Source organism: Choloepus didactylus, chromosome 11 (genome assembly GCF_015220235.1).
Source record: "Choloepus didactylus isolate mChoDid1 chromosome 11, mChoDid1.pri, whole genome shotgun sequence".
Classification (NCBI taxonomy): Eukaryota; Metazoa; Chordata; class Mammalia; order Pilosa; family Megalonychidae; genus Choloepus; species Choloepus didactylus.
This window is the reverse complement of record NC_051317.1, coordinates 406,230-478,318: the sequence shown is the minus strand read 5'-3', so window position 1 is coordinate 478,318 and position 72,089 is coordinate 406,230. Positions and strand designations below refer to the sequence as shown.

General features: G+C 41.3%; 2 protein-coding genes across 2 annotated transcripts; both read left to right on the top strand.

Moving 5' to 3' along the window:
- Positions 1-64,433: 64,433 nt before the first annotated feature.
- LOC119506157 (60S ribosomal protein L7-like 1) lies at positions 64,434-66,858 on the top strand. The gene has a single exon (XM_037799119.1). The coding sequence runs from the start codon at positions 64,454-64,456 to the stop codon at positions 65,192-65,194; it is 741 nt and encodes a 246-aa protein (XP_037655047.1). The 5' UTR covers positions 64,434-64,453; the 3' UTR covers positions 65,195-66,858.
- Positions 66,323-71,808, top strand: SMIM23 (small integral membrane protein 23). Its single transcript, XM_037799558.1, has 4 exons — positions 66,323-66,334; positions 70,998-71,049; positions 71,260-71,327; positions 71,599-71,808. The coding sequence occupies exons 1-4, from the start codon at positions 66,323-66,325 to the stop codon at positions 71,806-71,808; spliced, it is 342 nt and encodes a 113-aa protein (XP_037655486.1).
- The last annotated feature ends 281 nt before the right edge of the window (positions 71,809-72,089 follow it).

Genomic DNA, 72,089 nt, shown 5'->3' with positions numbered 1-72,089 from the left:
ACTCATGCTGGCCTCAGGAACTGGTGAGTCCAGGCGTTCAAACACGTCATCATCTCTCAGCTCTGCTCCCTTCTGCTTCAGCTTCATTCTCAGACAGTCCTTCACACTCAGTGGGCCAAGCAGCTGGACTTGCATCCCTACCAGCAGAAAAGAAGCTTGTCTTTCCCAGTTATTCTACAGAAGTCCCAGGATTGCAGAGCATTAGATGGCTTGGGTGTTTGGTCATGAACCAATCACTTTGGTCAGATGGAAGGAATGCTCTGGAGTGCCAGTGGGGAGCTGAGGGGAGAGGTGAGGGCTCAGTCTCCCCAAGCACATGAACTAAGAGTAAAGATGAGGTGGCTCCTCAAAGGAAAACTGGGGAGCTGTCATCAAAAGAGGGGATGCATGCTGAGCAGCCAAAAACTCCAAACGCTCTCTTATGGGAATAAAATCCACTTGAGGCAGAAGACACTTGGAGAAAAGACCCCTGCTCTCCTCCTCCAGGAGGGTTATCTGATCATAAGAGGTGGCTTTTAGCAACTGAACCTGCACAAAAGCTTTCCCTAGGCCTGGATTTTGAGATCACAGTTTTACCCCAGGGTATGTTTATTTGAACAATGTGGGCTCATTCTTGAAACACATCTGAAGCAATCAAAGGAACAGTGACTTCTAAATAAAACAGATAGTAGGCTGGAAGTTCTGACCTCTACTCTGCTATTCACCAGCTGTGTGACTTTGGGAAAACCCTCTTACCTCTCTGAGCTTCAGTTTCCTAACCTGTAACATGTCAATAATAAAACCTACCTCACAGGCTTGCCGTGAGGGTTCAATGAGTTTATGCAGGTAGAGGACTCAGGACGGTGCCTAGAACAAAGGAACACCCAAGAGATGGTGACAGTGACAGTGATGGTGATGGTGATGGTGATGGAAAAGACTGAAGAGGAAGAGGAGGCGAAGATAATGTTAGAGCTGGACTTCAGTCTTCCAAATCAGAAGCTCAGAGTTGGAAAGGAACTTTAACGTCACTTGGGCCATCCAAGTTCCATGATCCACATAAAGACCCTAAGTGACAGGATTTGACTTTGCCAAAGTTGGGAAAACTGAGGCTCAGAAGGAAGAAGAGGTTGTCCAATATCTCCTAGCCAAGGAAATGGCAGAGATGGGCCTGAAATTCAAGTCAGTTGATCCCAGAATCTGCATTCTTTACCAGAGCCTGCTGCTCCCCAACACATTTTCAAACTCCTGCAGCCTACCAGTGTGTACTCAGTGAAATCTTAGCTTTGCCTCCAAACGAGCATGTCTGTGACTTCGTGGTTTTGCACCCATGCATTGGGAAAGGGGAGTCATCAGATTATAGGACCCTCACCTATTTTTCTTTGGACTTTAATTCTACCCTCAATGAGAACGAGGAAAAAGAAAAGCTCATATTTTAAAAAGAAAAAAGAATGCAACTTACAAGAGCCATCCACATTTCAAAAACAATTTCACATCTGCACTGAAATTCCTCTACTTACAAACATTCACAGATAAGAACAAAGTTATGGTCTAAAGAAAAAATAGGCCAACTCTGCCTGCTTCCCACAGATGGTGTGAAGCAGTCATGCACATCCATTTTAGTCTTGGCCATCGCGTTATTCATTAGTGTTGGCCCATGAGCTGTTTAAAGAAGTGTCTTCTTACCATGAAAAGAAGAAAGTCAAAGTGAAAACATCTTTGGATACATTTTTGAAGAGCTGAAAAGAACCAAGTAGAGCCAGAATCAATGCCAGCACATCCCTGGAGCTTTTGTGAAACTCTGCTATACACAGACGCATACACTGCAGCTGCTTATGTAGAATGTCTCTTTGGGCTTAGAAAGAAATGTTCTTAAGCACAGATTTTTGGACATGATATGGTTTTATAGATGATTTCTGAATTTCTGTCAGTAGCAATGGTACTGAGCATTGACTTTCTTTAAGCAGATATTTAATGGTGTTGTCTAGAGACAACTGTGCTTTCTATCTGAGTGGATGACATGTTGGTTGACTATTCCACCACCATTCCCCTCCAACTTCTTCCCTCCTGTTAAAGTCTCTCTCTGATAGTTGAGGTTGAAAATGGCAGATACTTTCCCAGATTCTGTTATATGTATAGTACTGACCAATTAAATGTAAGAAGAAATCTCTAAGGGACTCATTGACAAAAGAAATAGCTGCATGATGAGAGGCCCTGAGCTCCTTGTTTTGGATTCTGTGAAAGTGTGAAGACTGGAAGTGCTGTAACCATTTTGCAACCATCAGGTGAGAAGCCTAAAGACAAAAAGCAACAGGCTAAACTTGGCAGGTGATTTCACTGTTCTCCCCACTACATGGGATTTGACTCCCAGTGGTGTAAATCTCTCTAGCAACGTAGGATATGACTCCTGGGGATGAAACTAGACCCGGCATCGTGGGATTGAGAACATCTTCTTGCACAAAAGGGGGAAGTGAAATGAAACAAAATAAAGTTTCAGTGGCTGAGAGATTTCAAATTGGGTCAAGAGGTCACTGTGGTGGGCAGTCTTACGCACTATACAGATAACACTTTTTAGGTTTTAGTGTATTGGAATAGCTAGAAGTAAATACCTGGAACTATCAAACTGCAGCCCAGTAGCCATGATTCTTGAAGACGATTGTATAACTATGTAGCTTACATGGGGTAACGGTGTGATTTGTGAAAACATTGTGGTTCACACTCCGTTTATCCAGTATATGGATGGATGAGTACAAAAATGGGGACCAAAACTAAATGAAAAATAGAGTGGGATGGAGGGGATGATTTGGGTGTTCTTTTTTACTTTTATTTTTTATTCCTATTTTTATTCTTTCTGGTATAAGGAAAATGTTCAAAAATTGATTGGGGTGATGAATGCACAACTATATGAAGATACTGTAAACAGTTGATTGTACACCATGGATGATTGTATGGTATGTGAATATATCTCAATAAAACTGAATTAAAAAAAAAAAAAGCAACGGCTAAGGATGGCAGAGCTGAAGGATGGAACAATGCTGGGTTCTTGATGACAACATTGAGCCATGAACCAATCCTAGCATCCCTACCTCCAGGTTTAAATAAGAGAATAAATGTATTTGATAGTTAAACTACTATTAGCTGAGTATTCTGTTACTTGCAGCTGAAAACATTCCGAATGGTACACTCATGAACAGAGATAAGGAACTGAGACAGAGAGAGGGCAAATCTGCCCAACTGCCAGTGACTCTCTATCTCTGATAGACAGCTCCCATCCACTAGAAGGGTGTCCTAGCAGCCTTGTTTGTACCATAAGACCCTAACTCTGGTCACAGCTGATTTGACTGGGGAAGGACACCTCACCCAAGACAATCTGAGTCTCTCTGCTGAAAACTGAGAATTGGGATTCAGAGTTTCTGTATGTAAATTTGAGAGCTGTGGGGTGACCATGTGCACAGACAGACACAGAAAGTCCATGTTTGGACAAGTAGAAAGAAGCAGAGAAGTTAGACTGCGTAACTCCAAAGGAGAGCAAGATGGTGGTATCAGCTTTCCAGTTCTTGCTTCCAGGCTCTCACAATTTTCTATCTTTGTATTTTCCACCCTTGGATTCCTCGAAAGAACCCTCATTTCCTTTGCATCAGCTCATCTGAATTGGGATTCTGTTTATATCAATCAATCTTGACAAGACCTCCAGGGCGTTGGTGGCCAAGCTGGGGTAGAACTCATATCTCCTGATTTTTTGCTGCACCTGCTGCCTCCAAAACTATAACTAATATTTATGAGTATTTGCTGAGTGCCAGGCACTCTTCTAAAGCATGTCACATGTTGTATTTAATCCTCACAAGAGTCCTATTATTAACTCAATTTTCCAGAATAGGAAACTGAGGCTCAGAGATTTTAAGTAACTTGCTTAAGATGACATAGCCAGCATGTATGGTAGAGCCAGGATTGGAGATCCAGATCTCAAGTTTATAATTATTTTGCTTTACTAGCTCACCTTCCTATTCCTCCTCCCTTGCCTATGACCCAGTGGGCTGACAAAGTATCCACATTTTCAGTGAGTGCATCTGAACTCTCTCCTGTCTTGCTGCAGCCCACATAACACCTTGGAGCCCAGTTACTTGAGCTGCTAACTCTGCCTGAGGAATCCAAGAAGGCTTCCTAGAAGAGGTATTAATTGAATAGAGTATTGAAAGAGGAGTTGGAATTTGCCAAATAGACAATGGCATGGGAGGGAGGGTATATTAGACAGAATTCATAGCTGCAAGCACAGATGCTGGCTTTGGCTCTTTTGAACAAGAAAAGAAGTCAATATAAGGATGTTGGGTGTTCACAGAACTACCGGGGGGAAGGGAGAACCATGTTCTAGGCAACACAGCTAGGAGTGATGCCCAAAATCATGCCACAGAACCGGTCCAGTGTGGACCCCATTGCTACCACCATCTAGCGCTGGACAAGCAGCTCCCACCACCAGCCTCAGGGAAGTTCTCCAGGTCCCTACTATTCAGCTTCAACAGCTCCTAAGCGCAAGTCCAGGCCAATGTATCCAATTGACAGAGCCTACGGCACATGCCATACACTAGCTGCAAAGGAAGCCGAGAAAGTGGGCGCTGACATTTTCAGCTCCTATTCTGAGGGATGGGCTCTGCCTCCACCAAGACTCATAGGAAGGGCATCCAGATGCTGGGTGGTCAAATACAATGCCAAGTGTCCTCTGTAGGGAGGTATTTAAGGGAAAGGGAACAAATCGTGCAAAGGCACAGAAATCATGTGCTTGTCTTGGCTCAGGGCAATGAGATGATCACTGTGCCCCCTGAGAGTATATATTTAGTTCTGAATTGTGTCTCCTGAATTGCTATTTGGACAGCTTGCCTTTGCATTTCAATGTGTTCTGCCTACAAGGGCAGACTCTGTACTTGACTGACCTCAGAGGGCCTGGAGGGGAGCCAAATGTTCCCGAAAGGTTCAACTGCTGTTGAGAAGAAGGAGGGGGTCATGGTGGCAGAAGGAAGGACAGAATTGGGGACAGGAGGAGGAAGGGGAGGGCAAGCTCACATCCAACGCTATCACCCTCTTACAGCCTGATTCCAGCTGGTGGCCACCATGCAGGGTCCCTTTTTCCAGTGCCTGATCCCCAAAGCAGCGAGTTCACTCAAGGACCCCACCCTTGGGAAGGTCATCCTTGCTTATGGAAACTGCTCTCTCCTGGAAGATGCTAAGTCCTGCTCAGAACAGCTCTTCTTAAAGGGCGGTTCACCTCTTAACCAGTCTTTCACCCCAGGGCCTTCTCCACTTGCATGGAAGTTTGGAGAGTGGGGGGGTGGGGGGCAACATCTTTTCTAGCTCCCCCAGGCATAAACAACTGGATTACCTTCACCATTCAAATACTAAGGCTAGAAATACTACTCCAGGCTCTGGCCCAAATAAAGCCAAAGCAAAGCAAATCAATGTCGAGCAGTAGCACTATCATAGCCAGAGCCAGAGTTTTCTGTTGGAGAGACATGCAGGTTTCCCCTGCCAGGTGCAGAGACCCGCTCTGTCTCCGTTCTCTGCCCCACCTTGGAGAGCCATAGCTGGGGGCACTGGTCCTCAGAGGGGCTGAGGGGACACATGTCAGACAGGGCTGGAGAAGGTGGGAGTGATAGAAGGAGGAGGACTGAGTTCAGGGGATCCTTCCTCCCTAAGCCACCCCCCCCCCAAACCACACACACACACTAACCTAAAGCTGCTCTTTCCTGGGATACCAGAACCCAAGCCAGACACCCAGAAGTCACCCTCAACCCCTCCACCTTCCTTGGGTCCCATATCCTCCTCTCCCATTCCTCGGCCATCACCCCTTTCCAGCACGATATCAAAGGCACCCTGGATGGGGTCCCTTACCCTGAGTTTTGCTCTCTCTGAATTATTGTCCACATAGCCCCAAAGTGGTGGAGAGTGTTTCTTATAGTCCTAGCAGAATCTTCTTATGCAAAGAGTTCCAAGGCACCTCTCTGTTCTCCTTGAGGCAGTGGTTCTCAACCTGAGATGAGTTGTCCCCCAAGAGACATTTGGCCTTATCTGGACACTCATGATTGCCACAATAGGGGGCGAGGGGCAGGATCAGGTGCTATGGATCTGATGCGTAGAGGCCAAGGATGCTGCTAAATATCTCACAATGCACTGGACAGTCCCCCATGACAAAAAAATTATTTGGTTCAAAATGTCAATCATGCCAAGATTGAGAAACCCTGCATTAAGATGAAGCTGCTCAGCCCACCTGCTGGTGGCCCCCCTAGGCCCCTCAGGGACCCCTACAAAGGCTTTGCCCCATCACCAGCACTTCAGTCATCCAGGTTCTCGGTCCCCAAGGGTCCTGTAATTTCCAGGCCCAGGCACCCCCTAGAGGCAGGAACGCCGATGTCCCAGCCCCCAGCCCCCTCCCTCACTCTTGAGGTTTGCCTGGCCGGGCTACAGCGCCTTGGCAGCCCTCCCAGCAGATCCAAGGAGGCCCAAGAACCAGTGACCCGTTGACCACTCAGAGAGTACTCTTTCTCCAAAGAGACTGGAGTGGCGCCTTCGCTGGTGCTGAGAGGTAGAGCCAGGCAGAGATCCCTCCCCCGGAGTCACTCCCCTTGGTGGAGAAAATATTCTGAACAACAATGAGGCCCAAGTCATGCCTTCTGTCTCCCAAAGGCCCAGTGCATGCTCTCTGCCAGGAACGTTAGCCAAGGTCAGGGCTGCAGATGGCTGGGGTTCAGTGGGGGGAGCTGGGACAGAGATGGCTTGTCCCACTGCCTGGCCCTGACAGCTTTTCATGCTTAGCTCCCCCACTCCCCTTCAGGCACTATGCACCCCAGCCAAAGTGAACCACCCCTGACCCTGCTCTCCTGCTTCCACATCTTGGCTCACATTGGGCCCTGCCCCTGGAAAGTTTTTCCTCAGCTAACTCCACACACCCAGGTCCTGCCTATCAGGTGCTGTCAAGGAAAGCCCCTGGGTCCCCTCAGGTAGAAGGGTTCATAGCACTTTGAAGCTATATTCACCACCCGTCCCCCCTTGGTTTCTAGTTATGAATGTTCTTACTTCATCCTTCCTGAGTCAGTGAGTTTCCTAAGGGCAGGAGTTGTCCCTTTCCTCTCTAAATCCTCTGTGTCTAGCACAGGGCTGGGCCCCCAGTCAATGAACAAGGTAGTGGAATAAATATCCCACCTCAGCCATGATCTCTCCTACCTCTTAGCCTTCTCACAGGCTGTTCTGTCTTCCTGGAACACTCTTCCCACCACCCACCACCATGGCCCATCTCCCCACTCTAGGCAGCCATTCCAACCTGGCTTCATGGGGTCCCTTCCACAGGAGGGCCTCCTCGACCCCCGGCCCAGATAAGGGTCCAACCATATGAAACAGTAAAAGCTGTGTTTCTTTTTTCATAGCCTTGGCCACACTTCCATAGATGCTCTCCTAACCAGCCTCTATTCAACCAACTCCCAGAATTAAGGATCACTCTCCATTCCCTCCCTCTGTAAAATTTATACCTGATGCCTGCAGCAGCTGAATGTTCATCACACCTGCCAGCCCACGATGCCCTTCACTTTGGACTGCCCTCCAAACACACCCCGCTTCCCGTTGTCCTTCTGGCATTGCCCACATCCCTAACTTATAGAGGCTGAAAAATGCCAGTCACCCGCTTTCCCAGCCTCCCTTGCAGCTGGGGCAGAGCCACGTAACCAATCCTGGCCAATGGGACCTGAGAAGTCTGCTGGGGGCTTCTGGGAAAGGTTTCCTCTCCCTCTTCTTTGCTGAGTGCAGTTGTGTCTGTAACTGCTGCTTGATGGGGGAACCATTTTGCACCATGAGGGGAGACATCCCTAACCTTTTGAGGATGGCAGAGAGAAATCTATGGAAGATACCCATGACCCCAAGAACACTGCTGAGCCACTGCAGCAGCTCAGGGACTGCGCTAAAATGATGAAACCTTAGCTCAGTGGATCCTCACTTAAGTCATGTGGGCTATATATTTTTTATTTTTGTATTTTATATATTTTGTATTTTTATCCTGTGTGATGCTTAGGTTTGTGTGTCAACTTGGCCAGGTGATGGTACCCAGGTGTCTGGTCAAGCAAGCACTGGCCTAACCGTTACTGCAAGGACATTTGTGGCTGGTTAATAAACCAGAAGGCTGGTTTATCATCAGTCAATAGGCTGCAGCTGTGACTGATTAGATCCATGAATGGTGTGTCTTCCACAATGAGAGAATGCAATCAGCTGGATTTAATCCAATCAGATGAAGACTCTTAGGTGAGACAGATAGAGGACCTTCACTTCTTCTTCAGCTGACCAGTGAAGCGTTTCCTGAGGAGTTCATCAAACATCCTCATTGGAGTTGCCAGTTTGCTGCCTGCCCTATGGAATTTGGACTCGTGAATACCCACAGTTGTGTGAGACACTTTTATAAAATCTTATATTTATAGATATCTCTTGTTGATTCTGTTTCCCTAGAGAACCCTAACTAAAACATCCTGATTCAGAGATGAATTAATTGAGGTTCGGAAAAGCACATTAATTTTCCTCAAGTCACACCGCAGGTAGTGTGAGCCAGGCATAGCACCCACAATTAGCTTGTGGAATTACTCAACTACAAGAGGGTTACGACATAAGACCATTACATTACCAGCGAGTCTTCATTACATTTCCACTTCCAGTGCTTTGATTTTGTGATTTATTTGGAATGTTACAGAGAATTTTTCTGAATTTTGTGAGTCCTATTAACATTTTGAGAGTTATTGGTGAGATTTTATCAGAGACTTGGTTTATTGAAGTGTGAGCCTACAGCCAGAGGCCAACATTTTTTCCCTCAACAGAACATGTTTCTAATTTTATAATGGAGTTGATGGGAAAGATATTTTTGACAGAAATTCACTTTACAGCAGACTTTGTCAGGTCACGTCTACTCAGTTAAGTAAAAGATTCCTGGTCCTAAATATTCATACAGTTGGTATTAAATTTCTATATGTCCTTAGTTTTAGCTTTTTGCTTCACCTTCCCTGAGCTTATACTTCTTATTTTTGTTCTGTAACATTAATGGCTGCTTATTAATGAAGACATCTACTACAAATATGAAGTCTTTTTATTGATGTGAATATGTTAAACTATATGTCAGGGGAACATGACAGAGCCTTCAGGATTAGGGGATAGTCTACATCTTTTGATCTGGATAGTGGTTACCCACTATATATACGTAAAAGGCCATCAATCCACTTAATATCTGTATACTTGACTGTGTATAACATATACCTCAATAAAAAAATTAATGGGTCAAGATTTAATTTTCAGAGAACTAGAACACAGGGAATGAACCTAGCAAATTCTAGAGTAAATCTGTTCAAGTCTATAAACATTTATTGAGTGCTCACTATATAAAAGGCACTGTGCTAGACCCTGTTAAGACAGATTATACTGAATGTACTAATTAAACATGGTTCTTGACACAAGATGGTCCTTCAAGGAATATTTGTGGAATAAGTGAATTAATTAATTAGTACACAGATGAAGATGTTCATTTTAAATAGGAATAGATATGTGCTGTCCCTTGAGAGTGGAGAAAGACAAAGATGTATGAATATATAGTTTATTCCCTGTGGTCCAAGAAAATGGTAAGAAATCCCCATGTGAGTAGTTGGTCTTACCTCTAGAATATCAGCATTCAGTCACTCATGTGGCAAAGAAGAACTGGGGCCCTGCTAGGTTCTATGCATCAAGCCTGGCACCAAGGATTGGCGGTGAATAAGCGATTCACAGAGGGGAGTGACAAATGGCGGGAGAGAATTATGGGATGGATCCTGTCGGGCAGTGAGGAAGTCATTGGATACAGAGCCATGGAATGGGGGAGAGAGCACGAACAAGACTACAGAGATCTGAGCAGGAGACGGAAAGGACAGAAGTGAGGGAGGAGTTGTAGCTTCCTCTTTTCTACAATTTGTGTGACTGTAGGAGATAGGACAGCATCTGCAAGGAGAGAGTGAAGGAAAGATTATTTCTTAATATAGGAGAAACTTGGTTATGTATATAGACTGAGAAGGCGTGAGAAGAGAGAGGAACTGATACTATTGGGGAGATAGGGGAGAAGGATGCTAAAGTAAAGAGTTGAATATAATGGGAGAAGAGGATGAAGAGCCTTTAGTCCAGGCTCCATCATCTCTTACCTGGTGATTGCAACAGGCTCCTAATTGGCCTCCCTGCACCCACTCTTATCTTTCCAGTCCACGTTTACTGGAGCAGCCCTAGCAGTCTTCCGAAAATGTGAATCCAATTCCTCCTTGCCAGGAACTTCAGAGCCCTATTGTAGCTGGCCCCAGCCTCTTTCTCTTAACTTCTCTCTCCATTTTCTCCATCCCTCCCTGTCCTCCTTCAGATCCTAGCTTGGACCGCTCTCTTTCTTGCCTCAGGACCGTTTCACATGCCAGTCTTTCTGACTCTGCCCCACTCATCATATGCTGGCTCATTCTTGTCTCTCATGTCTCAACTGGAATGTTTTCTTCTCAGCAAGGACTTCTGTAACTATCCAATACAGTAAGGCATCCTAAGTAGAAACTATAGCTTTTGCTATAGCAAATAGAAAAAAATTAATAAACTATGAGAATCACATTTTAAAGACACTGTAGAACTGTAGAAGCAACTAAATGAACTAAAATTTTCAATTAGGAAGAACCTTTGTGAGGTAACTCAGTGGCCAGCCCTTTCCTTGCCAGGGGATATTTGCCAAGCCCAGGCATTGTTTATGGGTCAGATTTGCCATAAGCAGGGGAACTCTATTAAAGAAAGGAAAACATAGCAAGATGGTAGACTTGAACCCAATTTTAACAGATGTTACCTTAAATGTAAATGGATTAGAAGAAGCACTTCTGGAATGGCAGATTAAGGATCTCCAACAATCTGCTATGCCATAAAAGCAATAAGAACACTGACAAAAAAAAAATGTCAAAACCATCATTTTCAGAACTCTGGAAAATAACCAAAGGTTTGCAACAATATAAGGAGCATTTATTCAAAAAAAATGGCTTAATCTCAGTAATAACAGAGAATTTTGTGGTGTTAAAATTGCCCTGTTGCCACACCCCTCTGCCCAACTCCACAGTAGCTGGGAAAACCAATAGATTGGCAACCACAGTTCCTGGATGGAGGAGACTAGCTTTGGAGCTCCCCCAAACTCCAATACACAGAAAATTGTCACTATTTGGCCTGCATAGCAGATCTCTGGAAAAGCCCCTTTCACAGGGCTTGTATTAATTTGACATTACTGAGACATCGCTCAGTGGAGAAATTCTTATCTCCAGTTTATTTGTCAAAAATAATCAGCATAACATAAATCAGATGATCTTGTGTATATTATAAAGCTCCAACTTCAGTTTGAGACCAAAGAAAGAGATGTTTATTTGTCCAAAATTTAAATTTTCTGTAGCACACTATCTAATCTAACCTCTCTATTGAGTGTATTTAAACAATCTAATTACATGGAACCCAGAACAGGGAATGAGATCTTATTATTCTGTACAGGTTAATGTAATACCCTGTATTTTGGGGCAGAAAATAAAAAAGTATTGCAAAGTCCCCTTGAGGAAATGGAGAAAAAATGTAGAACTACTGAACTTCCCCACCTGGGGAACTCCTGATATTCTCTCAAGCACTAGGGACTCCCAATTTAATAAGCCAAGCCCTTGATCTTGGGGCTTGCCCTTACAAAACTTATTTCTGCAATGGCAAAGCTAAGCCTACTTATAATTGCGCCTAAAAGTCACCCCCAGAGAACCTCTTTTGTTGCTCAGATGTGACTTCTCTCTATAAGCCAAATCTGCAATTAAAACCACTATCTTCCCCCCTACCTGGAACATAACCCCCAGGGATGAGCCTGGCCCTGGCGTCGCAGGATTGAGAATGCCTTCTTGACCAAAAAAGGGAAAATAAATGAAACAAAATAAAGTTTCAGGGACTAAGAGATTTCAAATAGAGTTGAGAGGTCATTCTGGAGGTTATTCTTATGGAAGCTTCAACCAAATATTACACATTGCCACAGTATGGCAAGCTGCAACCTACAGTGTTCCTAAAAACCCTAAAGAATACCCTGAGCTCTATCTAAGACTATATACATGTTTTACTTAGTGAATTTATTTTTTTCAGAAACTTAAGGCGTCCAGATTGATCCTATGCCAGGTAAGCCCTGAAACCCAGAGGTACCAGTCTCTCCAAGAACATCAACCAGTTCCATTTCTCTACCCCATAAGGTCAACACCCCTTTTCAGCACAAAGAACCTAAAATGGTCATTGCTCAGATATCCCTGAAGATTGAGAGAATGATCAAATGAGAGGGAAGAGATGTAACTGAGAAATTAAGATGTGACAAATGATTATGACTATTGATTCATTATATAGATATTTCTTTTTAGTTTCTAGTGTATCAGAATAGCCAGAAGGAAATACCTGAAATTGTTGAAATGTAAACCAGTAGACTTGATCTTTGATAATGATTTTATAACTATATAGCTTTTATCATGTGAACATGTGATTGTAAAAACCTTGTGATGGACACTCCCTTTATCCAGTGTATGAGTAGATGAGTAATAAAATAAAGACATGCATGGAAAAAAAAATTATAGGTCAGGAATATGGGTAAAAAATACCCCTACATAAACTATGGACAATAGTAATAGTACTACTTTAACAATCTTTCATCAATTGTAACAAATGTAACTATTGTTAAAAAATAGCAGAATTACAAAAAAAAAAGTATTACCATCAATTTTAACAACTTTTCCACACTAATGGAAGTGTTGGTGGTGGGGTGGTATATGGGAATCCTGTATTTTTTGCATTGTTGTTCTGTAAACCCATAACTTCTCTAATAAAAAAAAAAATAATCAGCAGCAATCGTTTAATATCACAGCTGCCTGAGGCTTGGGGAAAATAAGAAGCTGGCCAAAAACTTAAAAAGGAAGATCTGGGGAATGAGATGTACATAGGGTGCTTTGAAAAGTTCTGTCATATTCCTAGTAATGTAGAAGGCCTTTTGTATGTGTGGGACTGTACACATGTCCAAAAAAGTCTTGAGAAGACCCAATGTCTCATCTCTGGCTGCCCTTGAAGCTCCGCATAAGCAGAGATGAAGGCAAGGCAGACTTGTGAACCTCAGAAATGTTGAAGGCATAACCCAATGCACACACTTAGCAGCCCCTTGACAAAGGGTTGAAGACTTATGGCTCAGGGCATTTAAAGAAATTTTTGTCCAGTCATTTGCTGACCATGAAACTAATTCAACAGAGACTTCAGTGGCCACACATGACAAAGAATACAGACTTTATATTTTTAGTCCAGGAAGGTAAATAAACAAACAGCAGCAACAACAACAACAAATAGCTGAAAGAAAAAGAATGTCAATCAAGAATTCTGAGTCCATCAAAATTGATGAATGGAATGGTGAACTGTGGTGTATACATACAATAGAATATTGAGCGACCACAAGAAGAAATGAAGTTGTGAGGTACACAACTAAGTAAATGGAACTTGAGGATGGTATGTTGCATTTAATAAGTCAGAAATGGAAAGACAAACATATAATGTCTCACTAATATGACTAACTATAATGTGCAAACTCTGGGAATTGACTCAGAGACCATAGGTTATCAGGAGAAGTCTTATTGTAATGGTTCCTAGCTTGTAAGCTCTTATGGCAGTTACATCTATTCCTGAGTTGTAATGATTATTTCCAGATTCTGAGATGCTGAGCTCTTGTGCGTAACCGAGTTGGTCCCTGGAACTTCGGGTATCTGGATGACACCTGAGACTCAGAGCTAGAGTTCAGTAGCTATGAATGTCAGCATTACCACATACAGCAAATGTTAAGCTGAAAAAGGGATCAGCCTTTAATTAGAGATATGAACAAAATGGCCTTGGTTCAGACTAAGGTAAACCAGACCAAAGGGTAGAGGATGATATTGACTGTATTTTAAAATTTCAACTTCTGTGTGAGACCAAAGGTAGAGATTTTATTCTTTACATCTTTATTCTCTGTAGCATGCTGTATAATTTAACTTGTATGGTCAGTTAATTCAAACACCGTAAATACATGGAACCCTGAATAGGGAGTGAGATCTAATTTGTTTGTGCACATTAGTGTGAAGCCCCAATACATCTCAGAGTAATTTGGGCAGAGGATAAAGAAGTATTTGAAAAGCCCCCTTGAAGGACTGGGGGAAAATGTGGAAATATTAAATTTACCCACCTGGGAAATTCCTTATAGTCTCATAAACATTGGGGACTACCAATTTAGTAGGCTGAGCCCGTGATCTTGGGGCTTGCCTTTATGAAGCCTGTTACTGCAAAGGAGAGGCTAAGCCTACTTATAATTGTGCCTAAGAGTCACCCCCAGAGAACCTCTTGTTGCTCAGATGTGGCCTCTCTCTCTCTCTCTCTCTAAGCCAGCTTGGCAAGTGGACTCACTGCCATCCCCCCTACATGGGACATGACACCCAGGGGTATAAATTTCCCCTACAATGTTGGGCATGACTCCTGTGGATGAGCCTGGACCCAGCATCATGGGATTGAGAAAGCCTTCTTGAACAAAAGGGGGAAGAGAAATGAAACAAAGTGAAGTTTCAGTGGCTTAGAAATTTCAAATGGAGTTAAGAGGTCATTCTGGAGGTTATTCTGATGATTATATAGATACCTCTTTTTAGTTTTTAGTGTATTGGAATAACTAGAAGGAAATACCTGAAACTGTTGAACTGCAACCCAGTAGCATTGTTTTTTGAAGATGAGTGTCTAACTATATAGCTTACACAGTGTGACTGTGTGACTATGAAAACCTTGTGGCTCACATTCCCTTTATCCATGAGTAAAAAATGGGTACAAAAAAAATAAATGAATATTGGGGGTGGGGTGGGGGAGATGGGTTGTTTTAGGTGTTCTTTTGTACTTTTGTTTTAATTTGTATTATTTTTTGGAGTAATGAAAATGTTCAAAAATTGAATATGGTGATGAATGCACAACTATGTGATGATATTGTGAACAATTGAGTGTACACTTTGACTGATTGTATGGTATGTGACTGTATCTCAATAAAACTGCAAGGAAAAAAAAAGAGACACTTTAAGTATAAGGATAGGTTGAAAGGATAATGCCTGAAAAAATACACCATGCAAACACTAACCAAAAAAAAAAAAAAAAAAAAAAAAAAAGCTTTATGGCTACATTAAAATATCAATAAAGCAGATTTTATCAAGAAAGTAGTACTGAAGATACAAAGGAAATTTCCTGGTGATGAAAGGATCAACTCAACAGGAAGACATAACAATCCTAAATTTTATGCACTTCATTGTACAGCTTCAGAAAATATATAGAAAAAATAGACAATAAAATGGGAAAAGTAAAAGAAGAAATAGACAAATCCACAAGCTTAGTTGATGATTTTAACAGATCTCTCTAAGTAATTGATAAAATAAGTAGACAAAAACTCAATTAGGTAACACCAGATTTGAAGAATCTTGTCAACCAATTTGTCTTAAGTGGCATATATTGAACACTATATTCAACAACTACAGACTCCACATTAATTTCAAGGGCACATGGAACATAAAAAAGCATTAAAATGCTTTTTAATATCATAGGATTTAAATCATACAAATATCATAGGATTTAAATCATTCAGAGCATATCCTCTGATCACCATGAAGTTAAACTAGAAATCAAAAACAGATAACTAAAGTCTCCCTGCCCCACCTCCTCCACCACCTCGTCATTCACCCTCTGTGATGGTTAATTCCATGTGTCCCTTGGCTAGCTTATGGTATCCAGTTGTTTGGTAAAGCAAACACTGTGAGGCTATTTGTACTGTGAGGCTATTTCATAGGTGGATTTGCATCTATGGTCAGTTGATTGCACCTACAGCCAATTGCATCTGTAATCAGCAAAGGGCATTGCCCTCAGCAATGGGGGAAGTCTCCTCCTCCAAGCAGTTGAGGGTCTTTAAAGCCAGAACTGAGTCAGGAGTTCTGAAGAGAAGAATAATTTCTGTTTCTACTTCAGCAGCCAGCTTCTCCTGGGAAATTCAACTTCACTATCATCAGAGTTTCCCACTTGCATCCTGCGCTAGGAATTTGGACTTGGCCAATCCCCATGGCTGCATGAGCCAATGCCTATAATAAATCTCTTAATATTTACATAAATATACATATCCTGTTGATTTTGTTTCTCTGGAGAACCCTGACTAATGCCTCTTACCTCCATTCATAGCATTTATTAAAGCTTGAAGTTTTTAAAATCTCTCTCTTTTTTTTTTTTTTGCCTTCTCTCCAAGTAGACAATAAGCCCCATGAAGGAAAGAACTCATCTACTTGTTCACTGTGGTTTGCCGCAGTACCTAGAACAGTGTCTGACTCAAGGTAGGCTCTCAATAAGTATTTGAAGGATGAATGAATAGCATTGATGGGTGGATTAATCTTAAAAAGAACCAGGATGTATATGTCCCCTGATACTAGAAGAAAGAAGACAAGGATATGTATATATATTGATCAGGACATTTTTGGGTATTAGTAAAAGAAATCCTGCTTCAGCTGACTTAAACAGAAAAGAGACATTTACTGGTGCCTTAACTAAAACATCCAGTGGTAGCACCATCTGAATTTAGGAGTTCAAACGATGTCTTTGGTTCTCTCTCTATTCCTCCGTATCTTGGAGTTAGGTAGGCTTCATTATTATGAGGACCTTCTGCTCAAGGTATAAAGATAAGACACAGATAACTCACAACCTTCATCCTCCTAGCCTAGCCATCCCAGCAGAATGTAAGTTTCTCATTTTGAATCATTCCAACAAAACCCCGGCTTTGTTTCACATTTGACATTCTTTAGTCCTATATCTATTCAAAACCCAGTCACTATGGCCAGGGATATTGACTCCGCTCACAGGATCACTCCCACTCAACCAGAGTGATGCAAGGTTAGTTCCCAAAGGAAAATGGAAATACTGTCACTAGGAGAAGGAGCCATGTATGTTGGGCATGTGAAACCTACAGAAGCCCTCTCTCATGCAGATAAAATAAGTGTGTAAGTGAAAAATCAGAAAGTTGTAAAAGATCTCCCCTCGTGGCCTCAAAGGGCCATGGTGAAGGAGATGGTGGTTTGGGTGAGCCTGTGAAGAGTGTGAGAGATTGAGCTGAACAAAAACAAGACAAAGATTGATCAGGTACAGTGGGAACAGCAATATTTTCAGGATGGCACCCATCTTCACCATCCCATGAGTTCTTCTAGTTGAGTTAAGCCTCCTGGAGAGAGGGTGGAGAAGGTGGAGAGCAGCATGGCCCCAGGGCTGGGGGTTTGCCAGGTGAGTGATGTGGAGGGACACATGTGCAAAGGTATTGAAGATCCTGGAGGGAGAAAAAAAATCAAATAGTTGGTCATGAGATCTGACCAAGTAGTGACAGAGAAGAGCTGATAGAGGGAGAGAACATGGAAAGGCCACAGTCCTGGGAGTCTCAGTGGGACATAGAGCAGTCATGAGATGTGGGGGCCCAAAAAATGGGACACAGGAGTAGAAGGTCCTGTGGGTTATGGGAAGGTCCAGGGAGTAGAACCTGAAATGGAACGGAGGTAATGGTTATTGGAGCCCAGAAGGCCCAGGAATTTGGGGTCAAGTGTTTGAATGATTTGTCTAGGTGGAAGTGGGTATTTCTGAGGATGATGGCAGGAACTAAGGAGAAGAAAATAATTGATTTCTCAGCCTCAGTCCTGCCTTTATTTGCTCAACATTCACTATAGAAGACTGTTGTAGACTATCCGGTCAACATCTATTCTGTCTTCTCCTGGAAAAATAATGCCTCCATTTTTTCTTTTCTTTCTTTCTTTTTTTTTTTTTTTTTTTTTGAGAACCACCCTTCTCCATGTTTTTAGTCCATGTGGATATGTGTGGCTGACCACACCCAAACTCCAGTGTGCACATGTAATAAGGCCCAAAAAATTACCATATTTTATTCTTCTATCACAGCGATTGGATCAAGGGTGGGCACATGACTCAAGCTGAGCCATTGAGAGCTTTCTCTAGGACTTCTGTTGAGTTTACTGAGAAAGAGTCTTTCTCTTTCTGCCAAGATTGCTAACCTGCTGTGATATAAACCTGGAGTTGCTAGAGGATTTCTCTGCAGCATCAAGGAGAGAGCCTATTATAGAAGGAAGTCTACAAAGAGTGGCATGGAGCTGAGATAGAGAAGAAATGCCTGATAATATCATTGGCTACCTGAATTGAACCATTCCTGAACTTCCAGAGCTATCTTTGGACTTTTCAGTTATGTGACCCTGAGACTTCTGCTTCCATGTGGAACAGCTCACAGCAGATCTACACTCCCTTTGAGAACAACTAGAAAACCTGGATAAAATACATATTTTAAAAAACTGTTCAAAGGCATTGGAGATCTGATGAAACAATCAGAGCTGGAGGGGACAAGATTCAGACTGCAGGAATTGTGAAGAAGTAAGCAGGCATTCTGCAGTCACTTTTTCCTGGGAGGCATTGGCTGATTCAGGGCCCAGGGAAAGAGGATGAGAGACCAGACTTTCCCTGGGCAGAGGTCATTTCTGGGGGGACAGAGAAACCAACAAAGCTTTTGGAAGTCTCACAGGTCTGGAGAGATAAACTTGGAAACCAGAGGGGCCAAGATTCCTGTTAGAAAGAAGGGACAGAGAACTGAGCCTGGCACTGATTTCCCCCCTCAAGATATCTGCCAGATTCTGAAGCTAAAAAACAGAGCAGAGTTTTTAGCAATCTCAAAGTGTTGAGGAGAAAAAGACTTGGAACTCAGTTCTCAGCACAGGGAGAGGTCCCTGTGAACACAGCAGGCTCTGAACTAGAAGTCCTGTAGGACTACACCATAGGAACAGGAGAAAACCAGAATCAGATGGAAACTTACCAAAATTACAATCCAGCCTGGATTCAGCTCCGTTTAATTAGATCAAGATGATCAGCCCATGACCTATCTGCCTAATAGAGAAAAGATGAATGAACCCTCTCTGGGTGAACATAACAACACCTGAAGACTCTGCAATTTTATATACACATTATCTGATATTCAATTAAAAATTACTAGGTCTGCCAAGAGACAAGATCATATGACTAAAAACACAGTGAAATAATAAACAGTAGAAGCCATTATTTGAGCCAATCAAGTCTCCTTTGTGTGTAAACCATTATGAGGTCAATTTCTGTCACTCTTAATAGAAAGATCCCTCACTAATACAGTTAGAGACCCTTGCTGCCCACTCCTGCACACTAATTCACAGCTCCCACAGCAGAGCTTGTACCACTGTTTTCCCTCGTACTTTTTTCCAGTACTGAACATAATATTTTAGACTAAAAAGTCCTGACTTTTCACTAAGATTTTATTGGTCTTCCATAATAAAAGTTTCTGTATATTTGCATTCCCTGTTTTTCAACAGGAATAGCAAAAAATAGCTAGCAATATAGAGAGAACTTTATAGTTTATGAAATATTTCAGCATCCATTACTAATATTCAAGGTCATATATGGAGAACTTATGGTAAATATCAGAATCTCTATTCATGGGGTTATGCTTTGGCTGTAGATGAAGAAGCTGAAGATTAGATTAGAGAGGTGAAGGGACTTGCCTAAGGTAATGCAGAGATAAGGGAAAGAGCTGGGTCTTGAACCCAGGCTTCCAGACACCGCTATTAATCAGCCCAACAGTTCTCGGTTTTACACCTAGCTCTAGCATTTACTGGCTCTATAACACTGAAATGGTCACTTCACCTCTCTGAGCCTGGGCTCTGCACTCCAAGGGGGAACTTCTTGCCTTTGCCCCTACCTGACATTCTTCAAAGTGTACCTAGTCTGTGCTCCCAATTTATAAAGCAAGAGGTTCTTAATCTGAGGTCCCCTGCACTCCAATTTCAGTGGATCCATTAACACCGTGCAATTATAAATAAATGTCATATAAATGTATGGATGTGCATTTTGTGAAGATACATCACAAAGAATCCCATAATCCCAACACGTTTAAGAATCCCTGCTTAGAGCCATGCTAGATGAGCAGCTACAGGTGACATGTGTCAACCTGGCTTCCTCTTAATGGGCAAGATTTGCATTTGAACTTGGACTTTCAATGCCTAACCTAAGGCAATGATAAATGTCTGAAATTTCAGGCATCGGGGAAGGGTCAACTCAGAAAACAGATTTAGGGTGGGAAGTTTTTGCTTCCTTCCATAAAAATAATAGTCATAATGATAATGCCTATAGCACTGATATTACGTTGAATTTGTTCTCCATCTTCATTAATAATCTGGTCGTAAAGAAAGGAACTGAAGAAGTGATGCCCCGCCTTGTACGGATGAAGAAACAGTGGTTCCAAGAGGCAAAAAGAATTTTCTAGTTCAACAGTCAATGACTGATCTTTTTCTTTTTTTTTTTTTTTTTAACTTTTTTTAAATTCAGTTTTACTGAGATATATTCATATACCATACAATCATCCATGGTGTACAATCAACTGTTCACAGTACCATCATATAGTTGTGCCTTCATCACCCCAATCTATTTTTGAACATTTTCCTTATGCCAGAAAGAATTAGAATAAGAATAAAAAATAAAAATAAAAAAGAACATCCAAATATCCACCTCATCCCACCCTATTTTTCATTAGTTTTTGTCCCCATTTTTCTACTCATCCATCCATACACTGGATAAAGGGAGTGTGATCCACTCTTTTAAAAGGCAGAACCTGGACTCGAAATTGGGAGTTTTTGACTGCTGGCCATGTGAGTCCTTTATTCCTTCCTAGGCTAGACTCAGTGTAGTTAGGAAGTGGGTAGAATCCTAAGCACATTTCTTCCCCCATATTCCCTTATCCTATAGCCCCTTCTCCAGCCCAGACTCAATAGGCAGCCCCATGTAACATCCCTCCCAAGATATCATTCCCAAGGCACACGGGGACCTGGAAAGCTGCCGAGAGCCTCTGAGACCCACAGCACGGCATTAACAAATCACATTTTCTTAATAGCACACCATCCCCTTGGTCACATGCGTGTTTGTGGGCGTGCTGGAGATTACTAATCAAGTGCAGCTGGCCTCCCGCTGACGGCCAGGACACACGCGTGCACGCACACACACACACACGTTTAGAGGACGTCTGCTGCCAAATCCTGGCCTGGCGAACCAGAGACATTTTAGTGGTTTATAAATATGATCCCAATCCATCTTGGGACACAGCTCAAGTTCAAGCCCCTCCGTGTCAGGTGCTCATAGGGCTGTGAGTTCCCTTCAGTCCACACCCACACTCCATCCCAACCAGCCTTCCACGTCCCAGCCTGCACAGGGAAGTCCTCAGCACCAGGGAAACATCTAAACTGGACGGTCTCACAAGCTGCATGGGTCATGTCTTGATTTGTTCTTTTTTCTCTCTCATGTTATTGAAATGTTATTTTTTCCACTCAGATGCCACCACATCTCACCCCTCCCAAATCAGCCAGTTGGAAAAGAAATTTATTTTGCTTTTCTTTGGCATATTTTAGCATCAGACAAGTGCATCTCTCAGGCAGACAGTATATTCTTGGGGCATACATTTGAGATTCTGGTTGATTAGAATTACAAATTTGTCATGCAATCCTGGCCAATTTGGAATTGGCACCCTGACATCATGTTTATGTCCTTTTGGCCTTGCCAGCTGTTGCTAGGCTTGCTGGGGGCTTTTTTTTTTATTTCAGCAATACGTTAGGATTTCATAAATTGTTGGCAGTGCCTTAAAAGAAGCCTGCTCTTTAACATGAGATAATGTATGTTTTCTTTCTACTTACTTGTAGTAAATCGTACTGGGAGTGTCCCAAGTTCACTTTTAAATCATTCCTTTGCATGCCAGATGCAGCTTTTGAAGTTGTCTGCACCAGCCTACAAGGGAAGCCAGAGCCCTGGCCTCTTCCCGTGGCCCCACTGTGTGCCCACCGCCCATAACAGGAAGTGTGTCAGAGCCGGGTGGGCACAGGGTGGGTGGAGAAAGCCCACGGGGCCCGGCTCCACCGAACGGAAAATCAGCTGACGTGTCCTCGGTGTATGTGTCTGGAGCGGAGGCAGGTCAAATGTCACCCTTTCCTCCAAGTCTCAACACGCCTTTCTCATCCGCCCTGTTGGCCTTCAGCTGCAGCACATGGCATAACAGCAGGTTTTTTCAAAGTGCAGGCCGCAGGAAATCACATTTGAAGTGCCTGGCATGGAGGGTATTTTTATACCGTCCACTTTTTCCCTTTTCTTTTCATCTGTTTTCTGCATTTTTTTTCAGATTGCTTTTTCATCTTGATTTATTGTTGTATTCTTCTATTTTTAAACCAAGACATACTTTCACATCAGACTCTTTAATATAACTCATATGAAATTTAGCGATGGGTGGACCTCCGACAGTTTAGGGGCTGGATTTGGTAGGAACTGGCTTCCCAACGTGCAGATACTTATCTGAGTCCACACCAGCTGCTGTGGTCTAGGGGAGCAGAGCAAGGAGGAGAAGCAACCCCTAGACTCTCCTCCCTTGCTAGCCAACCAGGGCCTCCTGGCCCTGCCACGAACACATCACCTGTGGTTTCCTCGTCCCTCTGGTGGCTAAGAAGTCACTGTTCACTCCCACCTCAGTGTGGAGGCACAGGTGTTCAAGAAAGAATCAAGGAAGAGCCAAGACAGGAAGGAATAAAACCAGGTGGGCCCAACCTAACTTGCCTGCCTTGAGGTCTGGTCCCACTCAAGCTGGATTTCAGAGCAGGATGGGCTGATGGATTAGGGTCAAACTCAATGCTCTTTGCAGCTCACCTATTATCTCAAGGAGGCAGACTTGGCTCTGAAGCCACAGAAGCCTGGGCTTAAACTCCTGCTGTCTGGGAGGCCTGGGGGGAACCTAACTCCCTGTGCCTCAATTTTATCATCTGTAAAATCTGCATGAAATACCGATGTTCCAGAGTCATTGTGAAAATCAGAGAAATCGTAACATACATGGTAGGTACCCAAAAGGTCTGGTCTTAGGATTCCGAGATTGGTTCTCATGGCCCATTTAACCTGAATTCATATCCTCCCCTAACTTCCAGCTGAGGACTTACCATGGGCTCTCCCTTTTATTTATCAACATGTCTCCTCCCTCTTGTACCCAAAATGGAGAGAGTATGAAGGGTAAGCACCATGTCTCTCCATCCCTACATTATACGCCCTGGTGGCTAAGAGCATGGACTTTGGAAACAATTAGTCTGGTGAATTCATTTTTTTAGTACATATTACTGAATTTGTATATGGGCTGAGGGTTTAGCAAGAGCAGAATAAGCATGGGCCCTTCAGCAGGCATTTCTGGTATCCACCACTTATTTTACCTGTGGCAGATGTTTCCATGCAAACTCAAATTCACCTGGTGCTAGCAGCGTACCACCTAACAGGTGCACAGCATGCCATTTGCCTCTTGCCCCCATGAACTCTTCTGACATCAAAAGGGCCTAGTAAGACCTTGTGCAAACACAGGCAAGAAGGGCTGGGTTAACAGCCCTGGGAGCTTCCCTCAACCAAAGGGGGCAGGAGCCACTGGGTACATCCTCCAGCCTCCCATCCTTCAGGTGGATAATTCTGGAAGACTTCCCGAACTCTTCTCCAAGATCCCAGGGGATGGAGTCCCCATTACCTAAAGTGTCAACCTTGATAGCACACCCTCATGCTGACTTCTCCTCCTTCCCTCTCCTACTCTCACTACTTCCTCCCTCCTGCTTCCTGGTATCACCTCCCATATCAACTTCCTACACCAAAATCCTCGACTCAGGCTCTGCTTTCAAGAGAACCCAAACTCAAACAATCTCTGCTCTCATAGAGTTGATAACTTAGTGAAGCTATACAGACAATAAACAAACTAATAAACAACAAACTAATCAGAAAGTAATACCTGCTATCTGGAGAATTAAAATAGGATGATGAGACAGAGAATGATTAAGGGACTATTTTATCCTGGGAGGTTAGGAAGGGACCCTTTGAGCCACAAGAATGAGCCACTCTCATGGTGTGCAGGGAGAAGAGCATCTGTGGCAGCTGGAACAGCTAGAACAAAGGACTTAGGATAAAAATTATCTTGGCACAGTCAAAGCAACCAAGGAAGGGTGGTGGGAGCGTGTGGATGAGAAAGAGAGCAGCACAAGATAGGGTCAGAGAGGCAGACAGGAGCCAGATCAACGAGGTTTTTATAAGTCAGGATAATCAGTTAAAATTGTGTTCCTAGTATGATAGGGAGACATCGGAGTGTATTAAGCAAGATTGTGTGACATGACCTGATTTACATTAATTAACCTCTTTAAGCCTCAGTTTGCCCATCTATAATTATATCCCTGGTGGCAATGAGAATTTAATGGGACAACGTGAGTGTAAAATGCTCAGCACAATGCCTAGAATATACTCTGGCATATATATGTTCACTATAATTACTAATCCTGTTTTGTCTTCACTGCTTACTTTATAGGGTCCAGAACAAAGCAGGCACTTAAATACTTACTTGATGGTTTAGAATGGGAATGATGATAGTAAAAAAAAGTTTGTTACATTATAGAAGGCTGTGAGTGTCTATGGGTTCAAATCCCAGCTCTTCCACTTAGGAATAAGCCACCCCCCTCTTTGGAGACTCACTTACCTCTTCTGCCATAAAGGAAAAGTATTATCTATCCCATTGGACTTTGTGAGGTAATGTGTTAAGCCTGTAAGGTAGACATGGCTTCTGGGGATGACGGGAGTGCAGTGGTGATAGAAGCACAGCTTTGGATTTTCCAAAACCCCGTATAAAAACATAGAGAGCTAAATCCAAAACCCATGTACAACACTGAGAACTGAGCTGGGTGACAAGGTATACCCACAGATCCCAAATCACCAACAGCCATAGACCTACATGTCATTGACATCTGTGAGAGAGAAAGTAGAAGGGAGCAACACAGCCTCTGATGGACCTGAGTACAGAAGAACCCCAAGGTAGCCAAGGGGCAGTCACAGGAACATGCAACAGGACCATTTTAAAACAGTAGTTGAAACTAGGAGGACTTTTGCTGGATTCATTAGGTTATGTGTGCTATTTGTGAGGCCTGATGAGATTAGCCTGATTGAGCTCCTGTGAACTCTCAGTGTGAACCCACCATGTCTCCCTTCTGGGACAGTCTCCACACTAAGGAGAAATGGTTAGGAGTGGAACAAAATTTGAGCAGGACACATATGTGGCCTGTACCTCTAAGCCAACACTGCAAATTAACTCACTACCTTCCCCTCTACGTGGGACCTGACTCCCAGGGGTGTAAATCTCCCTGGCAATGTGGGACATGACTCTCAGGGATGAGCCTGGCCCTGGCATCGTGGGATGGATTGAGAAAGACTCTTAACCAAAAGGGAGAAGAGAAATGGAACAAAATAAAGTTTCAGTGGCTGAGAGGTTTCAAATGGAGTCAAGAGGTCATTCTGGAGAGTATTCTTATGCATTATATAGATATTCCTTTTTAGTTTCTAGTGTATTAGAATATCTAGAAAGTAATACCTGAATCTGTTGAACTGTAATCCAGCAGCCTTGATTCTCAATTATGATTGTATAACTATATAGCTTTTATCATGTAACCATGTCATTGTGAAAACCTTGTGACTAACTCTCCTTGGATCCAGCATATGGGCAGATAAGTAATAAAATAAAGAGATATAGAATGTTCTGGATGATCTTTTTTATTTTTTTTATTTTTTTTATTTTTAGAGGTAGTAATGAAAATGTTCTAAAATTGATTGTGATGATGAATGCAGAACTATATGATGACACTGTGAACCATTGATTGCATACTTAGGATGGATTATATGGTATGTGATTATATCTCAATAAAATTGCATTTAAAAAAAATTGAGCAGGACAGGGAAAACAGAGACAAAGGAATGAAAAGTACAGATAAAACTGGAAGAGAGGGAAATCTCAGAAAGCAAGCTACTATATTTGTTAACCCTTCATTAAAATAACAAGAGATGGACCCTATGATGTTAGAAAAGCTTTCTAAACCAAGTATCTTTCTAGAAGTTCAGGAAAATTAAATTAACAGAAAAAATAATTAACAGAAAAGTATCAAGGACAAATCCTTTACAAAGTTATTGTAAGAAAAGAGATTAAAGAGCAGAATAATGTTCCTACAGATAATAACAGCCTGCCAGAAAAAAATCCTTTAAAAAGAAATCAAAAATTTTAATGTTCTATTTCAAAATAAGTAAAAGGCATTAAGAAAATGATAGAAAAACATAAATCAAAGTTAGAAAACCTCCATAAATTAAATAATGGAACTCAAGAAAGAATTAGAAATAAAAAGAAAAATCATTTTATAAAAGAAGACTAAACTGGAAGAAACACAACACAATAAATAATGCCTTAAGAGAAATACAATGTGAAAAAGAGAAAAAATATTTTAAATAAAAAGAAATAAAAATAAATTGAGAGAAAGGTAACAAATACTGAAGACAGGGAAAGGAGAAAGTTACAAATACTGAATTCCCAGGAAAAGAGAATAAAACAAATACTAAAAATAATGATTCAAGAAAATGTCCTAAACTAAAAAAGATTTGTAACTACAGATTGAATGAGTAAATCATGTAACTGAAAATATTGAACCAACATGATCAATACCAAGTCATAGTCTAGTAAAATTACTGACCTTTAAAGAAAAAGAAAAAACAATGGGCAAAAAATAAACTGCCAGCCACCGATTCTCCAGAAACACGGAGGACAAAAGAGCATGTTGAACTGCACCAAGAGAGTGCAAACAGCAAAATCCCAAGCGTGGTGGAGCACACAGGTCAAATGTTCTGGATTCTTGAACAGATAAATTATAGAAAAAAGAAAAGGATATCCCCTATAAGTTAAACCTATAGATTAAAGATACTTTAAAAAGAGATATCAAGTTTTTAATAAATGAATTATCTGAACTATAGTGTCTAGGGTTGCACATTTGGGTGATAAAACCTTAAAAAAAAAAGGGGGGGTGAGGAAGAGATAACCACAATGTCAGGGTACTCGTTACCCTTAGGGCGAGGCAGGGGTTTGCTTTCAAGACAGGGCACTTGGAGGAGCTTCAAGGTGGCTGGCAAAGCTTACTTGAATTGGGTGGTGGTTATGGGTGTTCATTTTATAATAATTCATGAAGATATAAATTTGTTTTGTGTGATTTTTATTCATCTGTATTTGAGTTTACAATTTAAAAACTGAAAAAAGAAAAGGAAAGAAAAAGAAAGTGTGTGGTACAGAGTGGTGCTCAATGAATGTGTTTGTTCCTGTTGGCTGTACACTGAGCAAATGAAGGGAATGAATAAGTCAGTTTCTCAAGAACAGGGACTCATCTACCTTCACTCATGGAATCCCCAGCATAAGCACAATGCCTGGCAAATAGAAAGTTCTCCATAAATATGTGCTGAAGGTATGGATAGATAGGTCTTCAGTGTGTTTCACCAGGACAGGGGAGATCTTGCTTGTTCCCACAGCGTCTCTCATTTGGAATCCCCATGTTTACTGTCCTCTAGCCCTTAATCACTCTGATGATACACACTGTCTTCCTTCCTTCTCTCCAAATTGATCCACCTCACTTTCTTTGCCCCACCACCACCCCAGGTTAACCCAGCACACCTGGAGCTCTCAGTCCTCTGAGCCCTGGGGTCCAGCAGTATTTATTGCACTGTCTCTCCTATGGCATCAAAGCCATCCTCATGGCCTTCCTGCTTAAAATCCTAGCTGCCTAGCCTGACTCAGGTCCAGCATTGTCTGACCCCTGCTGCCCTCTGCAACTTTGCCTCCCACCACTGCCCTCCTGCAGCCAGATTGAACTATTTGCAATCCCTCAAATGCACCATACTGTCTCCTTGATGCTCGCTCCCATTATGTTCCCTTGAAGTTATACGTGCCATTACCCCTGCCTGTAACACACTCCCCATTCCTTTATCTACTAGTAGGTTCCCTTAAAATTCAACTCCTCTAAAAACTTCTTTGAAGACCCCCTCCATAGAGCTCAGACTGGAGCCCTTCTCCATGGCCCCCAGCATCTGCCATGACATTTATACTATAGCGTTACAGTCTGCCAAAGGGCTGCCTCCTTCACCAGACTGGGAGCTCGTAAATGTCACTTAGGTCATTTGTCTCTGTTCCCAATGTCCAGCAGAATACCCTCAAATCTCTATTCCCTAAACCCCTCTCATACCCTTCTAATTTCTCCTTTTGAGATATTACGAGATGCTGTCAGGTTGGTGCTCTCTATTGCTCAGCAAGTTTAATAAACCCGGCTTTGTATAATCAACAGGTTTCCCTGATGGTCTTCAATGGAGTTTCAACAGAACCCAGGGCAGGGCAGTGCCTGGCACACACTGCTCTGAAAAATACGTGTGGGAAGGAAGGATGGAGGAAGGGAGAGAGGGAAGGGGGCAGGGGAAGAAGCAAGGAGGGGAGGAGGAGACTGAATATTGTGGAGCAATAATGAATGAATGGCTAAAAGATTTAGCAATTTCACTGTTATTATTGATTCGAGAAAAGCACACAGGGAAGCGTAGTTTGGGTTGATAAAGATGTATTTACCCAACTTTATCTTGGAGACAGTCAACCTATCACAGCACAAATTCAGAGGCAGAAAGATTAACCTGCTTACCCTGAAAAGAAGTGAAAATGTATCCATTCTTCCATTGTTCCATTTGTTCACCCAAACACACATACATGCCCTCACACACACACACACACACACGCACACACACACCCCTCTCCCCTCGGCAGTGTATGGTCTCTGACTTTAAAAATGGTTGTTCCTTTCTGCCTGAAAAACTGTATTAGCTATTTGGGGAACACTAGCCCTTTCCTTGGACTCAAAAGAAAGTATTTTAATCATTAAAATCTAACCAGGGTATAGTAACCATAAAATCCAGGCATCCTGTTAGGAAGACGGATATCCTCAAAGATTTATGTCTGGCTGTCTCAAAGAGAATGTGTAAGATGGAGTTTTCTCAGAGACTGCCTGGCCGCTCTCCACCCCACACATAATTTCTGTTTGTATAAACCTCAGATCAAAACTCAGGAAGGGTTAAGGGAAACCTTTCTGAACCACAGGTTATGTCTGCTTACCATCCTCGGTTGACCATTTGGAATGAATTAACCTGTCCCCAACCAGCCTACAACTGGTTCTTGGACAGAATTAACCAACCCCTTCAGTCCAAATGACCAAACCATTTGGGGTCTCAGATTCCATCCAGATTAGGGGTGACAGTTGAGGCCACAGACTATATTCGAAATCGTTTGCATGTCTCCATAATTGTGGTGAGAGATAATGAAAACACACCACATTATTAGTCTCCAGGATATAGTGGAGACCATCGGAAACATCAGAATTCGGGAAGGGGTGGGGAAGGGGGTGTGACTATTTTGAATGAACCTGAAAGAAAATACTTCCCGAACCTTCTTTCAGTAGGCGATCTCTGTTCCAGTTTTTCAAAAGGTTGGAAAAAGTTAAGCAAATGAGAACTATAGACACTTGTTTATAAAAGGTTTTTCTCTTTAATTGCTGTTTTTGTTTCATGAAAGAAAAGTCTCATAAAGTAAAGACTCCGTCTTTTTGGTTCATCAAGGCAGTGAGACTCCTGAGAATACCAAAAAAGGGCTAACTTGACTCTGTCCCAGTCAGGGAGTCCCAAAGGCTTGAATGCTGATATATTTCCACAGCAAGGTAGGTGCCTTTCCCACCCTCCACCCTAAAGATCTCCCTACACAGTTTTAAAAATCTGAACTTGTGGGACTGTCTGGTAGCTGGCAAGCATTCCAGACAAGTGGTTTTCGAAGAAGCCAAGTTCTGGTTTGACTCTTTGATTGGAAAAGTATCTATTTCACTAAGGGTGATAGGCCCCTGGATGCATTCTCACCAGAAAACCCATAAACCAATACTTTAAATGCCAGCAGCCAGTTGTAGGGAATTCTTTTGGTTTGCCTTCAAGGACACAAAACATCGCAAAGGTCTTCTCTTTGGCAGAGAGGGGCCTGGCATGGAGAGTTGGCCCAGGGGTTGTGGAAAGAGTCAGACTTGGGAGTCAACAGACCTGGGTTCGAATCTTGGCTCTGTCACCAGCAAAGTCGTCCTGACTGTCGGTGGGTCTCTTCACCTCTCCTGAGTCTTACTTGCCTCATCTGCAAAACAGGGACATTGGCCTCAGTCTCAGGGAGGCGGTGGGGGCTCAGTGAGGTGCTGATGCACAATTCCTTCCACCATGCAGGGGCTTAATAAATGTTAATTTCATATCCACCACCCTACCATTAAAATAGAATGATGGAGACACACACGAGGGATACTAAAGATGTAGAAGGCACTTCCCGTCCATAGGAGCTGGTGTCTTTACAGTGGGGGGCAGGGCCCAAAAACTGCACAGGAAGTTTTTGCTAATAATCCAGGGCATGGTAAGTGATTGGCAACTAAATAGAGAAAGATTGAAGGGCAGGGTCACGCACCCAGAAATCTTCAGGGCCAGGCAGCTAACACGACAGTGGCCAGTAGCAGGTGAGCCCAGGCCCCATCTAAAGGGTTCTGACCAAACTGTAGCCAGATTTCTCAGTCTTTAAGAAAAGCCAGAAATCCAAATGCCCTTCAACAGATGAGTGGATAAAAAAAATGTGGTATATACACAAGATAGAATACTATGAGGCAGTAAAAAGGAACAAGGTTGTGAAACATATGACAATATGGATGAACCTTGAAGACATAATGCTGAGTGAAATAAACCAGACACAAAAAGAGAGACACTGTATGTTACCACTAATGTGAACTCTGTGAAAAATGTAAAATAAATATCTTATATTGTAGAATGTAGGGGACCTAGAGATAGATAGCAACTAGTGAAGGGGGAATGATAATCTAATAAGAACAGATAAGCTATTGAGGGTAATCTCAATGTTATGGGAATCTTCCAGAATGATTATGGTTTGCAGACTTTCTTGGGTATGGTAGGAAAATGTTGGAAGCAATGTAGTTATTTTAGGTTGTTTGTTTTTCTTATTCCTTTGCTTTGTTAGGGTTTGTTGATTTTCTTGGGGGTATGGTAGGGACATGTTGAAAGCAATACAATTACTTTAGGTTATTTGTTTTTCTTAATCCTTTGTTTTGTTTCGTTTGAATTTTTTTTTTTTTTAGTTTTTTGATAAAGAAAAGCTATTGCATTAAAAAAATTAGCTTTGATGTAGTTATTTTAGGTTATTTGGTTTTTCTTATATCTTTGTTTGATTATGGTTTGTTAATTTTCTTGGGGTATGGTAGGAACATGTTGGAAGCAAATAATTTTAAGTTATTTGTTTTTCTTAATCCTTTGCTTTGTTTTGTTTGAAATGTGTTTTTTTTGTTGTTTGTTTTAATTTTTCAATAAATTAAAGTTAAAATAAATAAATAGTAAATAAGTAAATAAATAAAAATTAAAATTAAAAAAAAAAAGATGCTAAGGAAAATAAAAAGAAAAGCCAGAAATCTGGACTTTTGTGTGAAGTCTCCTAATCCTGAAATATCAACAATTATTTTTCTAAGTTTAAACATCTGCCAGATGGGCAGGCAGGTATCCTCACGGTTGGAGGAATACTCCAAGGAGGTGAGGCTCATGCTGAGCCTTGTGCAATGAGTGGAATTTATATTTACCTACGTGAACATTTCTCAGGAGGTGCTGTAGCTTGGCAGTTCTAGGTCTGGTGTCCAATTCCTCATCTGGAAAAGAGGAGGGAAAATGACATTTACTCAAAGGTTGACTGTGAGGAGAAATTGGGATCAAGCTTGTGTACTCCGCACAATCGAGAGCTTGTTCACACCAGCCGCTGTCGCCGTAGCCACCCTGGCTGCTGTCATCGTTACGTTGTTATTGAGAGCAGGGACGGATGGCACGCACAGCCCTGTCACCCTCTGTCCCAGCCCACCTCATTCAGAGAGCCCACGCTTGCCCATGCCTTGACACAATTGCCCTGGGAAATGCACCATAACATCATTATCCCCATTTTACAGATGAGGAAACTGAGGCAGCACAGAGAGGTGAAGAAACCCATCCTGGGTTATTCAGAGAGTCTGTGAAGGAAAGATGGGAACCTGGTGTCCCCAGCTCCCCAGTTCCCCTTCCCTCCCTTCTACCCATGCCCACAGGGCCTGCCCCGTGGATGGCCCCGGGTGCCCCTGTGTCTACTGGATTCCGAGAGTTCCACGCCCCTGGAAGCTTCCTGTGGCTTCATCTCACATAGAACCGTGACGTGGTCCTCACCCTGCCCCCCCGCCATCCAACTACTTTGAACTTCGTTGCAAGACTCACCCACAAAGCCCAGGAAACGTCTTGGATACAGAAAAGAATTTCATTGGGTTCCTTATAAAAGCACAACCTGACATGCAGTTATTGTGTCTACGATCCCTCCATTCCCAATTGCCAGAAACCCCAAACAGCTGAAAACAAAAAGAAACTGGCCCAAGGTCTGCGGGAGCCTTGCTTTGGGGCATGTCTACGTGCTCTGTTTTTATTCACTTGGCCTGAGGTCTCCAAGCCACAGGGCGGAGGCAGGTCTCCACTGAGCAGTTAATATGTGCAGGGAATGGGGGATTCATTCCATCTTCACAGGGTCTTCCCGTCACAGGGGCCCTTGTCTGTTGACCTGATTCGAATTCAAATATTTCAAATTAGAGAAAGAAAGAAACCATCTAGAAAACACCAAGCAGTGCTGCCCTCTCTTCCCCCAGGCTCTGCTGCCTGACGGCTCAGCTAGCGAGGGGACCTCGCTCCTCTACGGATAACTCCATTGTTTAAAAGGATCTTTTTAGCTTAATATGTACCTGTAACAACTTCAGCTTGCGCTCGGATGAAGACACTGGGCTCTGTCCCAAAGCTACAGGAAAAGGGGGATGCAATGGACTTTTCAAGGGAATATCAGCCTCCTGCTCGATTACATGCACTTTTGGCTTCAAGTGTTTCCCTTTAATACCCTAAATTCCATGTAAGTTAGAGGGGGGCGAAGAAAGCAGGCTTTGGAGACAGACAGGCCTCAGTTCAAATCCTGGCCTCAGTTTTCCTATGTATAAAACGGGGATAGTATTTGGGGAGTAGTATTTGTTTCTACTTGATAGACTTGCTGCAAATATACAATGAGATCATGAATGAGATAATGATAATAAATGAGCAATAAAAGGGAATAGTTATCATTATCACTATGGGACAGGACTTTTACTCGTATTATTTTTTTGTTCCTCACAACAACCCTCTGAGGCATTTTCAGCCCCACCTGACAGGTGAGGAAACTGAGGCCTAGCGAGGGAGAGCACACAACTCAAGGTCTCACAGCAAAGGGACAATGGGGTGGGATTCGCACCCAGGGCCGCCTGGCACCAAGCCCATGGCCCTAACCACTATGTCACCTCGGTTTCTTAAAGGGCGAGCATGGACACCCTTTCCCTTTCACACATGCTGCTTTATGCAGCTTTTCTTGGCAGGTGTGGAGCACTAAACCCATCCCCCACTTTCCTGCGTCTGCAGAAGTCGCTCTCTCTGCCAAAACCCCGGCGTTCAACCAGGACTTCCAGGAATAGCAAAATCACACCGGGAGCTCACATGATAAAGGAGACTTTTGCCCTCCAAAAGTCCACTCAGAGGAGCTCAGGGGGTGCCTCTGAATCATCTGGACACCCATCGGCTGAGCCACTCTCACTCCTGAGCATCGCATGGCTCCCGGAAGCAAGTGTTGCAGCTGGTGCATTCCAGAACTCTATTACTAGGTTAATTTTCCATGAAGAGTCTTGGATTCGGGAACAAGCAGCATAATGAATTCAACCACCCCACCGGGGGCTTCTGCCTGGCCCTCCAACCCAAGGCCTGACTTAACACACCCAGCTAATTGAGGTGAGCTCTGTGCCCTGCAATCTTTTCCACTCCTGCTCCTGCAGGTGGCGGCTGAAGTCATCTGCAGAAGGACCCAGGTGTCTGAGGAATTCTCAGAGCCCTGTCGTTGATTCATTCGTCTGCAGACCTGCTAGACTCCATGTCTCCAAGCCCGGCCCGACAGAGTGCATGACTAGGTGAGCCGGCCTTATTTTTCCCGCCAGCCTTACCAACACCCGCCCCCTCCACCCCGCCTTTTTTTATTCCTTTTTGGCCTCAAGGCCCAAAGTATTCTGGACATATTTTTCATTTTTCCAAATATCAATTGCTCTTTTATTCCCTCTCTGAAGGAGTGAGTAATAAGAGTTGTGTCTGGTCCTGAAATTCCAACTGAAATAAATTAGCCCAATGACCAACAGGAGGTGCCTAGAACAATAACGGCGGAATATTTGGCATGTTACAAAAGAGCCCCTGGATGTTGAAGTACAGTAAGTCTAGAAGCACATCACAGAGCGACGTTGCCAGAACGGGTATGCAATGAGCCATCCAGGCAGCACAACGCCTCATAAATTAATCCTTCTTTTTTTCTTTTTTTCTTTTTCCTTTTTGGTCCACTGTTCAGAGTTCTTTTAGCCCTCTGGTTAATGGGGCGTGCAGAAGTGTATTTTTGGTGTGGCTGGCATCCCTGGCAGGCAGGCAGGCATATGCCCAAATTCATACATTTGCCCCCTGAGTCCATCATCTGGCATCTCAGATGCTACTTGCTGCAGTGAGCAGCTGGGGAGAGAATACAGACTTTGGAGGCAGCCAGGCCGTTGACAAATATGCAGCACCTACCACGTGCCAAGCATTGCACTAAGGAATGGGGATGCCACAGAGGGTGACGGGGAGATGGTGCCTGCCCTCACAGTGCTGACAGTTTAGGCAGCCCCCAGCTTCTCCCTCTGGGAGCTGGGCTCCATCCATCTAAGTCAGGATGAGAGGACGGGCTGCAAACAGCAGTTGGACATGCGCAGAGCATCCCAAACCCTCTTTCACTGGCGGGAATCCCCCATTGTGTGAGTCTCGGCGGGCAGCAGAGCCCTGTCTCCCACTGCAGAAGCCACAGAAGTCCTGCTTCCCCCGCCCCACCTCCCGACAGCCGGGGGATAGGCCTGTGACGACGGTCAGCCAAGAAGCTACCCTTGCCTAAGACTTTGGATCTTCAGCAAGTGTCCCAAAGACACTGTGGTAGATAGGCACATTTTGAAAGATGTCATTCAAAAGATATGCCCGTCCTACAGAGGGAAATACCTGAAGCTGTCAAACTGCAACCCAGTGACCTTGATTCTTGAAGATGACTGTAAAATTATGTAGCTTGCACAGTGTGACTGTGTGACTGTGAAAACCATGTGGCTCACACTCCCTTAATCCACTATATGGACAGATGAGTGGAAAAATGGGGACAAAAATTAAGTGAAGAATAGGGTGGGATGGAGGGGATGGATTTAGGTGTTCTTTTTGGCTTTTTGTTTTTTGTTTTTTTGAATTCATTTTTATTGAGATATATCAATATACCATGCAGTCATACAAAGCGTACATTCAATTGTAAACAGTAACATTGTATAGTTGTGCATTCATCACCAAAATTAATTTTTGAACATTTCATTACCACACACACAATAATAATAAGAATAAAAATTAAAGTGAAAAAGAACAATTAAAGTAAGAAAGAATACTGGGTGCCTTTTGCTTGTTTTTGTTTTTGTTTTTGTTTTTTGTTTTGCCCCCATATTTCTACTCATCCATCCATACACTGGACAAAGGGGAGTGTGATCCATATGGCTTTCCCAATCACATTGTCACCCTTCATAAGCTACATTTTTATACAATCATCTTCAAGATTCAAGGGTTCTGGGTTATAGTGTGATAGTTTCGGGTATTTACTGCTAGCTACTCCAATTCATTAGGACCTAATGTCTAAAATTGTGCTTAAGAGTGCCCACCAGAGTGACCTCTCAGCTCCTTTTGGAATCTCTCTGCCACTAAAGCTTATTTCATTTCCTTTCACATCCCCCTTTTGGTCAAGAAGATGTTCTCCATCCAACGATGCTGGGTCTACATTCCTCCCCAGGAGTCATATTCCACATTGCCAGGGAGATTTACTCCCCTGGGTGTCTGATCCCACGTAGGGGGGAGGGCAGTGATTTCACCTGCCAAGTTGGCTTAGCCAGAGAGAGAGGGCCACATCTGAGCAACAGAGGCATTCAGGAGGAGACAGTTAGGCACAATTATAGGCAGACCTAGCCTCTCCTTTGCATTTTGCTTTTATTTTTAATTTGAAGTAAGGAAAAGTTTCAAAAATTGATTCTGGTGATGAACGCACAACTGTATGATGGTGCTGTGAATAACTGATTGTACACTGTGGATGACTGTGGACTGTGTGACTATATCTTAATTAAACTGTATTTAAAAAAAGTAAATGAACAATTGGGGGAGGAGGGAAATGGGATGTTTGGATATTCTTTTTTATTTTAATTTCCATTTTATATTTTGGAGTAATGAAAACGTTCAAAGTTTGTGGTGATGAAAGCACAACTATACGATAATGCTGTGAACAACTGATTGTACACTTTGAATGATTGTATGCTATGTGATTATATCTCAATGAAATTGCATTTAAAAAAAAAAAGATATGCCCACCCTGATCCCTGGAACCTGGGAATGTTTCCTTACATGGCACAGAGGACACGGCAGATGTGATTAAGTGAAGGATCTTGAAATGGGGAGACTGTCCCTGATAACCTGCATAGTTCCTAAATGTTATCAAATGTACAAGAAGGAGGCAGAGGGAGGCGGGGCAAGATGGCGGACTGGTGAGCTGTATGTTTTAGTTACTCCTCCAGGAAAGTAGGTAGAAAGCCAGGAACTGCGTGGACTGGACAACACAGAGCAATCTGACTTTGGGCATACTTCATACAACACTCACGAAAACGTGGAACTGCTGAGATCAGCGAAATCTGTAAGTTTTTGCAGCCAGAGGACCCGCGCCACTCCCTGCCAGGCTCAGTCCCGTGGGAGGAGGGGCTGCCAGCTCCGGGAAGGAGAAGGGAGAACTGCAGTGGCAGCCCTTATCGGAAACTCATTCTACTGATCCAAACTCCAACCATAGATAGACTGAGACCAGACACCAGAGAATCTGAGAGCAGCCAGCCCAGCAGAGAGGAGACAGGCATAGAAAAAAAACAACACGAAAAACTCCAAAATAAAAGCGGAGGATTTTTGGAGTTCTGGTGAACATAGAAAGGGGAAGGGCAGAGCTCAGGCCCTGAGGCGCATATGCAAATCCCAAAGAAAAGCTGATCTCTCTGCCCTGTGGACCTTTCCTTAATGGCCCTGGTTGCTTTGTCTCTTATCATTTCAATAACCCATTAGATCTCTGAGGAGGGCCCTTTTTTTTTTTTTTAATCCTTTTTTCTTTTTCTAAAACAATTACTCTAAGAAGCCCAATACAGAAAGCTTCAAAGACTTGCAATTTGGGCAGGTCAAGTCAAGAGCAGAACTAAGAGAACTCTGAGACAAAAGGCAATAATCCAGTGGCTGAGAAAATTCACTAAACACCACAACTTCCCAAGAAAAGGGGGGTGTCCGCTCACAGCCATCATCCTGGTGGACAGGAAACACTCCTGCCCATCACCAGCCCCATAGCCCAGAACTGCCCCAGACAACCCAGTGTGACGGAAGTGCTTCAAATAACAGGCACACACCACAAAACTGGGCGTGGACATTAGCCTTCCCTGCAACCTCAGCTGATTGTCCCAGAGTTGGGAAGGTGGAGCAGTGTGAATTAACAAAGCCCCATTCAGCCATCATTTCAGCAGACTGGGAGCCTCCCTACACAGCCCAGCAGCCCAGAACTGCCCTGGGGGGACGGCACTCACCTGTGACATAGCACAGTCATCCCTCAACAGAGGACCCGGGGTGCACAGCCTGGAAGAGGGGCCCACTTGCAAGTCTCAGGAGCCATACGCCAATACCAAGGACTTGTGGGTCAGTGGCAGAGACAAACTGTGGCAGGACTGAACTGAAGGATTAGACTATTGCAGCAGCTTTAAAACTCTAGGATCACCAGGGAGATTTGATTGTTAGGGCCACCCCCCCTCCCTGACTGCCCAGAAACACACCCCATATACACGGCAGGCAACACCAACTACACACACAAGCTTGGCACACCAATTGGACCCCACAAGACTCACTCCCCCACTCACCAAAAAGGCTAAGCAGGGGAGAACTGGCTTGTGGAGAACAGGTGGCTCGTGGATGCCACCTGCTGGTTAGTTAGAGAAAGTGTACCCCACGAAGCTGTAGATCTGATAAATTAGAGATAAGGACTTCAATTGGTTTACAAATCCTAAAAGAACCCTATCAAGTTCAGCAAATGCCACGAGGCCAAAAGAAAATTATAAAGTATATGATAAAACCAGACGATATGGATAACCCAAGCCCAAGCACCCAAATCAAAAGATCAGAAGAGACACAGCACCTAGAGCAGCTACTCAAAGAACTAAAGATGAACAATGAGACCATAGTATGGGATACAAAGGAAATCAAGAAGACCCTAGAAGAGCATAAAGAAGACATTGCAAGACTAAATAAAAAAATGGATGATCTTATGGAAATTAAAGAAACTGTTGACCACATTAAAAAGATCCTGGACACTCATAGTACAAGACTAGAGGAAGTTGAACAACGAATCAGTGACCTGGAAGATGACAGAATGGAAAACGAAAGCATAAAAGAAAGAATGGGGAAAAAAATTGAAAAAATCGAAATGGACCTCAGGGATATGATAGATAATATGAAACGTCCGAATATAAGACTCATTGGTGTCCCAGAAGGGGAAGAAAAGGGTAAAGGTCTAGGAAGAGTATTCAAAGAAATTGTTGGGGAAAACTTCCCAAATCTTCTAAACAACATAAATACACAAATCATAAATGCTCAGCGAACTCCAAATAGAATAAATCCAAATAAACACACTCCGAGACATATACTGATCACACTGTCAAACATGGAAGAGAAGGAGCAAGTTCTGAAAGCAGCAAGAGAAAAGCAATTCACCACATACAAAGGAAACAGCATAAGACTAAGTAGTGACTACTCAGCAGCCACCATGGAGGCGAGAAGGCAGTGGCAAGATATATTTAAAATTCTGAGTGAGAAAAATTTCCAGCCAAGAATACTTTATCCAGCAAAGCTCTCCTTCAAATTTGAGGGAGAGCTTAAATTTTTCACAGGCAAACAAATGCTGAGAGAATTTGCTAACAAGAGACCTGCCCTACTGGAGATACTAAAGGGAGCCCTACAGACAGAGAAACAAAGAAATGACAGAGAGACTTGGAGAAAGGTTCAGTACTAAAGAGATTCAGTATGGGTACAATAAAGGATATTAATAGACAGAGGGGAAAAAAATGACAAACATAAACCAAAGGATAAGATGGCTGATTCAAGAAATGCCTTCACGGTTATAACGTTGAATGTAAATGGATTAAACTCCCCAATTAAAAGATACAGATTCGCAGAATGGATCAAAAAAAATGAACCATCAATATGTTGCATACAAGAGACTCATCTTAGACACAGGGACACAAAGAAACTGAAAGTGAAAGGATGGAAAAAAATATTTCATGCAAGCTACAGCCAAAAGAAAGCAGGTGTAGCAATATTATTCTCAGATAAAATAGACTTCAAATGCAGGGATGTTTTGAGAGACAAAGAAGGCCACTACATACTAATAAAAGGGGCAATTCAGCAAGAAGAAATAACAATCGTAAATGTCTATGCACCCAATCAAGGTGCCACAAAATACATGAGAGAAACACTGGCAAAACTAAAGGAAGCAATTGATGTTTCCATGATAATTGTGGGAGACTTCAACACATCACTCTCTCCTATAGATAGATCAACCAGACAGAAGACCAATAAGGAAATTGAAAACCTAAACAATCTGATAAATGAATTAGATTTAACAGACATATACAGGACATTACATCCCAAATCACCAGGATACACATACTTTTCTAGTGCTCACGGAACTTTCTCCAGAATAGATCATATGCTGGGACATAAAACAAGCCTCAATAAATTTAAAAAGATTGAAATTATTCAAAGCACATTCTCTGACCACAATGGAATACAATTAGAAGTCAATAACCATCAGAGACTTAGAAAATTCACAAATACCTGGAGGTTAAACAACACACTCCTAAACAATCAGTGGGTTAAAGAAGAAATAGCAAGAGAAATTGCTAAATATATAGAGACGAATGAAAATGAGAACACAACATACCAAAACCTATGGGATGCAGCAAAAGCAGTGCTAAGGGGGAAATTTATAGCACTAAACGCATATATTAAAAAGGAAGAAAGAGCCAAAATCAAAGAACTAATGGATCAACTGAAGAAGCTAGAAAATGAACAGCAAACCAATCCTAAACCAAGTACAAGAAAAGAAATCACAAGGATTAAAGCAGAAATAAATGACATAGAGAACAAAAAAACAATAGAGAGGATAAATATCACCAAAAGTTGGTTCTTTGAGAAGATCAACAAGATTGACAAGCCCCTAGCTAGACTGACAAAATCAAAAAGAGAGAAGACCCATATAAACAAAATAATGAATGAAAAAGGTGACATAACTGCAGATCCTGAAGAAATTAAAAAAACTATAAGAGGATATTATGAACAACTGTATGGCAACAAACTGGATAATGTAGAAGAAATGGACAATTTCCTGGAAACATATGAACAACCTAGACTGACCAGAGAAGAAATAGAAGACCTCAACCAACCCATCACAAGCAAAGAGATCCAATCAGTCATCAAAAATCTTCCCACAAATAAATGCCCAGGGCCAGATGGCTTCACAGGGGAATTCTACCAAACTTTCCAGAAAGAACTGACACCAATCTTACTCAAACTCTTTCAAAACATTGAAGAAAATGGAACACTACCTAACTCATTTTATGAAGCTAACATCAATCTAATACCAAAACCAGGCAAAGATGCTACAAAAAAGGAAAACTACCGGCCAATCTCCCTAATGAATATAGATGCAAAAATCCTCAACAAAATACTTGCAAATCGAATCCAAAGACACATTAAACAAATCATACACCATGACCAAGTGGGGTTCATTCCAGGCATGCAAGGATGGTTCAACATAAGAAAATCAATCAATGTATTACAACACATTAACAAGTCAAAAGGGAAAAATCAATTGATCATCTCAATAGATGCTGAAAAAGCATTTGACAAAATCCAACATCCATTTTTGATAAAAACACTTCAAAAGGTAGGAATTGAAGGAAACTTCCTCAATATAATAAAGAGCATATATGAAAAACCCACAGCCAGCATAGTACTCAATGGTGAGAGACTGAAAGCCTTCCCTCTAAGATCAGGAACAAGACAAGGATGCCCGCTGTCACCACTGTTATTCAACATTGTGCTGGAAGTGCTAGCCAGGGCAATCCGGAAAGACAAAGAAATAAAAGGCATCCAAATTGGTAAAGAAGAAGTAAAACTGTCATTGTTTGCAGATGATATAATCTTATATCTAGAAAACCCTGAGAAATCGACGACACAGCTACCAGAGCTAATAAACAAATTTAGCAAAGTAGCGGGATACAAGATTAATGCACATAAGTCAGTAATGTTTCTATATGCTAGAAATGAACAAACTGAAGAGACACTCAAGAAAAAGATACCATTTACAATAGCAACTAAAAAAATCAAGGACCTAGGAATAAACTTAACCAAAGATGTAAAAGACCTATACAAAGAAAACTACATAACTCTACTAAAAGAAATAGAAGGAGACCTTAAAAGATGGAAAAATATTCCATGTTCATGGATAGGAAGGCTAAATGTCATTAAGATGTCAATTCTACCCAAACTCATCTACAGATTCAATGCAATCCCAATCAAAATCCCAACAACCTACTTTGCAGACTTGGAAAACCTAGTTATCAAATTTATTTGGAAAGGGAAGATGCCTCGAATTGCTAAAGACACTCTAAAAAAGAAAAGCGAAGTGGGAGGACTTACACTCCCTGACTTTGAAGCTTATTATAAAGCCACAGTTGCCAAAACAGCATGGTACTGGCACAAAGATAGACATATAGATCAATGGAATCGAATTGAGAATTCAGAGATAGACCCTCAGATCTATGGCCGACTCATCTTTGATAAAGCCCCCAAAGTCACTGAACTGAGTCATAATGGTCTTTTCAACAAATGGGGCTGGGAGAGTTGGATATCCATATCCAAAAGAATGAAAGAGGACCCCTACCTCACCCCCTACACAAAAATTAACTCAAAATGGACCAAAGATCTCAATATAAAAGAAAGTACCATAAAACTCCTAGAAGATAATGTAGGAAAACATCTTCAAGACCTTGTATTAGGCGGCCACTTCCTAGACTTTACACCCAAAGCACAAGCAACAAAAGAGAAAATAGATAAATGGGAACTCCTCAAGCTTAGAAGTTTCTGCACCTCAAAGGAATTTCTCAAAAAGGTAAAGAGGCAGCCAACTCAATGGGAAAAAATTTTTGGAAACCATGTATCTGACAAAAGGCTGATATCTTGCATATATAAAGAAATCCTACAACTCAATGACAGTAGTACAGACGGCCCAATTATAAAATGGGCAAAAGATATGAAAAGACAGTTCTCTGAAGAGGAAATACAAATGGCCAAGAAACACATGAAAAAATGTTCAGCTTCACTAGCTATTAGAGAGATGCAAATTAAGACCACAAAGACCACAGTTAGAATGGCTGCCATTAAACAAACAGGAAACTACAAATGCTGGAGGGGATGTGGAGAAATTGGAACTCTTATTCATTGTTGGTGGGACTGTATAATGGTTCAGCCACTCTGGAAGTCAGTCTGGCAGTTCCTTAGAAAACTAGATATAAAGTTACCATTCGATCCAGCGATTGCACTTCTCGGTATATACCTGGAAGATCAGAAAGCAGTGACACGAACAGATATCTGCACGCCAATGTTCATAGCAGCATTATTCACAATTGCCAAGAGATGGAAATAACCCAAATGTCCTTCAACAGATGAGTGGATAAATAAAATGTGGTATATACACACGATGGAATACTACGCGGCAGTAAGAAGGAACGATCTCGTGAAACATATGACAACATGGATGAACCTTGAAGACATAATGCTGAGCGAAATAAGCCAGGCACAAAAAGAGAAATATTATATGCTACCACTAATGTGAACTTTGAAAAATGTAAAACAAATGGTTTATAATGTAGAATGTAGGGGAACTAGCAGTAGAGAGCAATTAAGGAAGGGGGAACAATAATCCAAGAAGAACAGATAAGCTATTTAACGTTCTGGGGATGCCCAGGAATGACTATGGTCTGTTAATTTCTGATGGATGTAGTAGGAACAAGTTCACTGAAATGTTGCTATAGTATGTAACTTTCTTGGGGTAAAGTAGGAACATGTTGGAAGTTAAGCAGTTATCTTAGGTTAGTTGTCTTTTTCTTACTCCCTTGCTATGGTCTCTTTGAAATGTTCTTTTATTGTATGTTTGTTTTCTTTTTAACTTTTTTTTTCATACAGTTGATTTGAAAAAAGAAGGGAAAGTTAAAAAAAAAAAAAAGAAAAAGAAAAAAGACAAACAAGGAAAAAAAAAAAAAAACAAAAAACGATGTAGTGCCCCCTTGAGGAGCCTGTGGAGAATGCAGGGGTATTCGCCTACCCCACCTCCATGGTTGCTAACATGACCACAGACATAGGGGACTGGTGGTTTGATGGGTTGAGCCCTCTACCATAAGTTTTACCCTTGGGAAGATGGTTGCTGCAAAGGAGAGGCTAGGCCTCCCTGTATTTGTGCCTAAGAGTCTCCTCCTGAATGCCTCTTTGTTGCTCAGATGTGGCCCTCTCTCTCTGGCTAAGCCAACTTGAAAGGTGAAATCACTGCCCTCCCCCCTACGTGGGATCAGACACCCAGGGAAGTGAATCTCCCTGGCAACGTGGAATATGACTCCCGGGGAGGAATGTAGACCCGGCATCGTGGGATGGAGAACATCTTCTTGACCAAAAGGGGGATGTGAAAGGAAATGAAATAAGCTTCAGTGGCAGAGAGATTCCAAAACGAGCCGAGAGATCACTCTGGTGGGCACTCTTACGCACACTTTAGACAACCTTTTTTAGGTTCTAAAGAATTGGGGTAGCTGGTGGTGGATACCTGAAACTATTAAACTACAACCCAGAACCCATGAATCTCGAAGACAGTTGTATAAAAATGTAGCTTATGAGGGGTGACAGTGGGATTGGGAATGCCATAAGGACCAAACTCCACTTTGTCTAGTTTATGGATCGATGTGTAGAAAAGTAGGGGAAGCAAACAAACAGACAAAGGTACCTAGTGTTCTTTTTTACTTCAATTGCTCTTTTTTCACTCTAATTATTATTATTGTTATTTTTGTGTGTGTGCTAATGAAGGTGTCAGGGATTGATTTAGGTGATGAATGTACAACTATGTAATGGTACTGTAAACAATCGAAAGTACAATTTGTTTTGTATGACTGCGTGGTATGTTAATATATCTAAATAAAATTATTATTAAAAAAAAAAAAAAAAAAAAAAAAAAAGAAGGGAAAGTTAAAAAAAAAAAAAAAAAAAAGGAGGCAGAGGGTGATTTCACACACAAGGACAAGAGAAGGCAACGTGACCATGGAGGCTGAGATTGGAGTAATGTAGCCACAAGCCAAGAAACGCTGGTAGCCTCCAGAAGCTGAAAGAGGCAAGGAATAGCTTTTCCCGTGGAGTCACCCAAGGAGGCAGGCCCTGCTCACACCTTGGTTTCTGCCCCGGGAAACTGATTTCGGGCTTCCAGACCCATGAGAGAATACATTTCTGTTCTTTTAAGTCACCTGGTTGGTGGCAATTTGTTACAGTGGCCACAGGAAACTAATACAGGCACCAAGAGAATTTGAAATCTTTTACAGCAATGAAGACCAGCAGCACAGAGTCTACATTTGTCCTGGGATACAGTTCTGGGTTCAGACTGGTTGGGACTCACATTCAGCTGGAGTTCCAAAGGCTTGTCCTCTCCCTGAATCTGCAACCTCCCCATCCATTCCAAGAGCACCCTCTGAATATCCCTCCAAATTTTACCTTTTCTGATTTTTTATTAGCTGGAGGGGCTTCTGTGGCTTGCCACCATGGGTGATAAGGCCCTGATGGCAGGGATTATTGTGAGAATTGGGGAGCAAGCCATGCCCAGGCCCTGCATACCGCCTGGCACGCAGCAGATGCACAATAAATCAGAGTTAGCAAACTGACGCCCTGCCTTTGGCCCATACAATATGTTTTCCTGAAGTTGAACTCATGGCCAACATTTACAAGTCTGGAGATTTCACATTAAAAAAATGAACTTCTAGCTTCTCTTTAAAAATCAGAATATCTCACAACACTGAACTCTATATTCTTATGGCGACAATTGTTGCCTTCCAGACATGTAGGTTATAATCTGCCACAGTCTCCACCATGTCCTATTGTTTTACACCCAGCCCTCACCTCTCCTTTTATTATTTGTTCAGTATTTATATGCACCTGAGTTTGCAAGCCTTGTTATAAATGTGAGTCTTTCTTCCATCAGACAAAAGGCAGGGTGCCGGATCCAGGCTAGGACGGGGCTCTGGTTTAAGGCCCAGCTTGTCAAGTCTTTGCCCATGAACCTTCATTTCTTCTCCCCTCCAGCTAGTCTAAAGTGCCTCCTCCTTTAGGAAGCCACTCCTGGCCCCTTCCTCCTCTATCCTGCTAGTCCTCGCTCAAGCCTGTCCAGGCTTTCCCGCTACACCATCTATAGCCATTTTCTGGATAGACTTTTCAGATACAGTCTTAGCATTCTGAAATTATTGGTAGATTCTGTCTCGTTGAATGGCACAGGAGTGGCCAGTCGACAAACTTTTGGAGAAGTGGGGAGAATACAATGAGGGGAGATGGGAAGGGAAATTGAATAAAGCTCCTACTTTGGGACAGGAATATCCAGTGAGTTGACTCTACTTAGCCCTCCCAATAACACTGTAAGACATACATCATCATTGGCCCCATTTTCCAGATCCCTGAGACTTGGGCACATGATGTCACTTTCTCAACTGACATGTTCCAGGGATATTGGGATTTGAACCCAGGGGTGTAGGAGAGTCAGAACTTGAGCACAGACCACTACTTGGTCTCCCCTTATTAGGTATGGGGCAGAGCTCTCCCTTGACAAGTTGTATTAGTTATTTTCCTGGAACTCTTTATTCATTCACACATTTTCCATTCATCCCCTCCCTCCTCCATTCATTTCCACATTCTCAGGGAGCCACTCACTCCCTAATTCCCTCCTCCCATGGGCCCCTCCCTCCTTTCTCCTCCTTTCCCTCTTCCTGTCCTGGAAAGTGGGGAGAACTGCTGGGAGCTTGGAAGGCTCCAGCACAGCTCTCTGCCCACACCACACTTTTCCCCAGGAAAAGGCCCTCAGAGCTAATCCCAGAAGTGCCACACCCCTACCCCCCACTCCTCAGCCCTGCTCTTCAGAGCAGTTTCCTGGAAGAATTCATTGGGTTTCCCAGAAAACTTTTGGCTGTCTTCTCTTTCTGTAATTCATTGCTTCTGATGGGTCATAATTAGCTTAATTGGTAGTCCTTGGGTTCCTGGATTTGACATTTGAAATGTTTCCACAAGGTAAAGCCCAAGCTGCCTTGGGCACGTGCAAGACCATCAGGATGACGTGAATGGCTTCTTGAAAAGCCTCCAGTGGGAGGCAAGAGACGAGGGTTCTGTTCCCTTTCCTCCGACTAGCTTGGGCAGGTCCCTTTCTTCCTCTGGTCTTTAGTTTTCCCATTGAGGAGGCAGGATCACATGGTAATCTAGAGCCAGGGAGCTGGAATCCCACGGGCTGAGTTCAGAATCAGCCTTGCCACTTACTAGCTGTGTAACTTTGGGAAAGTGACTTAATCACTCTAAGCCTCAGTTTCCTCATCTATAAAATGGGGATGGAGATATTATTTACCACCTAAAGTTGTAATCATAATACAGTGAATCAATGTGTATAAAACACTTAGCACAGAGCTTGGCGCTCAGCAATTTCTTGAAACATCGTAGCTGCAAGTAACAAAAATAAGGATAGGCAGGAGAAGGGGGAAGAAGATGCAGTGAACCACTAAAATGGCTATTACTTAAAAAACAGAAAATAACAAGTGTTGGCAAGGATGTTGAGAAATAGGAACACTCATTCATTGTTGGTGGGAATGTAAAATTGTGCAGCCACTGTGGAAAAGTTTTGCAGCTCCTCAGGAAGTTAAGTATAGAATTATCATATAATCCAGCAGTCCTACTACTAGGTATATATACCCCAAGGAATTGAAAGCAGAGACTGGAACAGATATTTGCACACTGATGTTCAAAGCATTATTCACAATTGCCAGAAGATGGAAGCAATACAGGTATTCAGCATCGGATGAATGGATAAATAAAATATGGCGTATACATGCAATGAGATATTATTTGGCAGTAAAAAGAACGAAGTTCTGATGGGCCTCAATTGAAGACATCATGTTGAGTAAAATGAGCAAGTCACAAAAGGACAAATATTGAATGCTCTCGTTTACATGAAATAATTAGAATATTGAAATTCATAGCATCAGAAATTATGATACAGGTTACCAGGGGCAAGGCAGGGATGGGGGATAGGAAGTTAACGCTTAACGGGAACCGAGTTTCTGTTTCGGGGTGAAGGAAAAGTTTTGGTAATGGATGGTAGTGATGGGAGCACAAAATTGTGAAAGTAGTTAATGCCATTGAATCACACACTTGAAAGTGGTTAAAATAGAAAATTTTATATTGTATATATGCTACCAGAATAAAAAATTTAAGAAAAACCCATAGAAATGAACACCAAAAGTGAATCCTTATTTAAACTATGGACTACAATTAGTAATAGAAATATAATAATATTGGTTCATCAGTTATAACAAAGGTACCACACTATTGCAAAATGCTAATAATAGGGAAACCTGAGTGTGTAAGGCAGGTGTTCTAGTTTGCTAATGCTGCCGGAATACAAAACACCAGAAATGGATTGGCTTTTATAAAAGGGAGTTTATTTGGTCACACAGTTACAGTCTTAAGGCCATAAAGTGTCCAAGGTAACACATCAGCAATCGGGTACCTTCACTGGTAGGATGGCCAATGGTGTCCGGAAAACCTCTGTTAGCTGGGAAGACACGCGGCTGGCATCTGCTCCAAAGTTCTGGTTTCAAAATGGCTTTCTCCCAGGATGTTCCTCTCTAGGCTGCAGTTCCTCAAAAATGTCACTCTTAGTTGCTCTTGGAGTGTTTGTCCTCTCTTGTCTTCTCCGGAGCAAAAGTCTGCTGTCAAAGGCCATCTCCCAAATGTCTCTGTAAACTGCAGCTCCTCTCTCAGATCCTGTGCATTCTTCAAAGTGTCCCTCTTGGCTGTAGCAAGCTTGCTCCTTCTGTCTGAGCTTATATAGTGCTCTAGTAAACTAATCAAGGCCCACACTGAATGGGCAGTGCCACACCTCCGCGGAAATTATCTAATCAGAGTTATCACCTGCAGTTGGGTGGGTCACATCTCCATGCAAACAACCTAATCCAAATGTTCCAATTTAATCCCCACTAATGTGTCTGCCCCCACAAGATTGTATCAAAGGACATGGCTTTTTCTAGGGGACATAATATATACAAACTGGTACAGCAGGTATATGGGAACTCTACATTTTGCATGATTTTTCTGTAAAACTACAACTGCTCCAAAAAAAAAAAAAAGAACAAGTGACAAGTGGAGACTGTATGGAATCTCTGGAGGCCAAATTGGGGTGGTGATGGAAGGGTTAGAAGAGGAGGAGGGAATATAGCTACTTTTGATATTTCAAAAAGTTTATGGGAACCCCACATCTCCTTACCCACAATAAAGCCACAGAGGATAACAAGAATGTTAACATTCTTCGCTTTTGACTGAAATGATACTAACTCCTGGTGGTAAACTAAAAGACAGAGTTAAACAGACCTGTGCTCAGACCCTGATAATGCCCCAGCAGAGTGTGTGCTCTTGAGCAAGGAGGTAACATCTGGGGCAGGAAACATAACAGCACCACCTGGCAGGGCAGCTGTGAGGATTAGATGAGATGATGCATGGAAAGCACTTGGCACAGGGCTGGCACATGGTAGGTCCTCAAAGCACAAAAGCCACCAGGGCTGATCTCCTCCCTTGACCGCCCTGGGCCTCAGCTTCTTCATGGGTGAGATTACAAGCATGCCACCTGCTTTATGCATTCCACAAATAATTACTGAGCCAAGCACTGCCAGTACAAAAATGGATTCACAAGACACAGGCCATGGCCCCTAAGAGCCCACAGGTTGAGGGTGCTCATTATTCATCCATTCAATAAGTGTCTTGACTGAACACTTACAAGGGAACAAGGTGCACTGAGGGCCATTAAGAGATACAAACAGAATGCAACAGATTCAGTCCCCAGCTACCTACAGACTTACAGTCTAGGGAGGACATGATAAAATGATCTAATGAGACGCCTAGCATATAGTAGGTATTCAGTCAGAAGCTATGTATGTGCAACTTTGGGAAAATTCACTCATAAACTTTAGAAGGTATTGACTTTTTTTAAATTCAATTTTATTGAGATATATTTGCATACTGTACAATCATCCAAAGTGTACAATCAATTGTTCACAATAGCATTATATAGCTTTGCATTCTTCACCACAATTAATCTTTAAACATTACCACAAAAAAAGGAGAAGAAAAATTAAAGTAAAAAAGAAGACCCAAAATATCCCATCCCCCACCCCCATCCCTCCTTATTATTCATCTACTTTTGGTCCCCATTTTTCTATTCATCTGTCCATACACTGGATAAAGGGAGAGTGGGCCACAAGGTTTTCACAATCACACAGTCACACAGTGGGAACTATATAATTAAAGTATTGAATTTTTAACACATGAAATTTGTTTGGTAGACAGGGACTTTTAAAATAAGATGAAAGTACAAAGAAAATGAAATACTTAGGCAAAGCACTTAGAACAGTTATAGATGGGATCTGTATGCTGAAGATTACAAAATGCTGATAAAAGAAATTAAAGAAGACCTAAATAAATGAAGAGGTCTACTGTGTTTATAGTTTGAAAGGCAAACCATAGAAACGATGTCAATCTCCCCAAATGTATCTGTAGGTTTAATGCAATTCCTATCAAAATTGCAGCCAGCAAGGTTTTTGTAGACATAGACATGCTTATTTTAAAATTTATGTGGAGAGACACAGGTCCTAGAATGGCTAAAGCCATCCTGACAAAAAACAGCAAAGTGAGAGACATCAGTGTACTTGATTTTAAGGCTTACTCCACAGCTGCAGTAATCAAGACAGCATGATATTGGTGGGTGAATAGACACAGAGACCAATGAAATGGAAAAGAGAACACAGGAATAGACCTACACGAATATGCTCAATTGACTTTTGACAAAGGTGCAAAAGCAATTCAAAGGAGGAAGGATAGTGTTTTAGTTTCCTCGTTGCTAAAGCAAATACCAGCAATAACAGGAATTTTTTGGCTCACAGTTTTGAGGCTAGGAGAGATCCAAAATCAAGGTGTCATCAAGGCTGTGCTTTCGCCCAGAAAAGTGGGACTTCTGGGGCTGATCCTAGGGCTGAGGGCCAGCAAGCCTTGGTCCTTGGCTTTTCTGTCACATGGCAATGCACACGGCGGCCTCTCCTGGCTTCTGGGTTCTGCTGACTTCCAGCTTCTGGCTGCTCCCTGTGGCTTTTTCTCTCTGTGGCCTCCCCTATAAGGCCTTCAGAAAGAGGATTAAGACGGGTCCTGAGTCAGTTGGGCCACACCTTAACAGAAGCAACCTCATCAAAAGTCCTGTTTACAAGAGTTCACACCCACAGGGAAGGATTAAGCTTAAAGACATTTTTTTCTGGGGTTCGCAGCTCCAAACCACCACAGTTAGCAACTGGACAAATTGTTCTGGAGCAATTGGACATCCTTAGGCAAAATGAATTTTCACCTAAATCTCACACTTTATGCAAAAATCTTAAAACAGATCATGGACTTCTGGAATCCTGTAAAACATTAAAATTTAAAACTATTTTTTAAAAAATAAGACAAAGTCTTGAGGATATAGAGCTAGGCAAACTGTTCTTAAACTTGACACCAAAAGTATGATCCATGAAAGAAAAAAATGATAAACTGGACCTCTGTGAAAGTCCATGTAAAGATGAAAAGACAAGCTATAGACTGGGAGAATATATTTGCAAACCACATATTCAACAAAGGACTAGTATCTAGAATACACAAAGAACTCTTGAAACTCAACAGTAAAAAATCCAACAATCCAATTAAAAAATGGGCCAAAGACATGAATAAACATTTCACCAAAGAGGGTATACGGATGGCAAATAAGCACATAAAAACATGTTCAGCATCCTTAGACATCAGGGAAATGCAGATTAAAACCACAGTGAGCTATCACTTCATAGTTAACAAGATAGCTACAGGAAAAAATCATGACAATACCAATTTCTGGTAAGGATGTGGAGAAATCTGATGAATCACACATTGGTGATAGGAATGTAAAATGGTACAGCCACCTGGAAAAGGGTTTGGCAGTTTCTTATAAAACTACATATGTAATTACCATATGACCCAGCAATTATGCACTTAGGCATTTTTCCCAGAGAAATGAAAACTATGTTCACCTAAAACCCTGTAAAAGAATGTTCATAGCAGCTTTATTTCTAATAGCACAAAACTGGAAACAGTCCAGATGTCCTTCAGTAGGTGAATGGTTCAACTGTGCCATGCCCATACCATGGAATTCTATCCAGAAAAAAATTAGGAAAACACCGCTGATTCTCAACAACCTAGTGAATCTCCAGGGGTTAGAGACAGTGTGGGAGGGTAGCAAAGAGCAATATGACAGTCCTTCTGGTGTTGAAATTCTTCTTTATCTTGACTGTAGTGCTGGATACACAAACCTACCCAGGTGACAAAATTATACAAAATTAAACACACACACACCAATGAGCACAAGTAAACCTGGGGAATAAGATCAGTGGATTGTATCTATGTCAAAATCCTGGATGTGATATTGTACTACAGTGATCCAAGATGTTACCATTAAAAAGAACTGTGTAATGTGGAAGCAAGACATCTGTATTATTTTTAACAACTGCATGTGAATCTGCAATTATCCTAATTAAAATTTTAATTAAAATAGCTTTCATTATTTTGTATTAAAATTAGCGATTTATTAAAATTTTGAAAATATAGATGAAAAGTGATAAGAAAAATCATCATCCTGAAACATAATCTTTTGATGCATTTCTTCCTGGTCTGTTTTCAACATGGATATGAAAACAAATGTGAAAGAAGGGGCTAAAAATCAGGGTGGTGAGAAGGCAGGGGCCTTGCTGCCCCTCACCTTCTGTGACATCAGAGCTCAGTGCTGGAGGGAGGGGAGAGCTGCCCATCTTCTGGTGGGGGGGGCCTGGTTCCACCCAGGCAGCCTGACCTCAGGCCATGGTGATCCAACAGATGGGCAGCAGGGGGCGGTTGGCAGCCGAGCTGTTCGAAAGGAGAAGGGTCAGCCACTCTGAGGACAAGAAGCAGGTGAGGTCAGAGCAGAATACCCTTCTTTCTACCCCTTCTGAGCTCCCTTACATAATGTAAGGCCCTTAAAGTCAAAAATGGGTCATCAGTCCAACTTCCCTTGGAGCTCCACCTGAGCACTTCTTGCTGTAGCTATTACTGACACTACCATATTTAATCCTCAGCACTGCTAGAAGAATCTATGATCCAAGAGGGCAGGGTTTTTATTTTGCTTACTCTATATCCCTAGTGTCTAGAATGGTGCTTGGCACATAATAAGTACTGCATGAATGAATGAAGTGAAATAGCACATCTGCATTGGAAAGCTCCTGCAGCATTTGTTCCCGGGCTTAAATTCCAAACTCATGTTGGGGACGACTCATATGATATCTCAGTGGATACAGAAAAAGCATTTTACAAAATTCAAAGCTCATTCATGTTAAATTCTCAGAAAACCAGGACTGGAAAGAAACATGTTCAACCTTATAAAAAGCAACAATGAAAGCCTACGAGTAACATCATACTTAGTGGTGAAAAACCAAACTCTTTCCCCCTAAGATCTGGAACAAGATGAGGATGTTCACTTTCACTTCTGTTTGACATTTTACTAGTGGTCTTGGTCAATACAGAAGGCAAGGTGGGAAAAAAGGTTAAAGGCTGGAGAGGATGAAGTAAAACTGTCTCTCCTCACACAAAATCTGATTTTCAACTTAAAAAATTCTAGACTCTACAAAAATGCTACTATAATTAATTGACTTTAGCAAAGACACAAGTTACAAGGTCAATATTTGAAAATCAATTGTATGTTTCTGGTTGACCAAGATGGAGGTGTAAGATGCTCTAAGATGACGTTCCTCCACAGAATCTTTGAACAACTAGCAAAAACTAGCAGAGCCATTGCCCTCAAAACTCCAGAAAACAGTTAAAGGGGTGCAGTGACTGGACAAGTGCCAAATCAAGAAAATACAGCTTTAAAAATGGTAGGAGAAGTTCATGGCAGCCTTGCTGGCTCCTCCTCCACTCCCTGCCTGGTGCAGTATGGAGCCAGCCTGTGCTACAGTTGTGGGTCCCTGTCCCTGTCCCAGAGGGTAACCCCTATGTGCACACTGGGGTACGTAATGTCCATGCCAATCTAACAGATGGCAGCATGAAAGAGGAGGGAAACTCCTCTCTGTCTCACCCTCCCAGAGCTTGCCCTGCAGGCAGAAGCAGCTTGAAGACAGCTCAAGTACTAGAAGAAATGACTAAGTCAAAGGGGACTGGGGCAAAGGATTATCTGCTTTAAATCATACAATAGAGCACTCAGGAGGGGGAGAAAGTCTATGCCATAAGGAGTAAAGGAGGCTTTTGAATCCCTGTAAATGTGGAAATTCCTAAGGCCGTAAGCAAGCACAAGCTCAAGACAAGATGCAGGTCCTGAAAAGGTAGAGAGGACCCTGCATTTAACATTCATCTCTGTCTGATTGTTTCAGTTTGCTAAAGCTGCCATTATGCAAGATACCAGAAATGGATTGGCTTTTATAAAGGGGATTTATTAGGTTACACATTTGCAGTTCTAAGGCCATAAAAGTGTCCAAACTAAGGCATCAACAAGAGGATACCTCCACTGAAGAAAGGCCGATGGCATCTGGAGCACCTCTGTCAGCTGGGAAGGCATGTCGCTAGTGTCTGCTGGTCCTTTGCTCCTGGGTTCTGGTTTCAAAATGGCTTTCCCCAAAATGTCTCTGGGCTCTGTTTCACTTAGATTCTCTCTCAGCTCCTGTGCATCCTTGCTTGTTCTCCCCGGGCATTTCTGAGTGTCTGGGTGTCCTCTCCTAGCTTCTCCAGGGCAAACTCTGGGCTTCATCTCTTAGCTTAGCATCTCCAAATGTCCTTCTGTCTGCATCTCAAAGCATCTGTGTCTGAGTTGGCCCCTGAGCTCTCTTAAGGACTCCAGTAAACTAATCAAGACCCACCTTGAATGGGTGGGGTCACATCTCCATGGAAACAACCTAATCAAAAGATCCCACTCATAATAAGTGTGTACCCACAAGACTGGCTTAAAAGAACATGGATTTTGTGGGGGGCATAATAGATTCAAACCAGCACACTGATCTTCTTGATATGATGGCTAAATGCTGAAGGAGGCCACCAGCCAACATGATCAATTTTCAGGGTGTGAAAGGAGTTTTTTGTGTTTGTTTGGTTTTGTTAGCTCCTACGAATCAGGAAAATCTCTGTTATATCACTATCTAGACATAAAGTTAAAGAAAAAACAGTTCAGGAACTAAATCCCAGAGACAACATATTAAAATATTAAAGTGTAGAGTGTACCACAAAGATTGCAATAAAAACAAAGAAGAAATGATGGCCCATCCAGAGGAATGAGGTAAAAATCCAGAAACCATCAATGAAGTAGACCAGACTTTGGTCATAGCAGACAAAGACTTTTTTAAAAATAGTTTTTAATGATCTTCAAAATGTTCAAGAAGGAAAAGGAAAACACAGAGGAAAAACTAAGTATATCAGGAAAACAATGAATGACCAGTATGAGAATGTAAATAAAGAGAAATTTTTAAAAGGAACTGTTCCAGTTTACTAATGCTGTTGTTTTGCAAAACACCAGAAATGGATTGGCTTTTATAAAGGGGTTTATTTGGTTACAAAGTCATAGTCTTAAGGCCAAAAAGTGTCCAAGGTAAGGCATCAACAACACAGTACCTTCTCTGAAGGATTGCCGATGGCATCCAAAAACCTCTGCTAGCTGGGAAGGCATGTGGCTGGCATCTGCTTGCTCCCAGGTTGCATTTCAAAATGGCATTCTCCAAAATGTCAGTGTCAGCGTCCAACAGCCATCTTCAAAATGAGTCTCTAAGCTGTAGCTCACATTAAGGGTCCACAACTCCAAGCTTATCTAAGCATCAGCATCAGCCAGCAAATGTCTGGGACTGTGTGGCTCTTTTTATATGGCTCCAGTGATTTAGTTCAGACCCACCCTGAATGAGTGGGGTAACACCTCCATGGAAATTATCCAATCAAAGGTCTTGCCCACAGCTGATTGAGTCACATCTCCATGGAAACACTTAATCAATAGGTTCCAATCTAATTAACACTAATACATCTGCCCCCACAATATTGCATCAAAGAACATGACATTTGGGGGACATAATACATCCAAACTGTCACAGGAAACAAACAAATACTAGAATTGAGGACCACAATAACTGAAATGAAAAATTCCATGGAGAGTTTCAACAAAGACTGCAACTGGCAGAAGAAAGAATCATGAAGTTGAAGATAAGACAATTAAAATGATTCAGACTGAGGTGCAGGAAAGAAAAAATGAAAAAAGTGAACAGAGCCTAAGATGTGGGATACCATCAAGCATACCAATATACACACAATGGGAGTCCCAGAAGGAGAAGAAAGAGAGAAAGGGGCAGAAGAAATATTGAAAGGAATAATGGCAGAAAACTTCCCAGATTTAATAAAAAACATGAATATGCACATTCATGAAGCACATCAAACCACAAAGGATAAACTCAAATGGAACCAAGACCGGATGCATAGGAGTCAAACTGTTGTATGACAAGGATAAGGAGAGAGCTCCTAATTTGCAAGAGAAAAGCAACGTGTTATGTACAAGGGAGTCTCAATAAGATTAAATTCCAATTTCTCATCAGAAACCATGGAAGCAAGAAGGCAGAAAGAAGAAATATTAAAAGCATTTAATGAAAATAATGGTCAAATAAGAATTTTATATCTGGTAATACTGTCTTTCAAAAATAAGGGCGAGATTAAGACATTCCCAGATAAATAAAAGATGAGGGAACACACCCTCACTAGATCAGCCCCATAAGCAGTGATAAAGTGAATTCTTCAGACTGAAAGGAAAGGACACTAGAGAGTGAATCAAAGTTTCATAAAGAAATAAAGAACTCCAGTAAAGGTAACCAAATGGATACTTATAAATGCCACTACTACAATTGTATTTTTTGGTAACTCCACTTTTCATGGAATCTAAAATGCAAATAAGTAAAAAGTAATGATGAATCTATGGTAGTTGACATATAATGTATAAAGATATAATTGGTAGCAAGTCCAACAAAAAGGTGAGGGGTGGCAAAAGTGTCCAGGAACAATGTATGTGTGTACTATTGAAGCTAAATTGGTATCAAATCAGATGATTGTTATAGATATAGGATGTTAAATTTAAATCTCATGGTAACCACAAAATATATATAATATATAATTATATAATATATATATATATACAGAAAGAAATGAAAAGGGACTCAAGATGGACCACAACAAAAAATCACATAAATATGAAAGTAGCCATTAACAGAAGAATTGAGGGAAAAAAAGTATAAGACTTACAAAGACCAAATAGAAAAATGGTAAAAGAAAGTCCTGCATTATTGTTAGTTACCATAAATGTAAACTGATTAAACTCTCAAGTCAAAAGTCAGAGATTGACAGAATGGACAAAAAATCATGACCCAATATATGCTGTACACAAGAGACTCACCTTAAATTCAAAAATGCAATTAGGATAAAAGTGAAAGAATGGGGAAAAATATACCATGTGAATAATTTTAGAAAAGAGAACTGGGGTAGCTATACTAACATCAGATAAAATAGACTTTAAATAAAAAACTATTAGAAAGGAAAAAGAAAGTCACTATATACTGATATGCAACAAGTATGAATATATATGGACTTAATGGTGGAGCCCCAAAATATATGAAGTAAATATTAACATATTTGAAGTCAGAAATAAGCCGTTCTGCCTTGACAGTGGGACACTTCAATACACCACTTTCAATGATGGATACATCATCTAGACAGCAGATCAATAAGGAAATAGAAGACTTGGATGACACTATAAATCAACCAGACCTAACAGATATATATAGAATACTTCACCCAATGGTAGCAGAATACACATTCTTCTCTAGGTACACATGAGTCATTTTCTAGGATAGACCACATGTTGAGTCACAGAATAGTCTCAATAAATTCAAAAATATTGAAATCATACAAAGTATCATCTCCAACCACAATGGAATGAAACCAGAAATCAATAACAGAGGAAGAATATGTAGAAATTTTGCAATGCACTCTTAAACAACCAATAAGTTAAAAAAAAAAAAAAAAGAAAGAAAGAAGTCACAGGGAAATTAGGAAATATCTTGAGGCAAATTAAAATGAAAACACAACATACCAAAACTTATGAGATGAAGCAGTGCTGAGAAGGAAAGTCATAGCTTTAAATGCCTACATTAAAAAAAAGGAAAAGAGCTCAAATCAGAGACCTAACCTCACAACTGGAGGAGCTTTTTAAAAAAGGCAAGCAGAAGATTAGATCTAAAAGCTTAGAGCAGAAATAAAGAAAATAGAACTTTTTTAAAATAGAAAGAATCAACAAAACCAAATGTTGGTCCTTTGTAAAGATCAAGAAAATCAACAAGCATTTAGCTAGACTGACAAGGCAAAAAGAGAGAGCACATGCAAATAACTAAAATGAGAAATGGAAGGGGGGCTTTTACTATCAACCCAACATAAATAAAAAAGGATTATAATAGAATACTATGAATAACTGTATGCCAACAAATGAGATAACCTAAATGAAATGGGCAAATTCCTCAAAACACACAAACTATCTATATTGACTCAAGAAGAAATAGATGATCACACCAGAACAGTAACAATTAAAAAGATTGAATCACTAATCAAAAACCACCCAACAGAGAAAAGCCCAAGACCAGATGGGTAAATTTTACCAAACATTCCAAGAAGAACTAACACCAATTCTGCTCAAATTCTAAAAAAAAAAAAAAAAATTGAAGAGAATGGGACACTTCCTAACTCAAACTATAAGACCAACGTCACCCAATTACCAAAGCCAGATAAAGATACCACAAGAAAAAATACAATAATTGCAGATCAATATCCCTATGAATATAGATGCAAAAACCCTCAACATAAAAATATTGTACAACAAATACAACTGGACGTGAAAAGAATTATACTTCATGACCAAGTGGGATTTGTTCCAGATATGCAAGGATGGCTCCACATAAGAAAATCAGTTAATATAATACACTGCATTAACAGAATGAAGGAAAATCACCATGATCATATCAGCTGATTCAGAAAAGGCATTTGACAAACTTTAGCACCACTTCTTTTTTTTTTTACTTTTTCTAAGCATTCTATTGTGTTGAAATGACATTATTCTAATATTTTAAGTTTTTGTAAACATAAAGTTATAAATGCAAATGCTTTATGCATAAAGTAGCTTAGGTTAACATGTATTTCTCACAGAATTTTTGTTGTTGATATTATTCAGGTGTTGTCCTCCATGCCACAATGATTACTCTGCTGAAATTTCATATGAAGCTACAGATATGTACACACACTTGTATATGCATACTGCATACATGAAGTGTTTCCTGATCTTTACATTAACTTTTTCCCCCTGCAATTTTATTGAGATATAGTCACATACCATACAATCATCCACAGTGTACAATTATTCACAGTATTATCATATAGTTGTGCATTCATCACCACAATCAGCCCTTGAACACATTCATTACTCCAAAAAAAAAAAAAAGAATAAAAATAAAAGTAAAAAAGAATATCCAAATCATCCCATACCCCCCATCCCCTCCTATTATCCATTTACTTTTTGTCTCCATTTTTCTACTCATGTGTCCACACACCAGATAAAGGGAGTGTGAGCACAAGGTTTTCATAATCCCATGGTCACACTGAATAAGCTACATAGCTATACAATCATCTATAAGAATCCAGGATACAGGATTGCAGTTCAACAGTTTCAGGTATTTCTATCTAGCTATTCTAATACACTAGAAACTAAAAGGGGATATTTATATAGTGCATAAGAATAACCTCCAGAATGACCTCTCAACTCCATTTGAAATCTCTCAGCCACTTAAACTTTATTTTGTTTCATTTCTCTTCCCCCTTTTGGTCAAGAAGACTTTCTCAATCCCACAATGCTGGGCCCATGGGTCCAGGCTCATCTACAGGATTCATGTCCTGCATTGCCAGTGAGATTTACACCCCTGGGAGTCATGGCCCACATAGGGGGGAGGGCATCAAGTCCTCCTGCTGAGGTGGCTTAGAGAGAGAGGCCACATCTGAGCAACAAAAGAGGTTCTCTGGGAGTGACTCTCAGGCACAATTATAAGTAGGCTTAGCCTCTCCTTTGCAGCAACAAGCTTCCTAAGGACAAGACCCAAGATCAAGGGCTTGCCCTTCTAAATTGGTAGCCCCCAATGCTTGCAAGAATATAAGGAGTTCCCCAGGTGAGTAAGTTTAATATTTCTACACTTTCTATCCAGTGCCTCAAGGGGGCTTTGCAAATACTCTTCCATCCTCTGCCCAAATTATGCTGGGATGTATCAGGGCTTCACACTACCTGTACAAACCAACGAGATCTCACTCCCTGTTCAAGATTCAATGTAGTTATGATGGCTGAATAAACTTACCATATAAGTTAAATTATATAGAACAGCACCACTTCTTGATAAGAACACTTAGAAAACCAGAAATAGAAGGAAACTTCCACAACCTGGTAAAGGGCATATATGAAAAACCCACAGCTAACATCATACTCAATGGTGAAAGACTGGAAGCTTTTCCTTTAAGATCAGAAATAACATAAGGATGTCCACTGTCACCACTGTTATTGAACGTTGTATTGGAAGTTCTAGCCAAAGAAATTAGGCAAGAAAAAGAAATAAAAGACATCCAAATTGGAGTGAAAGAAATTAAACTTTCCCTATTTTCAGATGATATGATCCTACATATAGAAAATCCTGAAAAATCCTCAACAAATCTACTGGAACTAATAAATGAATTCAATAAAGTGGGGGGTATAAGATCAACATGCAATAATAAACAGTGATTCTATAAACTAGTGTGCTGGTTTGAATGTATTATGTCCCCCACAAAAGCCATATTCTTTAATGCAATCTTGTGGGGAGCAGATTTATTAGTCTGTTAATTAGGGTGAAAACTTAGATTGAATTTCCATAGAAAGGTGACTCACCCAAATGTAGGTGATAACTCTGATTGAATTATTTCCATGGAGGTGTGGCTCCACTCATTCAGGGTGGGTCTTGATTAGTTCACTGGAGTATTTAAGAGAGAAGCTAAGAGCCGACCCAGACTCAGACACTCACTGATGCTTAGAGATGCTTGGACATGCAGACAGAAGGATGTTTGGAGATGCTAAGAGATGAAGCCCAGAGTTTGCCCCAGAGAAGCTAAGAGAGGATAAAAGACCCCAAGAGAAGCTGAGAGAGACATTTTGGAGAGAACTGTTAAAAGCTGATGCTTGGAGATGCAGACAGAAGGGCATTTGGAAATACTAGCCCAGAGTTTGCTCCAGAGAAGATAAGAGAGAACCCCCAGACACTTAGAGAGAAATGCTCCAGGAGAACAAACAAAGATGCACAGGAGCTGAGAGAGAGGAGCTAAGAGACGCATTTTGGAGAAAGCCATTTTGAAACACAACCCAGGAGCAAAGGACCAGCAAACACTGGCCATGTGCCTTCCCCGCTGACAGAGGTGTTCCAGACGACATCGGCCTTTCTTCAGTGGAGGGATCCTCTTGTTGATACCTTAGTTTGGACACTTTAATGGCCTTAGAACTCTAAATTTGTAACTGAATAAACCCCCTTTATAAAAGCCTATCCATTTCTGGTATTTTGCATAATGTCAGTATTAGCAAACCAGAACAACTAGTAACAAACCATCTGAAGAGGAAATCAAGAAGAAAATTCCATTTACCGTAGCAATTAAAAGTATCAAATATCTAGGAATAAATTTAAACAAAGATGTAAAGGCCTTATATGTGGAAAACTACAAAACATTGCTAAAACAAAAAAGAAGATCTAAATAAATGTAAGGACATTCTGAGTTCATGTTTAAGAAGACAAAATATTGTTAAGATGTCAATTCCACCCAAAGAGGTTTACATATTCAATGCAATCCCAATCAAAATTTCAACAATCTTCTTTGCAGAAATAGGAAGGCCAATCATCAAATTTATATGGAATGGTAAGGGGCCCCAAATAATCAAAAACATCTTGGAAAAAAGAATGAAGTTGGAGGACTCACACTTCCCTATTTTAAAACTTATTACAAGGCTACAGTAATCAAAACAGCATGGTACTGGAACAAGGACAGATCTATAGACGAATAGAATTGAATTGAGAGTTCAGAAATAGATCCTCACATATGCTACCAATTCATTTTCACAAGGGTTCCAAGTCCACTCAGTGGATAAAGAACAGTCTTTTAAAAAATGGTGCTGGAAAACTGGATACCCACATGCAAGAGAATGAGGGTGGACCCCTACCTCTCACCATATACAAAAATCAACTCAAAATGTATCAAAGAGCCAAATATAAGAATCAGAATTATAAAAATCCTAGGAGAAAATACGGGGGAGCATCTTCAGGACCTTGTGTTAGGCAATGGTTTCTTAGACTTTACACCCAAAGCACAATCAACAAAAGAATAAATAGATAAGTGGGACCTCATCAAAATTTAAATCTTTTGTACATCAAAGGACTTCATCATGAAAATTAAAAAACAACCAACAGAATGAGAGAAAATATTTGGAAAATATTTGGAAAATCCAATAAAGTTTTAATATACAGAATATTTTTTAAAAATCATACAATTCAAAAAAAAAGACAAACATCCCAATTTAAAAATGGGCAAAAGATATGAATAGACCTTTCTCCAAAGAAGAGAAACAAATGGCCAAAAGGCACATGGAAAGGTGCTCAACATCATTAGTCATTAGGGAAATGCAAATCAAAACTACAGTGAGAAACTATTTCACACCCACTAGAATAGCTACTTTTAAAACAACTGAAAATAACAAATGTTGAAGAGGATGTGGAGAAATAGGAACATTCATTTATTGTTGGTGGTAATGTAAATGGTTAGCCACTGTGGAAAACAGTTTAGAAGCTTCTCAGAAAGTTAACATAGAATTGCCATATGACCCAGCAATCCCACTTCTAGGTATATACCCCAAAGAAATGAAAGCATGGGCTCTAACAGATATTTGTACACTGATGTTCATGGTGGCACTATTCACAATTGCCAAAAGATGGAAGCAACCCAAGAATCCCCCAAGAGATGAATGGATAAACAAAATATGGTATATATACACAATGGAATATTATTTGGCCATAAAAGGAATGAAATTCTGATACATGTGATAACATGGATGAAACTTGAAGATATCCATCAGCCAGATACAAAAGGACAAATAATAAATGATTTCACTGATATGAAATAATTAGCATTAGCAAATCATAGATTCAAAAACTAGAATACAGGTTACCAGGGGTTGGGGTGGGCATAGGGAATGGAAAGTTAATGCTTAATTGGTGCATAGGTTTTGTTTGGGGTGATGGGGAAAGTCTTGGTAATGGATGGTGTTGATGGTGGCACAACATTGTGAATGTCATTAACATCACTGAAATTTTTAAGGAAAATTTTAGGTTGTATATATATTACTAGAAGAAAATTTTTAAAAAAACATAGGACTGTACAACACTAACAGTGAATCCTAATAGAAACTCTGGATTATAGTCAATAGTATAATTAAGTACTAATGTTTCATCAACTGTAACAAAGGTACCACACTAACTAGAAGTGTCAATTACAGGAAAACCTGTGTGTATGTGACAGGGAATACATGGGAACCAATTTTCTGCGTGGTTTTTTGGTAAACCTGATACTTCTCTAATAAAAAAAATTAGAGAAAAATCAATTGCATTTCTACAGACCAGCAACAAACAATTGGGAAATGAAATTTTTAAAACAATACCATGAATATCATCAAAAAACATAAAGTACTTTAGAATGATGTGCAAGATGTCTACACTTGAAAACTACAAAACATTGCTAAGAGAAATAAAAGAAAATTCAATGGAGAGATGTACCATGTTCCTGGCTGGTTTTTTAAGATGTTCATTCTCCCCCAAATTGCTCTATAGATTCAATGTAATTCCCCTCAAGATCTAAGCAGTTTTTCTTTAGAAACTGATAAGTTGACTCTAAAATGTATATGAAAATGCAAAGGACTTGAAATAGCTAAAACAAGTTTGAAAAAGAACAAAGTTAAAAAACTTATACTATCTGATTTCAAGTTTTACTATAAAGCAACCATAATCTAGACAGGGTGGTAATAGTGTAAAGATAGATCTATCAATCAATTAAACAGAATAGAGTATAGAAATAGAGACACAGATATATTGTGGATATATATTTGACAAAGACAACAATGTAATCCTATGGGGAAAAATAGTCTTTTCAACATATAATGATTGAACTACTGTATATCCATATGAAAGGAAAAAAAGAACCTCAATTCCTACTTCACACTAGGCACAAAAAGTAACTCAAAATGGGTCACAGACCTAAATATAAAAGCTAAAACTATAAAATATCTAGAAGGAAACATAGCAGAAAATCTTCACAACCTTGGAGTAGGCAAAAATTTCTTAGATTGCATGCAAAAAGCATGGACCACAAAAAGAAATTGATGAATTGTATTTCATCAAAATTGAAACCTTTTCAAAAGACAACAGCAACCAAGAGATGGAAACAATCCAAGTGTCCTTCAACAGAAGAGTGATAAACAAAATGTGGTATATTAATGTGATGGAATACTACGCAGCAGTTAAGAAGAAACAAGATCTTGAAACATGGCAACATGTATGAACCTCGAAGATATAATTCTGAGTGAAATAACTCAGCCACAAAAGGATAGATATTATCTGTCACCACTTCTATGAACTATCTGAACAATGTAAAATCAATGTCTTATAAGAATATTGGGGGCACGAGGAGTAACTGCAACGGCGGAAAGATGGCAGAGGAAGAGCCAAGAAAAAAGATTCCTTTGGTCCCAGAAAATCTCCTGAAAAAGAGGAAGGCTTATCAGGCCCTCAAAGCCACCCAGGCAAAGCAGGCACTTTTGGAAAAGAAGCAGCGGCGAGGGAAACAGCTCAGGTTTAAGCGACTGGAATCGTTTTTAATTGATTCTCAGCGGCAGCAACGTGACAGGATACGCCTCAGACGGCTAGAAGTGAAACCTCATGGCTTGGAAATGCCAGATGAACATTCCTTGGCCTTTGTAATACGCATCCAAAGGATCAAAGGGATAGGTTTACTGGTGCGGAGGACCATTGAAAGACTTCGCTTGAGGAAGATTTTCAGTGGTGTATTTGTGAAAATGACCCCCACAACCCTAAAAATGCTGCGTACAGTGGAACCTTATGTGACGTGGGGATTTCCAAATCTGAAGTCTGTCAGGGAACTCATCCTGAAACGTGGACAAGCCAAGGTCAAGAATAAGATAATCCCATTGACAGACAACACAGTAATTGAGGAGCACCTGGGGAGGTTTGGTGTTATTTGCTTGGAAGATCTCATTCATGAAGTTGCCTTCCCGGGGAAGTATTTTGACAGGATCTCCCAATTCTTGTGCCCATTCCATCTCTCAGTGGCCCGTCACGCTACTAAGAATAAAGTGGGCTTTTTCAAGGAGATGGGCTCACCTGGTTATCGGGGCGAAAGCATCAATCAACTCATCCGACAGCTGAACTAGACCCAGAATCTCTGAAAGCACATTGCATTGGAGGCATATGTTTGTTTTCTGAGTTGCTATCAAGTATCTTCAAAGAAGATTATTTTCTGCTCTGTCTTCACAAACTGAAGGGGAAGGATCAGACAAAAGACAGTGGGTGATGGGCATGGCAGGACCCCTCATAGCACAGCCTTGTTCCAAGGGAAGGTTCCACTGCATTTTCCACGTGGCCGCTACCTCTTCTGAAATCAACAGAGGACACATATTTGCCATGGAGGAGGGAGTTCTGCTGTCACATCTTCTGTCCTGGGTTTAATGTTGGTGAATACTCAAGCCTGTATACCAGGCTTCCGACACTCTGTAGCAGTGGACCAAGCCCAGGGCATACATGAACCTGGGGGTTCATTCCTAGGGTGTTGTTTTGGAAAGAACTTAAAATACAGTTAGAAGAACACAAAAATGAATGCTTAGTTGTCTCTGCTGTGAGTCCATGTTTCAGCCTTCCCCTGAAAACTTTGAGAGCTCACATCGGGCTGGCTCTAAGAGTACCTGGTGGCTTCCTTCTCCTAGCCTGCAACCGAGTTAGTCTTTTCCTCTAGGATTTTAACCTATTCTTGGGTTAGAGACCCTATTGAGGATCTATGAGAAGGGAAAGACCCCTTCCCCAGGAAAACAAACCCACTCAAAATTTTGCTTTGAATTTTAGAGTGTCTGTAGACCCTTATCCTCAGGGACCTATGCACTAATGTGAGGAGGTCTTGCTCCATCACGATTGGTCACCCAGGCCCTGCCCTTACTAGTCTCTGGTTCCTTGCAGCTATAAAGATACCTGTTTTCCCTTCAAGTCAACTGGGTGTTTCGTACTAAGAACACCATGGTGGATTGCTAAGGCCCCTGCACTGTCTGTAACACAGGGAAATGCCCACCACTTGTTTGTTCTGCGCTTCATGATGGAATTTTGTTTCCTTGATGCTCAGTTCTATATATAAAACCTGGATCATGAAGGAGTGATCTTGGTTGGGTGTGGATGAAATTAGCAGTTTGACCTTTTAAGCTCCAGGCACTAATTTAGTTGGGCTCTTTCGTACTTTGCCCTTTCCTTGCATATTCTGTACTGCAGAAGTATTGCTCTCTGCTGTGCTAGTAATGATGAACATGCTGGTAATGATGTAAACCAACTGCAGGGCTCCTGAGGACATTACAACTGAAAATAGGATGTGATCCTGCTTGTGTCCACCCCTAAATGGACCTTCCCTGTGCTGCCATCACACAATTACCTTAACGTCCATCTAATCCATTGATGAGGACCTACCAGGCCCAAATTAATACTTGAAAACATGCTTAACCAATGTGTTCCCTGATCCTTTAAAAGCAAAGTTGCTTTGCTGCAACTTTGGCTCATGGGGCTGTCAAACGTAGCTGTGAAATTGAGTTAGAGGCATAACAATACCTTAAAGTATGCCTGGTTATGAGGTAGTTAATTAGGCTGATTGGCTCAAAAGTTAACCTGCCAGGAATAGATTTGTTGTAGATGTTACTTATACAAAATCAGATTACTTGGAGAGTCGGGCAAGATGGCGGCATAGAGAGGAGTGGAAGCTAAGTAGTCCCCCTGGAACAACTACAAAAAACCAGAAACAACTAGTAAATAATCCAGAATAACTGCGGGGGGACAAACGAGACCATCCACTCATCATACACCAACCTGAATTGGGAGGAATGCCCGAGATCACAGCATAAAATCTGTAAGTAAAACCTGTGGAACCAGGTCGGAAGACCCCTCCCCCATAGCCCGAGCTGCGGAGCCTCGTGGTGCCAGAGAGAAGCTCTCTCCCAGCAAGCGAATACAGCTCAGCTGAGCTCCAACTGGGGTTTTAAGTAGTGAGTGTGAACTGCTCACTACAGGTACGCAGCCCCAAAAAACAGACAGAGGCTTTGGGTGACGACTGACCTGGGAGAGCCGGAGGGTCGCCTTGACTGGGTCTGAAGGGGACTATCTGTTCCTTTTTCGGCTCAGTGGAGAAAGCCCCAGTCATTTTAAGTTTCCAGGGCTGTGACTCAGGGAAGGGTGGAGACAGCACAAGCAGAGAGCGAGACCACTGAAATGCTAATGACCTCCACCTGGGGGCTCTGTCTTCTCTAGGAGGAAAGGGGTGAGGCCCTTTCCATTCAGAACCAGACCTCAGAGCCTGGGGGAACATAGCCATACCTCCTCACACCAGTCAAGAATTATAGGCTAACAGGTGTCACCTGCTGGGCAGAAAAGCACAGTGACCCGAGGCATCAAAGGGTGGAGCAATTTTCTAAGACACACCCTCAGGGAAACCAGATACTGAATATTTCTTCCCTCTGTTCTGGTCTGGGAAAACCTGATTTGGATAACCAAGGAAACCATGCCTAGACAACAGAAAATTACAACCTACACTAAGAAAAACAAAGTTATGGCCCAGTCAAAGGAACAAACGTACACTTCAACTGAGATACAGGAATTTAAACAACTAATGCTAAATCAATTCAAAAAGTTTAGAGAAGATATTGCAAAAGAGATAGAGGCTGTAAAGGAAGCACTGGACCTGTATACGGCAGAAATCAAAAGTTCAAAAAACCTACTGGTAGAATCTATGGAAATGAAAGGCACAACACAAGAGATGAAAGACACAATGGAAACATACAACAACAGATCTCAAGAGGCAGAAGAAAACACTCAGGAACTGGAGAACAAAACACCTGAAAGCCTACACACAAAGGAGCAGATGGAGAAAAGAATGAAAAAATATGAGCAACGTCTCCGGGAACTCAAAGATGAAACAAAGTACAATAATGTACGTATCATTGGTGTCCCAGAAGGAGAAGAGAGGGGAAAGGGGGCAGAAGCAATAATAGAGGAAATAATTCATGAAAATTTCCCATCTCTTAAGAAAGACATAAAATTACAGATCCAAGAAGCGCAGCGTACTCCAAACAGAAGAGATATGAATAGGCCTACGCCAAGACACTTAATAATCAGATTATCAAATGTCAAAGACAAAGAGAGAATCCTGAAAGCAGCAAGAGAAAAGCAATCCATTACATACAAAGGAAGCTTAATAAGACTATGTGCGGATCTCTCAGTAGAAACCATGGAGGCAAGAAGGAAGTGGTGTGATATGTTTAAGATACTGAAAGAGAAAAACCACCAACCAAGAATCCTGTATCCAGCAAAGCTGTCCTTCAAATATGAGGGAGAGCTCAAAATATTTTCTGACAAACAGACAATGAGAGACTTTGTGAACAAGATACCTGCCCTAAAGGAAATACTAAAGGGAGCACTACAGGGTGATAGAAGACAGGAGTGTGTGGTTTGGAACACAATTTTGGGAGATGGTAGCACAACAATGTAAGTACACTGAACAAAGGTAACTATGAATACGGTTGAGAGAGGAAGATGGGGAGCACTGAGACACCACAAGAAAGGAGGAAAGATAATGACTGGGACTGTGTAACTTGGTGAAATCTAGAGTATTCAACAATTGTGATAAAATGTACAAATATGTTCTTTTACAAGGGAGAACAAGCAAATGTCAACCTTGCAAGGTGTTAAAAATGGGGAGGCATTGGGGGAGGGATGCAATCAGCATAAACTAGAGACTGTAACTAATAGAATCATTGTATTATGCTTCCTTTAATGTAACAAAGGTGATATACTAAGGTAAATGCAGATAAGAGTGGGGGATAGGAGAGGCATGTTAGACACTTGACATTGGTGGTATTGTCTGATTCTTTATGGTGGGTAATGTCCATGATCAACTGTACAAATACTAGAAATCACTTCATGAACCAGAACAAATGTATGACAATACAATTAGAAGTTAATAATAGAGGGGCATATAGGAAAGAACTATATACCTATTACAAACTATATACTACAGTTAGTAGTATTTCAACATTTTTTCATAAACAGTAACAAACGTACTATATCAATACTAGGAGTCAACAATTGAGGGGGGTTGGTTAGGGATAGGGGAGGATTAGAGTTTCCTTTTCTTTTTTTCTTTTTTCATCTTTCACTTTATTTCTTGTCTGGAGTAATGAAAAGTTTCTAAAAATTGAACAAAAATTAAATGTGATGGATGCACAGCTGTATGAGGGTACCCAGGGGCAAGTGATTGTACACTTTGGATCTTTGGATAATTGTATGGTATCTGAACAATCTCAATAAAAATGAAAAATAAATAAATAAAAAATAAAAAAAATAAAAAAAAAAAAAAAGAATATTGGGGACCTAGAGATAGACAGTAGCTAGTGAGGGAGAATGATAATCTAGTATGTTCAGATACGTTATTGATGGTGAATTCAAAGCTATGGTAATGGATAGGGGTGACGATTGTTAAGCTTAAATCCTTCAGAGAGCACCTATGCCAGCTAAGTCCCAAAACCCAGAGGCAATAGCTTCTTCAGGAACATCATCCAAATATGTCCCCTTTGCTTATAAAGTTGACACTCCTTTTCAACATGAATCAGTTAGGATGGTCACTGCCTAGACATCCCTGAAGACTGGGAAAGTGATTAAACTAGAGGAAGGAGTAGCAACAGATAAGATGGAATTTAACAAAGAATTATGAGTACTGAATCTTCATATAATTTGCTTTTTCTTGGTCACTAGGGTATTAGAATAGATAGAAGGAAAGAATTGAAATGATGGAACTGTAACCCATAACATCCTTTGAAATTTGTTCTATAGCTACTTATTAAATGGTGATTTGAAAGCCATACCTTTTTGTATATATGTTATCTTTCACAATAAGGAAATACCTGAAAGTGCAGAATTGTAACTTATAATATTCTTTGAAATTTGCTCTCTCACTACTTGTTAAATTGCACTTGGAAAGTTATCACTTTTACATATATATGTTATATCCTACAATAAAAAAAGATTAAAAAATTGATGTGGTAAAAAAAAAGACATTGGCAAGAAAATGAAAAAGCAAGGTACAAACTTGGAGAACATATTCACAATACAAAAATCTAACAAAAGACTTCTATCTGGACTATATGAATAATACTTATAACTTAATAATAAGACAAATAACCCAATAAAAATAAGCAAAAGACTTATCTATTGACATGTCACAAAAGAAGATACATGAATTTATGAATGACTAATAAGTATATGAAAATATGCTCAACAACATTAATCATTAGGGAAATTCATACAAAACCTAGATGCCTAAATCTAAATCAATCAATAGAATGCCCTTAATTTAAAAGGCTGACAATACCAAGTGTCAGCAAGCATATGGAGCAACTAGAATTTTCATGGATTGCTGGCAGGAATGTAAAATGGTACAAAGGACCTGACTTGGAAAACAGTTTGGCACTTCGTTACAAAATTAAACATACACTTGCCATATGACCTAGCACTTGCACTTTGGGATAGTAACGGAATGGGAAATGAAAACATGTGCCCATACAAAGATTCACAGTGATTTTATTCGTAACAACCCAAAACTGAAAACAACCCAAAGTCTATCAGTGGGTAAATAGGTTAACTGTGGTATATTCATACAATATAATACACAGCAAAAAAAAGTGAAAAGAGAAAAACATGAATACATCTCAAAAACATTATGTTGAACAAAGCAAAACACAAAAGAATATATACTACGTATCTGGTGTTTGTAGTAAGCATATGTGGCCTCATAGATAACTGGGAAAAAAGTTAAGTTCCATAAACTACTTTATGGCACCCCCATGCCTGGCCCTGTGTGAAGGAAGCAGGAGGGTATCTCTGCCATCCCTGACTCACCCTCCTGTCCCCTTCCCTCCTCCTGTTCTTGCTTCCCAGACACTGGTGGCCTTGCTGGTCTTGGTGCTGTACTTGGGCACATGGATATCAGGTGAGCATTCTGGTATCTCTGAGATGGGAGAAACCGAGTCCACATGCAGCAGAGAAGGGTAGTCTAGAGGTGGTTGCATGCCAAAGAGGTCTACACAATCTGCTCTCCTTCCCCAACTTCATCTCACTGGGATGACCAACCACGCTTATTTCAACTAAATAAAGGGTTCAGTTGCCCTTATTAAGACATGGTGTTTGTGCCTTGTTTCAGGAAAAAGTTGGGAGGTGTCAGAAAGGATCAGAGAATGTAACTATCTCCAGAATCCTGTGACTTCCCAGGTAAAATATACAGAGAGGTACTGAGGGGGTGATAAGCTTAGCTGAGGAAATGTAGGAAGGCTTCCCAAGGAGGTGTCACTGACCAGTTGGGTCTTGAAGGATATGTAGGAGTTGGCCAAGTGGTGAAAGTGGGAAATGGGTACTGCAGGCAGAACAAAGAGCCCATGCAAAGGCTCGGAGAGGTGAAAGAGCCCAGGGGACTTCTCAAAGCCAGTGGTAAGGGGTCCCACAGGTAAAAGCTAAAGATGCAACTTCAGTGTCTGCCTTTCAGGACTTTGAATATGAGACCAATGAACCCTCAGAAAAGCCAGTAAAGGTCATCAGGAGCTGGTTGAAGGAGAACTTGCATGCGCTCTTGGAGAAGCTGGAGGAAGAGGTTCGGGAGTTGGAGCAGCTGCTACGAGACCTGGAGGAGTGGCTGGATGCATTCCTGGGAGAACACCTGGAAGAGCCCTGCTCCACCCTCAAAAGTCACTTGTGAGGGGCTGGGGCTGGGACCTGGGATGGACAAAATATGGGCAGGGGGAGTTCCCAGGGGCTCTTCCACTAAGTAGGGCTGAACTCTGACACTTGAAGTTCGAGGCAAGTAGGAGAATAAAGCAGTGGGGAAAATAGGTTTGCTGACTGTGCTGCTGCTGACTCATGAATGCTGGCAGAAACAGCCACAGCTGAGCCCTGCTGAAATACAGTCCCTCACTCGAGGCTTCTGGCCGTGCAATGGAAAGAGCACAGGCTTCGGGGTCAGCTATGGTTCAGGTCCCT

Bases quoted from the DNA above. Each gene is read 5' to 3' on its own strand.
- LOC119506157 (XM_037799119.1), top strand. From the start codon at position 64,454: ATGGCAGAGGAAGAGCCAAGAAAAAAGATTCCTTTGGTCCCAGAAAAT.
- SMIM23 (XM_037799558.1), top strand. The intron at 71,050-71,259 runs GTGAGCATTCTG...GCCTTGTTTCAG, and splicing joins CTTGGGCACATGGATATCAG to GAAAAAGTTGGGAGGTGTCA. The intron at 71,328-71,598 runs GTAAAATATACA...TCTGCCTTTCAG, and splicing joins AGAATCCTGTGACTTCCCAG to GACTTTGAATATGAGACCAA.